The 72,089-nt window shown below is 38.5% G+C and overlaps 1 protein-coding gene across 1 annotated transcript; it reads right to left on the bottom strand.

Annotated features, from left to right (window-relative positions):
* Positions 1-34,896: 34,896 nt before the first annotated feature.
* On the bottom strand, positions 34,897-69,867 carry TBX18 (T-box transcription factor 18). The gene is made up of 8 exons (XM_075266662.1): positions 69,541-69,867; positions 68,116-68,305; positions 65,968-66,069; positions 62,591-62,762; positions 51,948-52,115; positions 49,848-49,912; positions 45,843-45,937; positions 34,897-35,762 (listed from the first exon to the last, which is right to left on the bottom strand). Exons 1-8 carry the CDS (start codon positions 69,734-69,736, stop codon positions 35,044-35,046), a joined length of 1,707 nt encoding a protein of 568 aa, XP_075122763.1. The 5' UTR covers positions 69,737-69,867; the 3' UTR covers positions 34,897-35,043.
* Positions 69,868-72,089: the final 2,222 nt, after the last annotated feature.

Raw genomic sequence — 72,089 nt, 5'->3', positions numbered from 1 at the left:
AGCATAACTACCGGTTGTAGGTAGTGTAGGAGAGGGGGGAAGGTATCCTACTTACCTTTCCCATCTTCCTAGCAGTGCTGGTGCTGCTGTTCGTCCCTGCAGTGGTGTGCGGGGCTTAGCGAGTCTTTGGGGGCGGGGCTTAGCAGAGCTTTCATTGGCGGGGCTTAGCGATCCCCACTTCACTGACACAGCCGGCTGCTGTCTGTTCTGTATGCCGGCTGCTGCCTCTGGGATGAGCTGGGAGAGCTCATCCTACAGCAGCAAGGACAGTGGACATAACAGCAGAGGCAGCAGCCGGCTTTGCTGTGCACACGATATTTGGGCATGCCTTATTTTCGGAGGTTCCTTATATTAGGCAATTCAACAGAAACCCCCGCATGCCTTACTTTCAGGGGTGTCCTACTTTCGGGGAAACACGGTGGCCCAGGCTTCAGGCCTTTATGGTAATGTCTCAGACATCACATGATCCACATCAGTCTGGGACATTACCATACAGGCCCAAAGCCTGTGTTAGGAGTGATAACGGATCCAGGAGAGGTGAGTAACGGTGTTTATTATATTTCCTCACCTCCCCTGGGGCTCTGATTATTATACTTGGGAGTATGAAAAGACCTCACAGTATAATAATAGTTGTTGGAGTTTGTGGCCTGGGCCTGCTCACAGCTGCCTCTGCTCCCCTCTTATGCGTCCTATAGTAGAAGGGGAAGTAGTGGTCAGCCATGAGCAGGCCTGGTGAGGTAGGTAAATAGGGATACTCTAGCAGGTAGCGGCCTATTTAAAAAAAAAAAAAAGTATGTTTACTTACCTACCTTGCAATCCCTTGCCGCCGCTGCCGCTTGTGCTGCTTCCTCCTAGTCACCCGGCAATAAAACGTCTATGTCTCAGACCCAACAGGGCCCCTTTCTGTTAACATTTATAGCGGCCAAGGGAAGCCTGGTTCTCTGACCGCTATCTTGGTGGTTTGGGGCCCTGGCCATTTCCAGCTGCAACCACAATTGTTACATCATTGCCCAGTACAGTACTGGCCATATAGTGATATATACCAACCCTACACAGGTCTATGAAGAGCATTTAGTTAAATACAGTACAGGAAAAATGTTGTGAATTACAGGTGACGCCTCTGACTGTAATAGATTATAATAGACTTTAATGGCAGCTGTGACATGTCACTATAAAGTTGGTAATGCTGACACCTTTGGCTCCTCACTTTTCTAAGCACCTGAACCATATTATTTTCACCTATATAAAATCTCCATCCTGCTGCTACTCCCATTATAAAATATGTGCTATAAAAAAAACACTGGAAATAACTAATACTCCTGTCTGCCTTTTTAATTTAATAATGATAATATGTGCCCCCTTTAATTAATAGTGCCCATCAATTAATAATTTCTGCTAATTAGTAATACCCTGTGTACCCCCTTAAAGCAATAATGTCTCTGAGTGTCACCTCAAATGAATATTGCCCAGCTCCACTATTATACTCTCTTATGGCTTCTTGTATAAATTATGCCTCTGAGGTCGTCGTACATAAATATTGTACTCTAAAGATCCCTTGTATTATTAATGCCTATTACTAACCTCTTTGTATTAGAGGGGTTGTCCAGGAATTGGAAAAGGAGGGTGTCAGGGTAGGTAAAACATTAAAAAAATATATATGTATACTTACTCAGTGTCTGCTTGGGCGCATGTCATGCCTTTGCCGTTGGAAGTCCTGCGCTACATGTGACCTCAGTGGTCATGTGAAGTGCAGGTCTCATGGTGAAGAATGCACAGTGCACATGGGGACATGCAAGTATTATTCTTTTATGTTTCAGCTTCCCCTTCCTGCTCTTCACTTTGAGCAATTCCTGAACACCTTGAAAGGGATTACCAGTGTTTAGCAGTGCTTCATTATTCCCTGGAAATTCCCTTTAATACTGCCCCAATGTCCCTTTATATTGTTATATTGACTATATATATATATTATATATATACAATATATATATATATATATATATATATATATATATATATATACATATTGGTATATTATATATTCATGCTGCCCCCACTGACCCCCCACATACCACCTTTTATTAAAGCACCCATGATACCTTTTACATTAGTTACATTTTAATTTCACAGAGAAGATAAGTATATACTAAAATAGTCATGCCAGGAGTCTTCACTGATCCTCTCTCAATAATTGCTCATGTAACTTTATAGTTTTCATTTCTTTCTCTTATATTGTATCATTATATTCATATTATTCAAACTTTTCTTGATCTTAGTTTACCATTCAGATCTTTAGCTTTTTGCAGTTTTGGAAATCCTCTTCAAATTGCCAACTATAAAAATTATACAATTTTGTAAATTCTAAAATCTTTTGATTCCATCCCTTGTCCCATGTATACGAATGGGATTTGTAAAAAGCCACATGCAAAAACAATGTCATTAAAATGAATAGACTTGATTTGTATTTGCAGGTACTTCAGCAACAAATCTGTCTCCAAGTTGCATATTGGAATAAATTTACTATTGTGCATCTGATACTACCTTGGCGTGGCTAAATTTGGCTATTTATTGGACTATCCAGTGTTTTATGCTGCTTGAAAACTGGTTGTGGCTCAATAAGGAAAGTAATGTACTTTGAATGTCATAAAATGGACCAGTCTGTACTGATATTTAGGCAAAAAATAAAGTATGCCAACTAATAGGTGGTATACAAAGCATAGAAAGTGCAAAGATACAACACATAAGGCATCAGCCACTGTGATAATCTGGCACAGGTTTGCACTGTAGCAAATATTTAAAGAGGATCGGCTTTCCTGTTCTGTGCCCCCGCTGAAGAGCTATCGGTGCTGTACTGTAGCTCTTCAGTGTCAGAAGGGCGTCCTCGTCTATGGACTAGTACTAGCAGGAGTAGTGGAGGGGGTGTTCCTCACCACTCAAAGTCATGGCTGGGCGGTAAGGAACACCCCCTCTCACATTACAGCGCAGTAAATGCCACTGTGAGGAAGGGCGTTCCTGACTGACTGTCAGGAACGCTCTTCTGACCCTGAAAAGCTATGGTACCGGCACCGATAGCTCTTCAGTGGGGGCACAAAACGGGAAAGCTGATAGTGTGCTGAATTCAGTGCACTGTCAGCTTTCAAGCGGTATATTACATCGCATGTGCCCCGAGGACATGAAAGGTCCTCTTTAATGTGGACATGTTTTATTTTCATGTTGTTATTACTTTGTCGTTCCTTTATATTTTCTGTGCCTTTTTGCAAATTACAATTTATTATTGGATTTCATTGCAGATTTAATCTAATGTTTCTTGGAAAACTGTATGTTGTTTTGCTTTATGATGACATCCTTTTTATATAACTTTGGCAGTCTATCACACATTAACTTGAATGATGTATAAGAACAAATAAAAAACGGCAGCGCTGAACAACTTTGACATTTTCAATTACATAAAAAAATGAATTAAGTCATTCAAGGAAATAATGCTAAGCTGCCGTTTTGTTTCAGATACAACCCATGAACAAAAGTGTAAGTGATATTGAAAGAAAGCAGACACATTTTTATGATTTTATACAACCCTTTTGACATATTAATTCAATACGAAGTACAATATATGTACATTGTTGAGGAATATATGTTGTTCCCCCAGGATGTCATATATGCAAGTCTTTGCTGTACCCATTGGATTATGAGCAGCAATGTGAATGTAATAGACAAAGTCCTGCACTAATGATAAAGAAACGGATGGCATTGCGGTAGAAAATATGCTTGCAAACATTAAAGCACAATAAAATTCATGTTAAGCAATGTATAGATATAAATATGTTAGTATCAGTACAAAGTACATCAGTGCAAAGCAAAATGATATTTTCCAATTCATTGAAAAACTGTGAAATGTGTCTGGTCATAAAGGGATAAAATGTCAATGACGAAGCAGTTAAGGAATTCATTGTCCTCAAGAAATAAGAGTCTAATCTCAAACACTTGCATCAAATAAGATTTTATGCTTAGATTCCAGAAAATGATGGTACAAGCTGAGCTGTTCTTTCTCCCATTACCTTGGAACGAATAGAGAAAATACATTCATGCTTCTAGAAAGTAAGATTTTTTTTTGTTTCCTTTAACAAGTGAAAATAAGGAACAGAAACACACATGAACATTTGATACATAACACCTTTTACACAGCTGTTTAAAGAGTTGCCAAATAAAAGTTACTTATATGTCAATTCATGCGAGTGTTACGTTAAAAAAAAAATAGGATTAGTAAAGTTTGATACTACTATAGTCACATAGAGCACTCCATAGAAAAAAAACTAGAATTTCTGGAAGAAAAAAATGCAAAGATAAAATGTATTCTATGCCCATAAAGAAAATACTATGCTTACAGTACACTAAGTGAAGATGCATTGAGTTCCAAAAAGACTGGTTTTATGTTATTCTAATAATGGAGGACTAGAGGTGATGTGAAGCAGCCCATGAGGTTATTAAAGGCATTCAATAGAGAAGCAGGCCATTCTGAGTGACCAACTTTTTCCAAATCAGGTGATAGGTGTGATCACTTGAGAGTAAGGCGGGTTGCACATGACCATGTGCTAGCCGCTGGCTTGCTTCTGTGGCCCCTCTAATTAATTAAAAAAAGGGCAGCGGAAGCACAGATGCAAAAATGGACAGGAATAGTACCTGTTCCATATTTTGCCGCCTGGACTGTCAACCCGCACAGGAGACCATGTACTTCACAGTCCTATGTGCAGGCCCACAGAAATGAATAGGTCAGTGTGCTATCAGGAGAAAACCTATAATCTGCTGGATTATAGGTACACTCTAGATAAGACTATACCTGCTGGTGCAAACAGTGAATTTTAGTTGCCTAACAAGGTTTCTAGCTTCTATCCGCAAGAGGATCATCAGATATGCCCCTAGCTGCCCTACCAGGATGACTGCCAATAGTTGTAGTACCACACTCACTGCCACTATTACCTCCATCACCACTACCAGTCAACATGTCTTCCTCTTCTGCTTGCATACAATGCTGACCGTTCTCAGACAGTTCATCAAAAAGAGGAGGAAGACTTGTCTGACTAGGAGAAATAGATTGCTCAGCAGGTGCCACATTACTACCAGGGATCTGTATCAGTGAAGACTGTAAAGAAGACATAGTTTACTGTCCAGAAGGGCCTTGCAGTAAATTACAATCTATGTGAGAAGAGGATCAATTGGAAAAACAAGAAGTGTGACTCCTGTGACTGAGATGAGCTTGTCAAATAATCAAAAACTTAATTAAAATTCTCATGGAGTACAATAATTCCTGCTGTAATGGTGGTGCTTCCAAACCAGCCGCTCACTTTCTTATTGTTAGTGGTGTTCTTGCACAAGTTTTCCACCTCCCCTCCTTTATTCTGTCTCTTGCCCTGTTTTTTTTCCACTCATTGCTTTAATGTGCACACAGTGCATACCGTCGTGGCATCCCGCCGCAGCTTTCTGCTCCGGATTAGGCCCAAATGAATGGGCCTAGCCTGGAGCGTGCTGCCGCGAGGCGGACGCCGTGGCTGAATCAGCCGCAGATTCCACCTGAAGAAAGCGTAGCTCATAGCGGGCTACATAGAACTCCATTGTGAGGGGGCAGATTATGACGTGGATTCTGTGCCAAAATCCGCCCCCTCCATTTCAGGTTGCTTTTGTAGCCATTCTTGTCTTTGGCTCAGAAAACTACAACAAAAAAGCTAAGTTTTTGCAATGTGGGGCCTTGGTCTTAAAGCTTTTTTAAGATTAGAACCGGCTAGACTGTATTGGATGAACACACCAAAAAAAAAAAATAAATAACAGAGATTTTTTTTATTTTTTTTTTTACATTAGTGAAGGATGCACTACTAGTAGTACCAAGGACACTACTACTGCTGTGTGTGACTTATAACTAGAATTACATATGCGCACGCAGTGAATTGGGGGGTACAGAGAAACACTTAAAATATTTTGTTTAGTTCATTAACAAGCTTCTAGGAAGGCCAGAATAAACATAACAGAGTAATCAGGGGAATAACTTGAAGCTCCTGTTACCCAATACAAAATCTGTAATGGAGCCCCTACCTACCTTGGGCCATTTAGAATGGTGGAATATTTTATTTACCAGTGTTTGCGCTTTGTCAGTGTTTTAGATATGTTTTAAACAGCTATAATACTAACTCATTATTTTCCCTAACAGCATACACATGTTTATTACAGGTCTGTATAGGGCGCTGTGAGTCCAGAGCAAAACTCAGGACAAATCCTATTTTTACATTTTGTGGCCTGGGCTCACTGGAAGAAAAGAATGTGTTTCTAATACATTGCAATACTTCAATGACCACTTAGATGCCAATAATTATATTGGTGGTGGCATCTAAGGAGTAAAACATACGGTCTTTTCACTGATCACTGCCGTTAGAGCAGGATATCATTTGTGTGTTATAAGGCCTGGATCACATCTATGTTCGGTATCCTGTTCAGGGAGTCCACTTGGGAACCCCCCAAATGGAATACTATGCGCATTGACAAGTGGTAAGCAATGAAAGCACACTGACCCGATAGACTATAATGGGGTCTGTGTGTCATCCGCGCAGTGTCCGCATGGAGCATGCAGAGAGAAAAGTACTTCATGAACTGCTTTCCTCTCTGCATGACTCCTGCGGACACCACGAGAAAAACACAAAGATCCCATTATGGTCCATGGGGTCCGTATGCTTTCATTGCTTACCGTTTGTCAATGAGTTCGGTATTCCATTCGGGGGGTCCCCAAACAGACTACCTGAATGGTATACCGAACACAGATGTGAACCAGGCCATAGCTAAAATCCTATCCTGATGCAGAACCATCTTTCTGACCAACTGCTGATGTAATAGTATGTCACAGGGCTGAAACCTGTTACATAAAGATTGACTGAACTCGGTGAATTTTGTGGGATGGGCCATTGATGTTATGTGTGTATGGTGCCTTTAGACGCCATTTTGTATAAAAGCAATGAAAACTAAATTTACTCAGTCTAGATATAAGAAATCCTCTCTGACACCACATCATCTTTGTCATGTCTTCATTTACAAATACTATAAAATGTTAATGCTTATGAGCATTTAAAATATGAGCACTGTTCATCCTAAAAGAAATTGTCATGGACAATGGCACCTTTATCAAGACATAAGAAAATACCATTTTACCTTAAAAAACAAATTAGCATGTTTAAATTATCCAACTATGTCTAGATACAATACCTTTTAATTAGAAATTAATGAACCGCTTAGGATCAAACTGGTTTAACCCCAAATTTTCCAAAAGTTTCAGGCCTGTATCTTAAACTTTGGGGGTTCACCACTCAAGAACCGCTGTTATATTCTAAGACACTGTGATTGGTCCTCATATCTACACTTATTATAATCTGGGGTCTGAAGAGACTCTAATTTATAATAAAAGTAATTCAGGTTCATGACAAACAAGTTTGATATGAAATGAGTCTTTGGACCAAACCACTTAAACCCAAAATGAAACGAATCTTTAGAGGTTTGCTCATCTCTACTTTTAATTAGCACCTTAACCACATGGTAAGCATAATAAGGGGCCTGAGAAAGATTTTCTCAAGAAAGGCTTTAGTTAAAATTCATTATGATTTAACCAAGTAAGTGCAGTAGTACCGGAACGCCTTGCGTACTGGGCTACATAGCTGCAAACAACGTATAGAGAAAACTGTACAGATGTGACTGTACAGCTGCAGATATCACTCCCACAAGGGCAAAAAGTGAAAATGTATAACCATATAACCAACCTCTCACTTATGCCCCCGAATCATATAATGGGGATATTTGCAGATATTTTTGAAAATTTGATCAAAAATTTTGTGGAACGTAATGTAAAAAAACCAAAACAGCTTTATTGTGTTTTGAGCCAAAGTCAGGAGTGGCTTGAAAAGGATTGGGAAATATAAAGAAAGCGCTTATACGTTATCCTTCTGTTAAAGAAGACTCCTGACTTTGGCTCAAAAAAACGCAGCAAAATCTGCTACAAAAAACTATGTGTTTCCGCAACGTGGGGCCTCAGCCTAAAGGAGGATATGAGAAATGAGTTACGTATGAGAAAGAAGATATGAATAAATGAAACCATGCATTCCCGGGTAACTTTTACAATTGATCACACCTGGATTGTATTATTTTCAACTGTAGATTTTTAGAAAGCTTTGCTTCATCTTGTTTTGCAAATCCTCAAGGATAGCTACAATATGAAAGCCTCTTTATAGATTCTTTCAATCATCTTTACTTCTTTCCTTTTCCTTATATCTTCCAGTAAAATAGAACCCTTGACCTTCTTCTTTATTTGGTGCGAATTTCCTGAGTTTGTCTGAAGATGTGTAAGAAAATTACTGCAGAGACATATGGGTTGTTATAACTTTATCTATATTAGCTTTTAATTTAAATCCCTTTTAAGCAGGGGTCCTGTGGTTTTCCTGATCTCTATCCCATAGTTTAGTGAGCGTTCTTAAAGTGAATTAGGAAGTGACTGAATAAAATTGAGAGTTCTTAAATAAAACTGTGAATCTACAAGGATTTCCATATGCACCAAAGTTGGCCTTATTCCCAGATAACTGCCTTTTTGAATGGAGATATATTGTAACACAGTTTTATTATTAAAGTGATTTCTTTCACCTGGCAGGTGTTTATATAGTGTTATTGTAAAATAAAATATACATTGAAATGTGAAAAAAACAAATAGAATAAAATAAGTCAATTACAAAAAAAAAAAAAATGACATGTACTATCCTCCTACAATACATATGAATCATTTCAGTGACATCAAATATCTTTTCTGAAAAGAGGAAACAAGCCTCATTCTTTTTAATACTTTTCATCCGATTTCATTTATTAAACCTCACATTTTGACTCAAGTACATTGAATGTTTTAGGTTAGGGGTCCTTTTCAAACAGGGGTCCAGTTTACTGTCCCTCAAACCATTGGAGGGCCGAAATATAGTTTTAAAAAAATTGAAGATTATATGCTCCACAGTACACCCCCCACACAGTATTATATGCTCCTCAGTACATCCAACCACACTGTATTATATTACAAAGTGTCATATGTTCCTCAGTACACCCGCACACTGTATTATATGCTCCTCAGTATGCCTCCCCTCCACACAATATTATCTTCTCTTCAGTACACCCCCACTGTATTATATGCTCCTCAGTACGCCCCCTTCCACATAGTATTATCTGCTTCTCAGTACACCCCCCACTGTATTATATGCTCCTTAGTGTGCCCCCAACACACACAGCATTATATTCTCATCAGCACATCCCCCACTATATTATATGCTCCTCAGTACGCCCCCTCACACATAGTATTATATGCTCCTTAGTACACCCCCACAGTATTATATGCTCCACAGAAGCCCCCCCACAGTATTATATGTTCCACAGTACACCCCCCCACTGTATTATATGCTCTTCAGTACGTCCCCTCCCACATAGTATTATCTGCTCCTCAGTACACCCCCCACTGTATTATATGCTCCTTAGTGCGCCCCCAACACACACAGTATTATATGCTCCTTAGCACATCCCCCACTATATTATATGCTCCTCAGTACGCCCACCCACACATAGTATTATATGCTCCTTAGTACACCCCCCCAGAGTATTATATGCTTTTCAGTACACCCCCCCCCCCGTATTATATGGTCCTCAGTACGCACCCCCCCACACACACACACACACACAGTATTAGGGCCCCTTCACACGGAGTAAACGCGCTGCGCATTGTGGCACGTTTACGGCGCGTGTACACCACGGTTTTTTACGGTGCGCGATTACGCCACGTTAACGCCGCTACTGCTTCAGGGCAGAGGTCACACTCTGCAGTCAGTGTAGGCTACAGTCGCACAGCCTACACTGACAGCTTTCAATTGTATGTGCATTTGTACATACAACTGAAAGCAACAAAAGCTCACTAACGGGGGAATCCTGTACCGGATGTTGGAGATGATCGCCTATATAGCAGCCACTGACTTACCTACTTCACCACTCTCCCAGTCTTGTGAGTCCATTAGCACATTACAAATGATTGTCATCTGTTGTTATTTGGCCCACCTTTACAATATATTAATATATCAATATTAAGATGACTCTTGGCATTGCAGCCATTCAGCTGAAGGAGTTTGGCCCTGAAGAGAGCTCTGCAGTCTCATTGTCTACATTAGTACACCTACATGCCTTGTTTTTACTAAATGGCCACTACTAAATTATTACGGACCTTAAATTATTACCTATGTGTTTCGTTTGCTAAAAGCAGTTGTTTAATATGTAAAGGTTTGTCTTAGGTAACAATGGAGCTGTCATCTTCTTATCTGCCAGTTATGTTACGTATACTTAATCCATATTATATTCTCACAAACCATTCTTCAAACCTGATCTTCTCCTTGTAGTAGTATTTTACACCCTTTCTCTGCTCACCATCTCAATTTACACATAGCAAACACATAACTGTTAGACACTGTATACAACAACCTATTTATAGTCATCTTCAGACCCTTTTCATGAATGCGCAAACTACATAATACACATAGCAACCTTAATGTTGTACATCCTACCATGAAGAAATTAACCAATTTGTCTCATCTGTATATGTCATATTTGTTAAACCAATGTCCAGACTGCTTATGTAATGAATGCATGCTGTTGTAATGTTACCAGTCATATTACAGTTACCAGTCTACGTAAATCCATACTATACTATGGAGTTCTATTATAAAGCTGAAGGCAGGGTTGGTGTAAAAGTGGCTATACACTTACACAAGTATTTGGTGGAATGCCTATATGACCAACAGCTATTCCTCCCAATTCTTCTATACATATTCACGTTCAGCTCATCTAAGAGATGGGAAAAATTGCCCAAGAATGCCATCCCTAAAAAACTACCCAGGGGAATTGGGGAATTTTCTGCCTTATGCCCAGTATCTCCAGGGAAGCGCCAGTTTAAACTGTATTTTTGTCTTCAGAAGCAGAAACAACTGACTCCTATGGCACAGCAGGTAGCCATATGTTTGCTAATCTGTCATTCTGAAGATCACAGCTCACTTTAGACATGTGAACCAAAGATGTCAGGACAGGGCTTAAGCATACCAGGGCACACTTACGCCAGGCCACTAATCGCTTTACTATTGTCAGAACAGAATTTAACTATAGTATAGGTTTTATTTTTTTCCCATATGTAAGAGGGGACTTAGATGATAATGATTTTGCCTAAACTCTATCTTTGCCTACAGCCATCCACAGCTATTCTATGTAACGCTCCACAGCTTTATAATATGCTTGTGCATGAGCCAAACAATAATAAGGGTAGAAAGTGTTGCAAATCTATTTGTAACGTTTGGTGTGAAAGTCCTTGAACAAAAATACAAATACAGAACATATGCTGCTAATGGTGAACACAACCTTCAGGCAAATGGTGAAAATGGTAAGTAAAGTTTAGCTGTGATTCAGGCATGGTTCAGCTGTAAAGGACTGTAACACAGCACTCTTATTTGTTAGAACAACATGCCTGAAGTGCAAGCAGTAAGCCTATCAGTCAAGCATAGGCTCCAATCCGTGGGAACTTATGTATGTCATAAACATCTACATTTTGTCAAATATGTGATACATGAAATTAGGATAAAATCCATTGATGACATGTGGTTTATATGAACTAACACGTAATGACAAAAATGTACACATACAAATATTTAGGCATTTTCATGGTGTTGCAATAAATGCTACCCAGCTGACATACAGCTACATCTAAAATTACCCATACATAGGATGAGGATCTTTAACTGTCCTGCTTTGATCCTTCTTTATGAGGAGCTATAAATGTAGCAATTAACACATTATAAACTTGTGTCAAGTTTCCTTGTGAATTCCTAATTTATCCTGCAGTGGGGTAGGAGGGATCGCAGTGAAATATGCATGACATGATACCTCGAAACTATAGATCAAAGTTCCTGACGGACAAATATAAAACTCTGAACACTTACTCTTGTGTTGTCATTAATCACGACTGCCGGGAGATTTGATGACAAAGATTAAACTATTAAAAAGGTTACTGCTGTGCATCATATTCCTGCAACTGTCATCAAATACTCTGACAACCATTAAAAGGTCAAGAGAGCTGTCTGCTACATAAATGTCTCTTAGTAGGTTTCATTTGGAAAACTTTGCTGCCGCTTAATAGCTTCAAGTGTCTGTGGACAAGAATAGCCTTAAAGGAAAACTTGGACACAATATATTCACAATAGTTCACAGCTTTAATCTACAAACACTCTTTCATTCATTTCTTTGTAAATTCTCTTTGGCGCTTATACTGATTATAATAGTTTTTGTTTTTAATTTTTTATTATATTGGGGGGGCTCAGATCACTGTTATACAAGAAGCAAGTAGAAGTTTCACTTTTAAATCGGGTGTGAAATGGAAGAGCTCAAATTTCTTTAAAGCTAAGGCTCCACGGGACGTTCCGCAGCTCTAAACCACGACAGGAACGCATCGTAGTTCTTCCCGCAGCGCTTTAAACAGAAAGTCCGCAGAGTTTTCCTCCGCAGACTTTCTGTTACCATTATATCTATGAGAAAGATATTAAGATATTTAGAGATTTCTAGACATAGGCCTGGTTCACATAAGCGCTTGATATTCCGTTTAGGGAGTCCACAAATGGACCCTCTGAACAGAATACTGAAAACATTGACAAGTGGTGAGCACTGAAAGTACACGTATCCCATAGACAATAATGTGATACGTACTATGCTATGCCGTAGGAATGAATGGACACAGCCGGCGCGCAGGGGGTTAAGCGGCCGGACACCGGTACAGGCTGTGTGCCGGCGGCATCCATTCATTCCTATACTCATCAGCTCTGCTACATCTGAGATCTACATCTCAGATGTAGCAGAGCTGAGTACACAATAAAGAGTCAATAGACAAGTCTACTTACTGCTGCCGCTCCCCGTCTGTTTTCTTCTTGCCTCTTCTCGGTCTGTGCACGCCCCTAGCTCCCAAGGTTACTGTTACTGACCTAGGAAGAAGGCGGGGCTTGTGGCTTAGGAGAGTGTGGGCGGGTACTGTATCCGCCCACACTCTTCTAAGCCACAACAAGCCCCGCCTACTCCCAGCATCAGTAACACTAGCCTGGGAGGTGGGGACACATACGGTGCTCTGAAGACATGCGCAGTAGAAAGAAGAGGAGCGAGACCAGCACGGATCGGTAGCGGCAGCTGGTAAGTAGACAACAGGGGGGACTTAGGTAGCCGGGGGATTTTTTAATCACTACACAGCATGGATTCTAACAGTTAAAGCTTTCAATTGTTAGATTCCATGCTGTGTAGTAAATAGGATCGTTTTAAAAATCCGATCTCTGATTAGTAAGAAAAAATCCCATTGACTTGCATTTGGATATCGGATTTCAAAATCAATCCTGAAAAGTGAAGATCAGCTTAACCCTATTCATGAAGTACTTTTCTCTCCACATGACTTGTGCGGAGACCACACAGAAAACACATGAACCTCATTATAGTCTATGGTATCCATGTGCTTTCATAAGCTCCCCACTTGTCAATGTGTTCAGTATTTCATTCGGGGTGTTCCCATGCAGACTCCCCGAACGGAATACTGAACGCATATGTGAACCAGGCCTATGTCTAGAAACCTCTAAATATCATAATACAAGATAAAGTCTAAAGACAAAGCTTTCCCAAAACTCTTTCTATTCAGTTTTTCAGCATAAGCAAATACATCTTTACAGCTGAGGCCCCACATTGCAGAAAAGCAGCTTTTTTTGTTGTAGATTTTTATTCAGTTTTTTCAGCCAAATCGTAGAGTGGTTACAAAAGGAATGGGAAATAAGTACTTGTACTTCTACCTTCTGCTTAACTCATTCCTGTCTTTAGCTTAAAAAACCACAGTAAAATCTGCAAACAAAAAAAGCAGCATTTCTGCACAGCCTCAGTCTCAATTGGTTTTCCAGCCTCCCTCTCACTCCAGTTTTTTTGCTGCCCTTCTTCTCACTTCCTGTATTCTTCAACAAGCTGGTGTGCAGGCTTTCATTGTTTGATTGACAGGCCATTATGAAGTACCTCAGTAGATATAGACTTTGCCTTTCATGTGAGAGATTATTTATTATGATTAGTAGATATCTAAAATAAATGCAAATCAAATAATAAGTGCAATAAAAGTATTACTTTACACAAGTTTATAGAGAAAAAACCTACATACATCCAGGACCCACGATGGAGATTTCATTAATCTCAGCACTTATTTTTGTGAAATAACAGACTTTTAGCAAGCCTACCATTGGAGCCATTATCAGCAAAATGCAATTTCCTGACCTGCAATAGCAGGAGATAAAAGCTCAAATAGCACGATCTGGAAAACTCAGCTCCCCTCCCCTTCAGAAATCAGCGAGTCATGTTACCCATTCTTAGATAACATAACAGGCCAGGAACCAAGGAAATGTATAAGGAATGGGTGGAATAATTTCACAAAGCAGTATTTATAAAGCAATGTATTTAGGAAAACTCTTGAATTTATATAAAGTAGCAATTTAGACAGGATCCTTGCAATGGAAATACCTCTTTAAGGCCATGTCTTAGATGGTCATGGCATAGATGGAATGTATTTGACTTGTGTGAATGCTGGACAACCGTATATCAATCAATGTATACAGTCCATTTGTGCAAAGCAACTTTGTTTAACAATTCCTGTTCAGATAGTAAAGTTCTTAATTTGATCTTAGTTTTCTGCAATGTAAAACATACTTGCATTCTTCGGCTTTGGGACATATATGGTTATACATATTCTTTCACTATCAATGAACAGTGATGCAAAAGAATGTGAAAGATAAAACTGCAACAAATTGAAACAATTTTCCTTATAATGTTTGTTTTTCTGTAGTCATTACAGAACACCCTTGGGACCTGAAAGCAAACAGAACTCTAGCCCTAGTACAGAGTTAAAGCCAAGATTCTCAGAGGATTAACAAACTAGAAGCGTATTATTATTTTGAAGACATTTCTCAACAGTACTGTTTTATACACATAAATAATCTGGATCATTAAAATAAATCTGAGCAACTATTACAGGCAAGGTAAAGAAGGGTGTAAAGAAATAGGGGATTCATCAAGACTGGCATATTGTACGCAAGTCTTGATGTCCCCTGTGCCAACTCAGAGAGTGCTAAACACATGATAAGGCTGGGTCACATCATGAATTAGGCATGTACTCTCGATGCCCTTGCATTGGGGCCTGCTGTAGTCATCATTTATGAAACTTTTGGGGTGTAAATGATAATGAATATGGTGTGGGTGATGGTCACTCCCTTTCCCTGCGTGCCCCCTCTCATTTTCATGTGGCAAGACATGAGTGGTATTGACTAATTGTAAATCACTCATGTGAATTTCTGAATTTTACTTCACAAAAGTGATATATATATATATATATATATATATATATATATATATATATATATATATATTATAGTAGGTTATTGACCCTCATGAATGGCAGGTAAAGACCACAACTAATTACCAGTTGCCTATTGGCAGATAAGCACAATTTCCCATTCAGAAAAGATATAAATAAAATAACTTTTATTCATACAAATCGATAACAGTGTGCTTTAAAAATAATACGCTATGTTGTCTGTCAATAGATTTTATATAGTGCTATATACAATAGCCACAAAAATAAAATTCCATGCTATAGACAAAATACGCTAAAGTATAACCCCTCAAGTCCTTTATTATGCTGGGCATATAGGTGTACTGCAGATGCCTTAAGTCTGATGGAACAATAGCTAATTCAATATGAAAAACACTTTAATATACAATCATAGGCTAGCAACAATTCTGTTCATATTGGGAAATACCATATGGCATTGGCCCTTAAAGGGTACACAGTATAGATAAATCTATTAGTACTATTATTCTAGTAGGTGCTTATACAGACATCTAATACTTATACGTTGAAATGTTGTTCCCAGATTGAATAATAAAAATGTCCAGGCATAAGTCACATGGCACAGAATATTCTCCTAGATACAATGTTGTTGTAGATGCTGACCATAGGACCATGTGCATTATGTCAGTTTGCATTAGTTTTTTTTTTCAATTTATCACCCACTGACTGACCTCAGTGATAAAAAAAATAATATTTGTCATGATGATTACATAAAAAATTACCAAGACAAATCTTTAAATTAGAGTTAATTTTCTCATAATTGTCAAATATTTAGGAATCTGTGACAGAGGCTCCAAACTCAGCTCCCAATGCAGTTATCAACATAGTCTATGATGGTATTTGTCCCTTAATTTATGTTATCAGAAGAATTCTTAAGTCGAGCACAACACAAGGCATCAGGAATCGCACTGCATACTGTACGGGCTTAAGAATAGTTTCACCTCCACTATTCCAGATGTACAGACTGTTATGACATTGCCACTATCATCAAGCTAGAACCAAAGGCGAGCTTCCCAACACCATACTACATTTTACAGGCTTGAAACACACTGATAATACATAGTTATATTCAGCAACACCTTTTACAAATAAGGGCTTTTTTTGATAAAGGAGAGTAAGACAATCCGAGTTATAGGTTCAAAATTATTCTGACCACAGATCTCTGTTTAACTTTAATTCTGTTTTGCACACATGAAAATATATCACTTATTTTATTTTAGGCACTAAAATTTTACTACTTTATTAATCCCAACATATTGGGATTACATGCAACATTACATGCAAAACATTTATTATGAAAGCCAGTGAGATATTGGACATATATATATATATATATATATATATATATATATATATATATTTGCCTTGTCCATTTCTACAGTAGCTCCCTAATGCAAACACAGTCAAGTGGAATTGGAAATATACAGCTTGTCTAACCATTCACTGCACTGTCACAATTCTAGTTTTTATAAAATGTAAAAATGCTTCAAAAATTAGCCCATTTTTAGTGCCTGCCCATGTTTTCATAAACGCAAAATGGTTGTATTGGAAGAAGTGGCTTTTCAAGTGCTCCAAAAATTATCCCACCATGGAGGATTGCAAGAGGTTTGGTGTTGTTGTGAAGAAAATGTTGTGTACCTGGAGAAGAGACTTATGCTATCAGTAGTGTCAAACTGTATAGAATAGAATATGATGAACCAGACACAACAGATTTGTGGCTGAGCAATGGTAACAGTAGTGCACTCAGTGGCACTGTCAGTGTAGTATGGGATGAAACATTATAGATCAGGATATGTCTGGCTATGTGGTGGTAGCAGTGCTAACATCGGTGTAAGTACAGTATGGAAACGAACATGACAGACCAGGTCATAGGAGATGTCTAGATATAGTGCAAGAAGTGTCAATATTAGTGCCAATAAAGTAAAAAATAGAACATGTTGGAGCAGACGACAAGAGATGACTAAGTGGTGACAATGATGGTGGCAGTGGCAACATCAGTGGCAGCACAGTGTGGAATAGAACATGATGGACCAGACCACAGAAGATATCTGACTTTATACTGGTGGTGGTTGTGGTAGTAGTGGCAACATCAGTGGCAGAACAGTATAAAATTGAACATGACATACTAGACTGCAGAGTGTCCCGCTATGTGGGGATAGCAGTACAGTAAATAGAACAGGGGTGGGCAATTAATTTTCCCATGGGGCCACATGAGAAATTTTAACGGTTCTAGAGGGCCATGTGCGCCGTGGCAAATTTAGCTCCACCCACTTCTCCGCTGACTCCGCCCATTCTCAATCATTTTTCCATGTGCCCCACAAAGTAAAATCCTCCTACAATATCACCCTAACATTATACCCCCCCCCCACACACATTATAACGTTTCCCTCCAAATGTCCCACAATATTAAGTCCCTCTCCTGGTGCCCCAGTATAAACTAGCAGAAACTAGAGGGGACATTAAACTGGGGCAGCTGGAGGGAGACATTAAACTGGTGGCAACTAGAGGCAGACATGTCTCCCTCCAGCTACCCCCCATGGTTTAATATCCTTCTTCAGCTGCCCCAGTTTAATGTCACCCTCCATCTGTCCCCTAGTTTAATGTGTCCCCCCATGTATATTCAGTGTAACTGCCCCCCTACATCTGCCCCTAGTTCCCCCCTCTTGCTCACACATGCTGTCTCTTCTCTGTACAGCAGCCTCCATTGCTGGCAGCTTACAGACAGCACATAGTCCCGTGTGGCTCCGCCCACTAACGAGTCATCATAGCCTATCCTGGTGATAGGCTGTGATGACATCATCACAGGTCCTCTCTCTATCATTCAGCAGCCCCCATTGCCAGCAGCCTGGTGACATCATCACAGGTCCTTGAAGATTCTTACAGTAGCTATGCGGGCCGGATGTGGCCCGCGGGCCGCACATTGCCCAGGTCTGAAATAGAACATGAATCAGGGAGACAAATGCAGTGGCACAATTGGATTGATCAAGAATACCCAGCCCCCCTCATGTCAGTAATAATTCATTTATTGGCATCAGTCAGAAGGGTGTGAACATCCTCATGGATACATGACTAATTCATATTCACAAATGAAATATTAGATTTTTTTTTTCATGTAGATTTTAAGCCCACAATGTACATTTTTCCCTATCAGTATGTCTTTGGAATATGGGATGGAAATCCATGCAAACATGGGGAGAACATACAAACTCCTTGCAGATGGTTTTTCGCCCTTGGTGGGATTTGAACACCAGGACTCCAGCGCTGCAAGGCTGTAGTGCTAACCACTGAGCCACCGTGTGGCCCCTAAATTCAATGTTTTCCACACTTGTGGTCAGTCTTGACTATACTATCCACAGCACTGAATGCTCTCTCTGCCATTATCCTTGTGGTTGGACAACTATGGAAAGTACATCCAGAAGTCTGTAGGTTTTGACCAAGTAACTGTGCAGGCAACGTGTACCTGCTAGAGGATGTAAGTCTATGTATCTGTATGCTGAAGTGATACATTTCTAGCTCATCATGTACCAGATACTGTAATGATGATGTTGATTTTTCTTCTGGTCCTGCCACCAACTGAGAGATTAGAAGTGGAAGCAGATAGTCTCCTGGACAGACATGTGGCTGGCACCAGCAATAAATCTCCCTAAAAGCTGCAGCAAGCTGGGTACAGAGGATAATAAACCAAAACTCACCAACTTTGGCTTTATATCAAGAGTTTAGAACAGGGGTAGGCAATCTTCAGCCCTCCAGCTGTTGTAAAACTACAACTCCCAGCATGCATACTTGCTCTGCTGTTCTTGGAACTCCCTTGGAAGTGAATGGAGCATGTTGGGAGTTGTAGTTTCACAGCAGGTGGAGTGCCGAAGGTTGCTTATCCCTGGTCTAGAAGCATGGCAGTCCAGTAGTCTTCACTTTGTTTGATGCTAACAAGACACTTGTCACTGTGTAAGCAATGAAGCGTGCAGCTTACCAGGCTCACGGCCATGTGCCTAGACACAGCCATGGTCATTGTTATCATCACCATCATCTTCACACAAATAAGGATCAGCCTTGTCCCTGGTTGTGAAATATTAACACATTTTCTACATACACAGCAAACACTCTTCCTCTGACTCCTATTGAAGTTCAAGATTACCGGACAATCTGAGAACTGGAAAGCCAAAGGTCTGCAAACCTATAACTTGAAAATGGAGGTCTTCTTTGAAAACAAACCTTGCCCTGGCTCTGGCATTTTTCTACATTTTCTGAATATTGTTAAATTATATAATACATTGATTGAATTAAAACAAAAAATCTAAGTTACATTTGGGGTGCATTCATTCTACTGTAAAATCCCTTACTTAGCTCTAGAATGTATAAGATTACCCTCTAAAAGCTGAGCACAGTGGAAGCCAAGAGCATTGAAAGGACTGGGCATTTACAAACCTGTATCAAGCAGACACTGTAATAATTTGCTAAGAGCCATCTGTTTTACAGATCACAGCTGCTGGAATATTTCATAGACACCAGCACTATAAAAGTTCTTCCCAATGTTAAATGTATTTAAGAAGCCAGCAATACTCAATGAATCTGTTATTGACTTTAACTGTGATGATGCCATTGTTATACAGTCATATAAATATGGCGGTATAGCCACAGATGCTATAAGGTGTGAAGATGAAGACATATTAGACAGAGATTACAGGACCAACTTTTTTTTAACATCCCTGACATACGTTGTTAAAGAGTAAAAGCAGTGGCTATAAAATATGCTTCAAGTCTAAATGATTCAACAATACTCAATGTAAATCTGTAAGTGTATGGCTGGGTAATAGAAGGGAGAAGCGGGGAAAGCCCAAAAGAAAATTTCTTGATACATACTGTTTCTAAACAGGCAGGGCCGCCGATAGGCCAGTATTACCGCTACTGGCGTCAGGGGCCCGGCCAAATTGAAAAATGGGGGGGTCTCGGTTTTGGCCGGCCCCCTGGCACCCGCAGCAGCAATTGTGCCCTGGGCCAGCGTCACTGTAGTATAGTCGGGCAAGTGCCAGGGCCCACAGAGCCTCTTGGGGCCCCCCGGAACTTGCCTGTCCCAATTTCAGCTCATCGGCGTCCATCGGACGCCGATGAGCTGAATACACAGGCGATTAAAGCAGGAGCTCAGCTCAGCTCCTGCTTTAATGCTGCGCCTGGCTTCGGCGTGTGTAGGCGCGATGTGATGACGTCACATCGCGCTTACACCTGTCAGTGGAGTGAGAGGAGCGTCAGAGAGAGGTGAGGGAGCGATGGAAGGAAGGGTGAGTGTAAATAAGTGTTTGTTTTGTGTTTAACATAATGAAGGGGGCCCATGAAACTGGGGGGCAAATGAAGGGGAGGGAGGAATGGCATGACACTGTGGAAGATGAAGGGGGTGGGGAGAGAATGGCATGACACTGGGGCAGATGAAGGGGGGAGAATGACATTACACTGGGGCAGATGAGGGGGGGAGAATGGCATTACACTGGGGCAGATGAAGGGGGGAGAATGGCATTACACTGGGGCAGATGAGGGGGGAGAATGGCATTACACTGGGACAGATGAAGTGGGAGAATGGCATGACACTGGGGCAGATGAAGGGGGGGGAATGGCATTACACTGGGGCAGATGAAGTGGGAGAATGACATGACACTGGGGCAGATGAAGGGGGTGGGGAGAGAATGGCATGGACACTGGGGCAGATGAAGGGGGGGATGGCATGACACTGGGGCAGATGAAGGGGGGAATGACATGACACTGGGGCAGATGAAGGGGGGAACGGCATGACACTGGGGCAGAGATGGGGGGACATGAAACTGTGGGCAGTTGAAAGGGGGAGAACAGCATGAAACTGGGGATAGAGATGGAGGGGGGACATGAAACTGGGGGCAGAGGAAGGGTGTATATGAAACTGGGGGAGAGATGGAGGGGAGGCATATAATTTACAGGTGACTGTAGGAGGATTATACTGTGTGGGAGCACATGAAAATGAATGAGAATGGTCAACAGAAAAGTGGGCGGAGCTAAATTTGTTGCGTCTCTGCGCGCTGCACATTTTCTCCCTCTTTCTACTCTTCAAAAGTTGGGAGGTAATACATAATTGGTATGTCACAAAATAAAGTAGTGTTAAAATGGCGGGGGGCAGACACTTAGGGTGTATGGGGCCCCAAAATTCCTGGTGGCGGCCCTGTAAACAGGTCTAATAAATGTGTACACTATTTCTTGTCCAAGTGAAAAACAAAACATGATAAATAGAGACCAGACATTGGCAACAAAAATACAAAACCATTCTACCCAATTGTTGGTCATTTTAAGAAAATACAATTTATAAAAATCATGTCTAACTCTACAAACTTTCCATCTCAGGAGCTCAATGATGTTGAAATCAGATGGCGCCCATTAATACATAGATAGATCTACATGGACAGAGAAGTATAAGACAAAAACACATCAGAATTATATTTACTTTTCATGTCATATCTGACATTTACACCAGGCAATAATAATGCATAGCCTTTAGGAATACTACGGCTGCACTCTGGAGCATTGAGTCCCCAAGGTGTGCCAGTTACGACCCAGCTTCATAACACCATCTTGTAGCAGCTGCATTGCCGAACCGATCATTTGATCATACTTGGCTCCTCCCAGCACCCTTGATATTGGTGAGTACCAGGGTAATAAGGGTGGGGGGTTAGAGTTGGCCTATTTAGTAACTACTACTAAGCCCCCATTGAGTAATGGGCACTTTTCAACAGAGGGCATCCATTACAAAAGCAATAGTAATAAAGTAAAAATAAATAAATACATAAACATAAAAATATATATTTTATTGAAAATTACCCTATTGCAATTCACAGAACTGAAGAAAACATCAGATAGAAAGATAATACAATAGTAAAACATAAATATACAATACAATTATCATACTTACCCATTCTGGTCCAGTGCAGCCTCCGCTCATGGACTAAACCTGTAATGCACATCCATACATGTTATGGCCATAACAAGTTTTATATTGATGCTATTTGGATGAGAGCTAAATGGGAGATTTATCATTTATCATTGATCACTAGTAACACAATGATAATTGTGAAGTATAGCCAGAACTTCATCAATGGACCTGAATAATGAAGCCTAATATCAAGGTCAGCCCAGTGATAAAGCAGTGGAGACTCATGGCTTTATCTGTTTCAGTAACAGTCAGCTATGGAGAATTACATCACATTTATTATCTTCCTATAAAACAGCAATAACTGGCCAGTTACACTCATCTCCAATCATGGCCAGGTTTACAAGACTCAGTCCCCCTAACAATGTAACCATACAGGCCATCCACCCATCATCAATGCTTGGCTCATCCATAGGATGGATTTTCTGCTATGAAAACATTCTTGAGTAAATATGTAAGAAGTTATTGTTTTCACTGTTTCTACTTCTGCTATTGATAAAACATTTAAACATTTCCATTTTTTGGGGGGGGACAAATCGTATCCTTTCTCAAAATTATTAGACTTTTTCTACGAGGAAATTATATTATTATGAAAAGTATTTTAGATATATCTCCTATTTTAGGTATATTTCTTACATCACTCCCTGTTTGCTTTACTGATTTTCAGTGCCACAAATAAACAACTTGCCACCATGCTGTCTAAGAGCAACAAACACACTACAAATGGAGAAGCCTCTAAGAGGTGTTAAACCTCCCACGTAGGCACATGTTATTCTTCCCAATGTTCAGTCCCTGCTCTGGCCTAGGCAGACATGTTCTTCATAAGATCACCTTATGAGTTTTGTTATGTGAACCGAGCAGAGTGCTGTCATTTGCAGCCCAGACTTGCAAGCTACTCATTCTTCAATGCTAAAATAAAAACCTCTTGCCTGGTATTTATATCAGAAGTTCATATACTCAACATTTGTCATGGCCTTAACCTTCAAATGACAGAACATTTTTACACTTGCTGGTTAAATATAACACGCAGCGATGTGCTCTCACTAAGCCGCAGTAAGATTTCAGCTTACTCAAACTGATGAGTTTTTAAGTGTCTCATGTGAATGTGCTACAAAGCAAATTTCCGCTCTATGAGATACAAGTACTACTTCAATTTAAAATAAGACCAAGATAATGTCTGTACCCACCTAGACCTTGAGATATCACAGATTAAAGGGATTCTATCATTAAAATAACATTTTTTGTCCCTATCATGTAGGAGTAGCCTTAAGAAAGGCTATTCTTCTCCTACCTTTAGATGTATTCCCCGTGCCACAGTTCGGTAGAAATCCGGGTTTTCTTTGGTATGTAAATGAGTTCTCTCGCAGCACTGCGGAAGGTCAAAGAGCACTGGGGGTGTCCCCAATGCCGTGAGAGAAACCTCCAGCGCCACCTCCATCTTCGTCTGGAACGGGCTCTCTCCGCGTCTTCTTCCGGCGCTGGGTTCAAACTTCTACGCATGCGCAGTCTGCTCTTCCATCAGAGCCGACTGCACATGTCCATGGCCATTTTTTGTGGCCGCTTACGCTCGCGGGCACTATTGACTAAGTGAGGGGTGTAATGGGAACTGTTACCTTGCAGGGGCACAAGTAGGGCACTATTACTTTGCTGGGCAAACTGTTACCTTGCAGGAGACTTATAAGACTTAAAAGACACCTTGCAGGAGACTTACAACACTGAAAAGACACAGAGACAGCTGAATAGCTATAGACAGGTGCGGCATCCATGTAAAAGTTATTAGGGGTCAGGATTCCAAGCTGAACTTTTCCACCAGGTCCCGTGAGCCTTTAACTATGCCTATGTATTAGTTATAGTAAATCTTAGTAATATGGTTGGTCCGTAGACACATAAACTTATTTATTGTCTATCTGGATCCCAGGCCCCATGAAACAGCAGCAGCCATTACTCTCTATTACTACTGATTCAGCTACTAATGTGTATAGTGTGTTTCAGCCCTGGTACTGCAGCATGCCGTAGAAAGTGAATACAGAAAGGCTACTTAAAGGGGCTCTAACACTGGGAAAAGTCATTTTTAGCTAAGCACATACTTGCATAGCCTTTAGAAAGGCTAATTCACACAAACCTTTTGTATGTAAATTGCTTCTGTAGTTTTTGAATTTGACCATTTTATTCATATGCTAACTAGCCTCCTGTGAGCACAGGAAGTCTCAGTGAGCACTCCTCTCTCTCTGATATGTGTGTGAGAGACCAGGGAGATGAGTCATCATCAGCATCAGCCTGTGCTGTACACACACATAGGAGAGAATTGCAGAGAGTAGTGCTCACTGAGACTTCCAAGTGTGCACTGGAGGCTAATTAGCATATTTAAAAAAAATGGTCTAATTAAAAAACTACTGAGGGGACTTACATACAAAAGGTATGTTAGGAATAGCCTTTCTAAAAGCTTTGCAAGTATATGTTTAGTTCAAAATGAGTTTTCCCAATGATAGAGCCCCTTTAAACAGCACTGAACAGCTTCTTAGCTGGACCCTCTTATGAGTTATAGTAAATCTGACGGACCACAGTGTCTCTGCCCTGACTTGTCTAGATTCCTGTTGTGCTCTGTCCAATGTCAAAAAGAGGTAAATGGAGAGCAGGAGCTAAAATGCACCATCATGTACCAAAAGTGCCCTTATAGACATCTGACTTCACAAATGTAAGTACTGGTGTAAAGATAACAAAAACTAAACTATAGAGCTTTCCATTTTCGATCAAATAATAATAAATAAGCCTTGAACTCTTTAGGTAGTTATCAATTACTTTAAAAACATTAAAATCAGACTTACATGTCCTACCTAATTATTAACCCCTTCCCGTCGGTGACATATTTCGATTTTCATTTTTGACTCCCCACCTTCCAAACCCCATAACTGTTTCATTTTTCCATTCACAGACCCATATGATTGCTTAATGGACAATGGCTTTACAGGAAAAACTTATCTTCATGATTCTACCATTTTTTATTCTGTACATTGTGCTAGGAAGCTGGAAAAAATTCAGATTCGGGTGGAATTGGAGAAAATGTGCATATGCACGACTTTCTTACAAGCTTCTTTTTTTACGGCATTCACGGTACAGCCAAAATGATATGTCACCTGTATTCTATGTTTCGGTATGATTCTGGGGATACCAAATTCATATAGTTTGTTTACATTTTAACCCCTTAGCAAAAATCCAAATCTTTCCAAAAAAATAAATTATTTTATGGTCACCACAGGCTAAGACTGTCTAGTGTAAGGGTGCATTCACACTACGTTTCCTGAAGCTTATTCTGAACGTAAAACACGTTCAGAATAAGCGGCGTATAAAGCAGCTCCATTCATTTCTATGGGAGCCGGCATACGAGCGCTCCCCATAGAAATGAATGGGCTGCTTCTTTCACTGCGAGCAGTCCCATTGAAGTGAATGGGAAGTGCCGGCGTGTACGGCTCAGCATGAGCAGAGCTTGCTGTATACGCCGGCACTTCCCATTCACTTCAAAGGGACTGCTCGCAGTGAAAGAAGCGCTCGTATGCTGGCTCCCATAGAAATGAATGGAGCTGCTTTATACGCCACTTATTCTGAACGTGTTTTACGTTCAGAATAAGCTTCAGGAAACGTAGTGTGAATGCACCCTAATTTTGCACTGTTTTACTTTTTAGCCAGTATTAGTAAATCTGCCCCAATATATAGAAATATCAGGTAAAAATCCAAGGGCATTCTGAAGTACAATTCCTGGAAAAAAGGCTATCTGGCTGATAAGTGAATGGGGATGGGTGGAAATCAGTCGTCTTAATAACATTACATGGGTAAGTACAGTTTAACATGTATTAGCATTAATAATATACTATAGCTTAGAATGCATTTGCACTTAACCCTGATATTGATATTTATTGTTTATTAAGGGGCTTTACCTTAATGCTATACAGTAACATGATTATATAGAATATATAGAATTGTAGCCCTCTGGCTGGGTCCAGTTATATTCATATACATGCAAATTTTAGCACAGTTTTAATTTTTACATTGAGATATATATATATATATATATATATATTAGAATATTTGGTAATTTGGTGTTGAGTACTTCTCGTCATTTTAGGATATTTAACGTTCCCTGTCCATAGATCAAGATTTTGCCTTTTTAACACAGATGGTGTAGATGTGGGAAATGTTGATCATCTCACAACTGGTTAACATACATTTATGTCCCACTACTTAAAACTTTCATGCTCAACTATAGCTTCTGAGATGTAAGTTTTACTGAATAATTTAGTACATTTAACCATATAGTAGTAGAAATCTGTCTAGGGTCTCTATGGGTTTTTTCAACTTGTGACTATCAATTTAATTTTTTTTTAATTAGAATACGTCACCATGTCCTTTCTAAAGCATGGAGACACCTCTGTCGCTTGTATAGCAAGCAGTTTAATGGTGTTTGGTTTCTATAGATACTCTTCTAAAAACAAGCATTTTCCATTTCCCAGGAATCCAGACAACTAATTGGAAAACACTGGTTACTTTAGAGTAATGTCCAATATCGTGTTGTTATGTCCTTAGAACCATTTATTGAGTGGAAATTACAAATCATATACTTTTTTTTAGTATTTTATTAGTATATGTAAAGACATTAATGTGTCCATAGAGAATTTTCTGACAAATTTATGGTTCAGCTTGTAGAAATTCCAACTAGAGGGGATGCTCTGCTGGATCTGATCATCTCTAATAATACAGAACTGGTTGGAAATGTCACTGTTGGTGAAAACCTTGGTAATAGTGACCATAATCTAATCAGATTCCACCTAAATTGTAAAATAACAAAGGTTAGGAGGACAAAATCCCTTAATTTTAAAAAGACCAATTTCCCAAGCTAAGGGGTGCACTTCAGGATATAGACTGGGAGAATCTATTGTCAGATAGTGATACAGAGGTTAAGTGAGAAACATTGAAATTTACATAGAGCAAGGATATAGCAAAATCTATAACCATAGGGAACAAGTATAAATGTCTTATATAAACCCCCATGGCTTACAGCTCTGGTTAAAAGGGCAATAAACAATGAGAAACGGGCATTTAAAAAATATTAATCTGAAATGTCAGCTGTAGCTTTGTGAATTATCAAACGCTTAATAAAATCTGTGAAAGGGAAATAAAATCATCCAAAATACATAACGAAAGGCATAAAACTAACTAACCGCAAAGAATTCTTTAAATATATAAATGCCAAAAAAACAAGGTCAGAAGAGATAGGTGCCCTAAATAATGATAATGGAGAGTTGGTCACCAGGGATCAAGAATAACCAGAGCCACTGAATGGATTCCCTTGTTGATGTAGGTGTCACCAATGTCAACCAATATACTAAAGTGGATAAATATAGAAAGGGTCAAGGCCAAGCTAAGCAAAATAAACATGAACAAGGGTCGGGGTCCCAATAAATTACACCCACAAGTACTCAAAGAACTCAGTCCCATCATTGCTGTACCCCTAGTCTTCATTTTTAGGGATTCTCTAGTAACAGGTGCAGTGCCATGGCACTGGCACAAGACTAATGTGGTGCCTATTTTCAAAATGGGCTTTAGGTCTTCCCCAGGGAATTACAGACCAGTGAGCTTCACATCCATAGTGCGAGAATAGGAACTCTTAAGGGACTATATACAAGAGTATATTACTGTACACAATAATATATGTGACAGACAGCAGGGTTTTACTAAAAACAGAAGTTGTCAGACTAACCTGATTTGCTTTTATGAAGAGGTGAGTAGAAGTCTGGACAGAGGGGAAGCTGTGGACATAGTGTTGCTGGACTTTGCAAAGGCGTTTGATACTTTTCCTCATATACGTTTAATGGGTAAAATCAGGTCATTGGCTTGGAAAATATAGTTTGCAATTGGATTGAGAAACTGGTTAAATGATCGTACCCAGAGAATGTGACCAATGGCTGCAGCTCAGACTGATCCTCTGTTATAAGTGGCATACTCCAGGGTCCAGTGCTGGGCCCATTTCTATTTAACTTATTTATTAATGATATAGAAGATGGAATTAATAGCACTGTCTCCATTTGTGCAGATGATCCCAAGCCATGTAGTACAGTGCAGTCTATAGAGGATGTACGTAGGTTACAAGCAGACTTGGACAGACTGAGTGTTTGAGCATGCATATGACAAATAAGATTCAATGTGGATAAAGTTATTAATCTGTGTAAAAAACAATCCACATGCAACATGTCAAAAATATAAAAAGTCCTTATATTTCTACCTTCTGCTCAATCCATTCTTGGATTTGGCTCAAAAATGCACAACAAGATCTGTAATTAAAAAAAAAAAAAGTTGTGTTTCTGCAACATGGGACTTTAGCCTTTAAGTCATTGGTGCCTCCCCATCTAGACTATGCACTTCAGGATAGAAAGGAGGTCCTAGAATTGGAAAAGGTTCAACGAGGTCCACAAAACTGATAATGGCCATGGAGGACCTCCGTTATGAGGAGAGACTAAAGGAGTTAAATGTGTTTAGTCTGGAGAAGAGGCATTTAAGGGGAGATAGGATAAACCTCTATAAACATATAAATGGCCTATACAGTACAAGAAATATGGGGAAAATCTGTAATCCCCTCAAAAGACAAGGTTTAGTCTCAAGAGCTGACAAGGCTTCTTCACTGTAAGGAGTGTGAAACTGTGGAATAGCCTACTCCAAGAGCTGGTCACAAGAAAAAAGGATTAGGAGCCTTTTTAGAGCAAAGTGCATTGATGGTTATGGAAATGTATAGAATGTCATGGCATTTCCCATCCTTTGGTTGAACTTGATAGACATATGTCTTTTTTCAACTGTACTAACTATGTGACTATGTTTGTGCGGGTGCAGCACAGTTCCTTGGCATTTGCAGAATGGGACAATTGATAAATCCCATCAGGTGTACGGCAGCTGTTCCTCTCATCCAGTCTACTAAAATCATAGTATATCAAGCAGAGATTCTCATCTGTATGACATTTTACATCAGAGGTCACAAATAGAGATGAGCGAACACTAAAATGTTCGAGGTTCGAAATTCGATTCGAACAGCCGCTCACTGTTCGAGTGTTCGAATGGGTTTCGAACCCCATTATAGTCTATGGGGAACATAAACTCGTTAAGGGGGAAACCCAAATTCGTGTCTGGAGGGTCACCAAGTCCACTATGACACCCCAGGAAATGATACCAACACCCTGGAATGACACTGGGACAGCAGGGGAAGCATGTCTGGGGGCATAAAAGTCACTTTATTTCATGGAAATCCCTGTCAGTTTGCGATTTTCGCAAGCTAACTTTTCCCCATAGAAATGCATTGGCCAGTGCTGATTGGCCAGAGTACGGAACTCGACCAATCAGCGCTGGCTCTGCTGGAGGAGGCGGAGTCTAAGATAGCTCCACACCAGTCTCCATTCAGGTCCGACCTTAGACTCCGCCTCCTCCGGCAGAGCCAGCGCTGATTGGCCGAAGGCTGGCCAATGCATTCCTATGCGAATGCAGACTTAGCAGTGCTGAGTCAGTTTTGCTCAACTACACATCTGATGCACACTCGGCACTGCTACATCAGATGTAGCAATCTGATGTAGCAGAGCCGAGGGTGCACTAGAACCCCTGTGCAAACTCAGTTCACGCTAATAGAATGCATTGGCCAGCGCTGATTGGCCAATGCATTCTATTAGCCCGATGAAGTAGAGCTGAATGTGTGTGCTAAGCACACACATTCAGCACTGCTTCATCAAGCCAATACAATGCATTAGCCAGTGCTGATTGGCCAGAGTACGGAATTCGGCCAATCAGCGCTGGCCAATGCATTCTATTAGCCCGATGAAGTAGAGCTGAATGTGTGTGCTAAGCACACACATTCAGCACTGCTTCATCAAGCCAATACAATGCATTAGCCAGTGCTGATTGGCCAGAGTACGGAATTCGGCCAATCAGCGCTGGCTCTGCTGGAGGAGGCGGAGTCTAAGGTCGGACCTGAATGGAGACTGGTGTGGAGCGATCTTAGACTCCGCCTCCTCCAGCAGAGCCAGCGCTGATTGGCCGAATTCCGTACTCTGGCCAATCAGCACTGGCTAATGCATTGTATTGGCGTGATGAAGCAGTGCTGAATGTGTGTGCTTAGCACACACATTCAGCTCTACTTCATCGGGCTAATAGAATGCATTGGCCAGCGCTGATTGGCCGAATTCCGTACTCTGGCCAATCAGTGCTGGCCAATGCATTCTATTAGCTTGATGAAGCAGAGTGTGCACAAGGGTTCAAGCGCACCCTCGGCTCTGATGTAGCAGAGCCGAGGCTGCACAAGGGTTCAAGCGCACCCTCGGCTCTGATGTAGGAGAGCCGAGGGTGCACTTGAACCCTTGTGCAGCCTCGGCTCTGCTACATCAGAGCCGAGGGTGCGCTTGAACCCTTGTGCACACTCTGCTTCATCAAGCTAATAGAATGCATTGGCCAGCGCTGATTGGCCAATGTATTCTATTAGCCTGATGAAGTAGAGCTGAATGTGTGTGCTAAGCACACACATTCAGCTCTACTTCATCGGGCTAATAGAATGCATTGGCCAGCGCTGATTGGCCAGAGTACGGAACTCGACCAATCAGCGCTGGCTCTGCTGGAGGAGGCGGAGTCTAAGATCGCTCCACACCAGTCTCCATTCAGGTCCGACCTTAGACTCCGCCTCCTCCAGCAGAGCCAGCGCTGATTGGCCGAATTCCGTACTCTGGCCAATCAGCACTGGCTAATGCATTGTATTGGCGTGATGAAGCAGTGCTGAATGTGTGTGCTTAGCACACACATTCAGCTCTACTTCATCGGGCTAATAGAATGCATTGGCCAATCAGCGCTGGCCAATGCATTCTATTAGCGTGAACTGAGTTTGCACAGGGGTTCTAGTGCACCCTCGGCTCTGCTACATCAGATTGCTACATCTGATGTAGCAGTGCCGAGTGTGCATCAGATGTGTAGTTGAGCAAAACTGACTCAGCACTGCTAAGTCTCTGCATTCGCATAGGAATGCATTGGCCAGCCTTCGGCCAATCAGCGCTGGCTCTGCCGGAGGAGGCGGAGTCTAAGGTCGGACCTGAATGGAGACTGGTGTGGAGCGATCTTAGACTCCGCCTCCTCCAGCAGAGCCAGCGCTGATTGGTCGAGTTCCGTACTCTGGCCAATCAGCGCTGGCCAATGCATTCTATTAGCCCGATGAAGTAGAGCTGAATGTGTGTGCTTAGCACACACATTCAGCTCTACTTCATCAGGCTAATAGAATACATTGGCCAATCAGCGCTGGCCAATGCATTCTATTAGCTTGATGAAGCAGAGTGTGCACAAGGGTTCAAGCGCACCCTCGGCTCTGATGTAGCAGAGCTGAGGGTGCACAAGGGTTCAAGTGCACCCTCGGCTCTCCTACATCAGAGCCGAGGGTGCGCTTGAACCCTTGTGCAGCCTCGGCTCTCCTACATCAGAGCCGAGGGTGCGCTTGAACCCTTGTGCACACTCTGCTTCATCAAGCTAATAGAATGCATTGGCCAGCACTGATTGGCCAGAGTACGGAATTCGGCCAATCAGCGCTGGCCAATGCATCCCTATGGGAAAAAGTTTATCTCACAAAAATCACAATTACACACCCGATAGAGCCCCAAAAAGTTATTTTTAATAACATTCCCCCCTAAATAAAGGTTATCCCTAGCTATCCCTGCCTGTACAGCTATCCCTGTCTCATAGTCACAAAGTTCACATTCTCATATGACCCGGATTTGAAATCCACTATTCGTCTAAAATGGAGGTCACCTGATTTCGGCAGCCAATGACTTTTTCCATTTTTTTTCAATGCCCCCAGTGTCGTAGTTCCTGTCCCACCTCCCCTGCGCTGTTATTGGTGCAAAAAAGGCGCCAGGGAAGGTGGGAGGGGAATCGAATTTTGGCGCACTTTACCACGTGGTGTTCGATTCGATTCGAACATGGCGAACACCCTGATATCCGATCGAACATGTGTTCGATAGAACACTGTTCGCTCATCTCTAGTCACAAAGAATGGTTAGGATTTTTTCATATAATAAATTAAATTGCAATAAAATGTGAGAAATTTGTGCAACAATAGTATTTACAGCCCTACATGTTATTTAACCACTGCTATTATCATTCCTATATATCAGTCAAATCGTTCACCTAAACGTGAGATTTACTAAGCAAAATGCACCAGAATTCTGGCAAAATACTCTCTAACATGCCTTGTGCCACATTTATTGACTCTTTTAGGCACATTTTACAGACTTTAGTGACTTGTACAAAAAGGGGATGTGGCTTTGTTGGAAAAGGGTATAACTTATCAGAAATTTCTAGCGGCCTAAATTGTAACACTTTGCACTGTGCATTTAGGCGCATGTTTATGGTGTGAATTAAGAGAACTAATACCATTTATAAAGTTAGACTAAACACTCTAATAATGCAAAATACATAACATCCAGCATCAGACATTATAGTAAATTTGGCTGCCTAGTCTAAGTTTGCACCGTCTAACCTTTAGACAGTGTTAGTAAATCTGCCCAATGTTTTAATTTGCTAAAGATAACGGCTGTAACACTCAGTCTCATTTTGCTGACATCGGAATGTTGTAGACAAGAGCCATCAGCAACTATCGAGAGACATCAGAATACTAAAATTTGATGTATGCAACAATCCTCAGACCTTGTTATGCCCGTCACCAGCAGATTCCTCCTGTGACATGGATAGGGGCCGCTTGTGTATTGTAACAGGTGTCAATCTAATGACAGGCAAGCCTTTGCTATGTTTAAATATGGACTGTAAACTATCCCAAGTGTTAACCACAGACTAGGTTGTAATATGTGTTTAGGAATGTGCTTTACTAAGAAGAAAAACATAATTGTACAAACAAAATGCATGTATATGTTAATGGGGTATCTATGACAATGAGGTCATTCATACATTCATAGATCGGTATGTATAGGTCATTATAAGGGACTCATTTCCTGGAGGCTACGCTCAATTTCTGGCTCATATACCCACAGAGTGATGTTTAATTTTGTAACTTGTGGTCCCACAGAGTTTACATAGAACCACATAGAACCCTGTCACTGAAGAAAGTAATGGTCAATCACAAGTGTGCACAGATATCTAATGCGATAAAATATAAAGAAGACCGGCTCACCCACTTGTCATATGAATTTCATAGTCCGGATTGCACGGACACCGATGGACTCCACTCGGCAGCTCGAATCAAATATATAAAGAAACTCCAGCAATCTCCGGATGTAGTAAAAAACTCCAACTTGAAAAAATCCTACGCGTTTCGGATATGTTCCTTCATCATGGCATCTCCGAAACGCGTAGGCTTTTTTTCATCTATGATACGCCAAGTCATCTGTTGCGGTCACTTCATGCATACAGACTGAAGATTTTAATCTGACACAATAAAGTTGGAGTTTTTTACTACATCCGGAGATTGATGGAGTTTCTTTATATAACAGATATCTAATGCCCATTTGAATGGTTATATGACCATGCCTTATGACAGAGGTCAGCATCTCAGGCCTGCTTCACATCTGAGTTCAGTTTTCCATTTGGGGAGTCTGCTTGGGGACCCCCAAATGGAATACCAAATGCATTGACAAGCGGTGAGCAATGAAAGCACATGGACCCCATAATGGGGTCCGTGTGTTTTCCGTGCAGTGTCTCCATGAGTCATGCGGAGAGGAATGTACTTCATGAACTACTTTCCTCTCCACATGACTCGTGGGGGGCGATCTTAACCCCCTAATGCAAACCTAAACTACATATAACAAAGCTTAACAATTAAAAGCAACATAATCCCCATAATGGAATCCGTTGTGTGTTTTCCGTGCAGTGTCTCCATGAGTCATGCGGAGAGGAATGTACTTCATGAACTACTTTCCTCTCCACATGACTCGTGCGGAGGCCAAACAAAAAACACACGGACCCCGTTATTGTCTTTGGGGTCCGTGTGCTTTCATAAGCTCATCGCTTGTCAATGCGTTCGGTATTCCATTCAGGGGGTCTCCAAGCAGACTTCCCGAATGGAATACCGAATGCAGATGAGAACCAGGCCTCAGGCAAATTCACCCATTCACCCACCAATTAAAGTAGCAATGTGATTGTTATACACGATAACAACAGGTTGTTGGTGGCTCAGTCACACAAGCAGTCATCCTTATGTACCTGTCTCTATATTCACATAATTCATGTACAAAATACATGAAGAGTGTTTAGGTTTAGGGCAGAGCTGTAGGTATCAATGTGCCGCTTAAATACATATATTAAGAAACTAGTTCCATTTGTTTACCAATACTTATCCATTAGCATTAGAATGAATTACAAAACATCTGGAGAAACATATTTATTTAGTGGAAGACTTTGGCTAAGTGAGTGGTTGTGATTTTTTTGGGGTATGTATTCTGTGAGCAAGCAAACTACAAGAAATACAAAATGAATTACAAAAAAAAGTCATTGCAAGTTAGTGCATTATTCTTAGTGTGATATATACATATTTACAAACAAATGAAAATTAATTTAAAGTTCATTACTGGAAAAAATATTTGTTTTAATACTTCCATCAAACCATATGTGCAGATACTTGAGAGTTTGATAGTGTAAGACTCCCTAATCCCCTGGAGTCAAAGAAATTTTGCTGCCCTGTTCCACTAAGGAGATGAACCCCATCCACAGGAGATAAAATCTGACGATCAGTCATGGTTCCACTTGGAGAAGACCCCAAAAAACTTCCTTGAGAAGACACAATTTTTTCAGGGCTAGAAGCTAATTTTGGGGAAGTTGAGAAGTTGTATCCATACAAAGCACATGGGCTATGAAGTCTGAATGCATTATAAGAACTTTGATGTGGTTGTCCACTGCCAAAAGCACTGCTTGTTGGTGAAGGCATGAGATACTGCAGCTGAGGAGACATTCCTGAAATTTGCATGGATAAACTTGTTTGGGGACATCCAAAGTTTTCATTTTCAGTTCCTGCCATGGACATATTTACTGTAGTGCCACTTCCCATCCCAACGTAGGAAGGGGTCCGTGGAGTTGCAAAGGTTTCGCTGCTTGAATTTGCAAGTCTGTTGTAAGTCTCAGCAAGAGAAGTGCTATATCTGTTAAGTGCAAGGGTAGATCTGCCACATGCTGAATAATCTGCCGGGGAAAGGCTACAGAGCTGACCTGTGTTTGCTCCAAGATGGAAAGCTGGAGAAGAGCAGGGAGAACCTGGCAATAAGTGAGGATGAGTCGCTGCTGCTCCCGAGCCAGACAATAAAGAAGATGATCCTGCATTTCCTGAAAAAAATACAAACGGCACCAATTAATTCCAAGAATTATGTCTATACATACAGTATACATGACTATACTGAACGTGGCAGTGTCCATGAGCAAATAGGTGAGTACAGCTCTTGATTCAATATAGATACAGTAATACACAATTTAACATGAAATAAAGCATAGTTCTATTTTCTTTCCATACTTTACATTCCATGTGTATGATAAAAAATTCTGAATAATATGATAGCAATCTCACAACACTGGAGATGACTAATAGAAGCCATTTCTGAAAGGGAAAAGGTTAACATAACCAAGTGATACTGCAACATTTTTCATAGATGTGTACTATTTCAATTGATATTTATAATATTTTTACAATTCCTTCATCTTTTCAACACAAAAAGAATGCAATTTTGTTCCTTGCTTTTATCTATAAAAATTTAAAAAATGGATAACCCGAGCTATTTTTTCAAGGCCTTAAGGTATCCATCATTGTAGTCACTGTAAAAATGAAACAATGTTTAAAATGTGTGAGTTGGAATTTCAGTTCATTTTTACTAAAAATCATTGGTTGTCTTATCTCTAGTGGGAGATTAAGGACAGACAATCTACAATATAGTATGTACTGGCAATTAAAGTAGTTTACTGTTGGTTACATTTACTTAAAAATGGCTTATAGTGTATAGACTTGACAGGCTGATCAGAAGGGCCAGCTCTGTCCTGGGGAGCCCCCTGGACCCAGTACAGGTGGTGGGTGACAGACGGATACTGTCCGTGGTGACCTCCATGCGGGAGAACAAATCTCACCCCATGTATGGAACCTTGATGGGACTTGGCAGCACTGTAAGTGACCGTCTGCTTCACCCCAAGTGTGAGAAGGAGCGCTATCGCAGGTCCTTCCTTCCAACCGCGACCAGGCTGTATAATCTACATCAGTCCAAGCGAAGTTCACTCCGCACAGAGAACTAATGATTACAACTATGAAGTCTTCCTTCTTTCTTCTTCTGTTCCTTAGCTGCTATGGACTCCTAGTATATCTTCTCTTCTCAGCATATGTATGTCTACTTCTGTAACATATTACTGTGTATTATCCTTTATTTGTATTACTATGCTGCTGTAACATGCTGAAATTTCCCCAATGTGGGACTATTAAAGGATTATCTTATCTTATCTTAAAAAAGGAAATGAGAAGAAACCTCTCACTGATCCTCCGTCACTCCAGTTCTAATACTGCCTGAGATTTCCAACTAACTGATATGTAACAACAATGGCGCCCTGCTTGAACAGGGATTGGCTGTGCAGAATCATTTTCTGTATGCGTCAAGACTCAAGGAAGTAAAGCCTGGACAGTAGCAGAATCTGAGTAGCAGTAAGGTGGTTAAGAGGTTACTATTAGAGATGAGCGAGTACTGTTCGGATCAGCCGATCCGAACAGCACGCTCCATAGAAATGAATGGATGCACCTGGTACTTCCGCTTTGACGGCGGCCGGCCGCTTAACCCCCCGCGTGCCGGCTACGTCCATTCATTTCTATGCGAGCGTGATGTTCGGATCGGCTGATCCGAACAGTACTCGCTCATCTCTAGTTACTATCTCTTCATGTATCTTTTTAACCAGCCATGAGCCACATTTAGGCTAAGGACCAACCATAAAAAGAAAAAAATGGTTTTTTTCCCCACAGCGTTTTTCACAGAAAGTCCACAGAGGTTTCTGCTTCTGTTACACTTTTAGGGAAACTGACAGCATTTCTGTAGGTATAGCTGACATGCTGCCATTTATAAAACCACAGTAGTTTTGGAAATTGCAGCATGTTAGCTACGCATATTTTCCCACAATGTGCAGGGAATGTAAAATACCACGATTTTTTCCACAGCGTTTAAGCCACATGAGGCCCCAGCCTTAGATAATTTCTTATTAGGGTAAGGCCACACATAGTGAAGCACTGTGGAAAATAATGCATTGCAATTTGTAATTGAGTTTTTCTGAGCATTTTTCTTTCCCGTTTTAAGTCTATAGGGAAAGTACTCGCAATTCCGCAGTTAAAATTAACATGCATGTAGTTTTTGAAAAAGTAGCTTTTTTTCCCTGCAATGTGTTAATGAGATTAACCAAAACCTCATTCACTTTGATGGTATATTAACATGCAGTATTTTTTCTGTTGTGTTTGCATGCAGTTTTTTTTGGGGGGGGGGTTTCCGCATGGGGTCTTTAGGACCTTTGCCTTATGAAGGTATGGGGTATAGATAGGGAATGATTCTCTGGATGTAGGGTGCCAGGGGGTTCTACTGTATACTCTGCCAATAGACATTCAGATACACTGTAAGGGTGCATTCACACTGAGTAAACGCTAGCTTATTTTGTAGAGTAAAATTACACTTGTAAATTTTGCTATCCCATTGACTTCAATGATATTTTTTTACAAGTGTAAAAATACGCCTGTAAAAAATACGCCTGTAAAAAATACGCCTGTAAAAATACGCCTGTAAAATGTCATTGAAGTCAATGGGATAGCAAAATTTACAAGTGTAATTTTACTCTACAAAATAAGCTAGCGTTTACTCAGTGTGAATGCACCCTAAGAGAAGCAAATTAAATCTTGGCCAAGGTAAAGGAAAGCCTAGCTGTGTACAGCGGTTTCTTCCCTAGAGCCATAGATGTGAATACCTCTTTGAATTCTGTTCTCCAAAATCATACTAAAAGCTAAAGTTTGTGGCTTTCTACTTTGTGCAGATGATTGACCTTGCAGAACCCTAATCTTTGCAGACAATACACACAGATAACTGCACCATTCACATCACAACTATAATGTAAGTACATGGACAACTAGAAAGATCATAAAGCTCCTATCATGCATCTTCCTGTGATATAATATATAAGGGTATGTCCACATGGAAAGTATGCTGTGTAATTGCAGTTGGAAATCTGCAGCATAGAAGCAGGAAAGTGGATGGGAGTTATACATATCTCAGACCACATGCGACAAAGAAATCCATAAATAAAACTGATGTACAGTGTTTTTCATAGAATCTGAAGAATGTGAATTTATGCTATGGATTGTCACAACAGGTTTCATCCTTTGCAATAAATAGGAGGGAATCTGTGGCAAATTTGTAGATATTAGGCATGAAATATTGAGCAAGAATGCTGAATTTGGTGAATTTTTACTGCTGCTTATATATATACATATTGTGCTTTTCCTGCATGAAAACTGTATAATATATAGTACATTCAAGGATTGTTTTTTAGTTTTTATAGGATTGGATTCATAATAGATTTTAGTTATGCACTACAGGAATCTTCATTAAGGCTAAGGCCCCACGTTGCAGTAACTCACCTGTTTTTTGTTGCAGATTTTTCTGTTTTTAAGCCAAAGCCAGGAGTGGATTGAGGAGAAGGTAGAAGTATAAGTATTTCCCATTCCCATTCCCATTATAGCCATTGTTGGCTTTGGCTCAAGAAAATGCAGTAAAATCTGCAACGGAAAAAGCTGCATTTCCACAACATGAGGTCTCAGCCTAAAGAGGACCTGTCACCAAGTATCAGATGCTAAATGTCATACATCATTTGATTCTCAATGTGCCTCTAAACAATTTGGTGGTTTTCTTTTCAAAATCTATCCACTCATGTAAGGCAGGGTTTCACATTACCGTTGGTGTCCGCTCAGAAGGTGTCTGTTTAAAAACACCAAAATGGACACCTATCATAATGGATACAAATGGACAGCTATCATTTACTGTCCGTTATATGTCCGTTGGCCATAGACCTCAAGGTTAAAAAAAATAACGGACATTTGCTGTCCGTTTTTTCAAACGGACAAAAAGGTCCTGCATGTAGGATTTTTTTTGTCCACTTGAAAAAATGGACATGATTTAAAACTGATGCTAAAGGACACAAAATAAAATCCCATAGAAATTAATTGAAATTGCAAATGGACACAGCTAGTTTCCATTGCTAAAATCTTGTATGGACAATAACCGAGGACACCATTGAGTGGACACCAACAGTAGATTGAATGCCCCTTAAAAGATATGGCCTCTAGTAGGTTATAAGTGAACGAACTCTGATTCTTCATGTGGGCGAGAACCTTGTTAGTTTCTCACAGGAATCCAAAAGGTTACCGCACACTTTATACCGTATATACTCGAGTATAAGCCGACTTTCTCAGCACATTTTTCATGCAGAAAAGGCTCTCCTTGGCTTATACATGAGTCAGGGTCCACGGAGCACAGAAAACTGGAAGGGGAGGACCTTTAGTGCTACTGCTGTGTGATTGGCTTGTCATGGGATCATGTGACTGTGAAGTCATCAAAGGTCCTGTAGCCACTGGTATGTAACATCTGCAGATAAGGTTGAGTCTAAATCCTAGTAGCTCCGCCCACACCAGAGCCTGATCACATGGTCATGACGTCATCAGAGGTCCTTTAGCACACTAGGATTTAGCATCTACCCTGCAGATGAGTGGCCAGGATTCATTGTGTCTTATGGAAGATGTCTGTTGTATGGAGGAGAGGAAGCTACAGTAAAGTGTCACACAGATACCTTCCTTTAGTTACTTTGCCTATTACTGTCAGGCATTTGGGGTTATTAATTTAGTTTCAGTAACTCCATGTGCCTCACATTAATAACAGTTAACCCCATCATGTTCCTCATATTAACCCCTGTGTGCCCCATATAAGGGTTACTAATATGTGAGACACATGAGGGTACTAATGAAGGACTTTAATTATGAAGATACCTAATTATTACCTTCATATGTCCCACATATTAGTAATGTGAGGCACACAGGGGGTTAATGTGAGGGACATGATGGGGTTAACTGCTATTACTATGATCCCCATGGAGTTACTAAGCTGCAATGCACGTGTCCAGACTTTTTATCTGCAATGGTGGATTTCCCCCCTAGGCTTATACTTGAGTCAATAAGTTTTCCCAGTTTTTTGTGGGGTCTTGGCTTATATTCGGGTCGGCTTATACTCGAGTATATACGGTACATAGATTTAAAAAAGAAAAGCAGTAAAGTGACCAGGAGATCGCAAGAATTAAATGAAGTATATCATTTAGGGTTTTGTCCTCAGTGACATGTCCCGTTTAAGCAGATAATTTTATTTTTACATGAAATCATCACACCACCCACTTTTATATAGGGCTGAGGACAATGGAAGGTAAAGATAACTAATTTGTGAAATGTGTGAACTGCTTTCTACATCTTACTTGCCTGATGAAATATCTACATCTTTCATATAGACAAAAAAGAGAGCACATTTGTGGGATAGTGAATAGTGGCCTTGGATTTAGAGATGAGCGAAAAGTGAAATATTCGAGATTCGATGTTCGTTTCGAATAGAGCCTCAATATTCAACTACTCGATTGAATATCGAAACCCATTATAGTCTATGGGAAAAAATGCTTGTTTCAGGGGAAACCACTATTTGACTAAAGGAGAATCACCAAGTCCACGAATAGCAGGAGGAGAGTGTTTAGGAAGAGCGCTGTGCAGTTAAAGCGCACGGACCCCATTATAGTCTATGGGGTCCATGCGCTTTAACTGCACAGCGCTTGCAGTTGCGCTGATAAAAAGTAAGCTCCCTTGTAACCGCAAGCTGCCAGCTCTCCCGACTAGCAAAGACGAGCCTGCGGCAAATCAACGCTGGTTCTGCAGCAGGCTCCTCCTTGCTAGTCAGGAGAGCTAGCAGCTTGCGGTTACGAAGCAGCTGCCTCCGGCAGAACCAGCGTTGATTGGCCGATTGCTATACACTGGCCAATCAACGCTGGTCAATTCATTCCTATGAGAAAAAGTCAGCTCCCTCGTAACAGCAAGCTGCCAGCTCTCCTGACTAGCAAGGACGAGCCTGCTGCAGAACCAGCGTTGAAAATTTACTGCGAATAGCTAGTAGTATTCCATCGAATACGAATATTTAGAATACCATAGTATTTGATCGAATACCTACTTGATTGAATACTACTTGCTCATCTCTACTTGGATTGTGAAAAATGTCTGTAATGTTAAAGCCCCACATTGTGGAAATCCAGTGTTTTTGTCTGCTATAGTGGTAAAAAATGTTGCATTTTACAGTCCCAGGAATGTTTCATCTCAATCACAACATTGTACAGAAAAAGCCTTAGGCCACATACCGAAAAGCAGCTAAAAACATTATAGAAATAATGTTTATTATGCTTACTTATATAGCACAATCATATTCCGCAGCGCTTTACAGACATTGTCAATCACTATTCCATATAGAGTTCACAATCTACATTCCCTATCCGTATGTCTTTGGAGTATGGGAGGAAATCCACGCAAACACAGGGAGAACATACAAACTCCTTGCAGACGTTGTCCTTGGCTGGATTTGGACCCAGGACTCCAGCACTGCAAGACTGCAGTGCTAACCAAGCGCTTTTTTCGGCTACTTTTTTGCAATATGGTGCCATAGCCTGAAGCCCCACATTGCTTCCATTGCAGTCCATACATGTAGGATTTTGCTGTCTGCTTGAAAAATCAGACATCTTTGTAAACGGACACTTAAGGACACACACGGACAGTAAAGGACACTACATGATGTCCCATTTAAAATAATGCAAATGGTAAACGGACACAGCTAGTTTCCGATGCTAAAATCTTGCGCGGACATTTGCATCGGACACTGCTGTCGGACACCGATGCATCAGTTAAAAAACTCATGCAAAAAATATGGTACTCAGGAAACATCAGGTACATCAGGAAAATATAATAATCCAATATCATTTGTCAGTTATTTAGTTGATTAACCAGTGGGGCAGTTACTTTTTCACTTGCATATGAAATTCTAAGTTGTGTTTCTTAGAAGGATATTCCTTTTACAACTTACCACCTATCCAAAGGTGGGAACTGGGGAACTGGGGTATTTTTGCACCCCAGTTATGACCAAGACACCTTTACCTATCTCATCATCAATTGAATGGAGTGGAACGTTCTGTACAACCAGCCTTGGTCGTAACTGGGCTGCAAAATACCCTGGCTCTCAAGACTGCGGCAAGTTAGCCCCTATGCTTTGAATAGGAGGTAACCTATTGTAACACGAATACCTCTGTAAATGCATTCAAGAATACAAAAAACTAATTTTAAAAACATACCTATTCCTATACATCTGATTAATGATTAAAAACCATAAATGAACAAATTGCAACCAGTTTATGTGACCAATGTGTAAAGTTAGGAATAATTAAAGTTTTTATCTTACTGATTTAAAAAAAACATTCTGACACATCTAAGTAATATATTATTAACTCATATTTTCAAAGCCACCAATTGAAATAGTCTACTATGAAGGGTTAAAATTTTTATGAGCAATGTGCACACTGTATATGCAAGTGTACACTGTAGAACATGGTATAATGAAAGGGGTACACAAACCACTTGGAGTTTTCATGTTCATTCTTTACTTAACTTACAAGTCAAAGATTACTCCAAGTTCATTGTAGTCTTTATATTGCAAAATATTATAATCAAATGCCTGGACCATATAAGTTTTAATATAGAACTAATAGTATACAGTCAATGCAGCAATGCTATTAATATAAAATATTACATAGGTAGGCAATATTAGTTCCACACCAGTGAACGACTATTTCCTTTTTCCATTGGCTCTTTAGCATAAAGGCTTGGATCTAGACCCTATCAATGTGTTAAATATTAAGATTATAGTATCAACGTTAAATATTTTTATACTATGTATATATAGAAGTAATTCATGACAGAACATAACGTTTCATCAGAATTAACAGCAAAATTGCACCAAATGAAGTCCATCTGTATAGAGGTTACCGCCAAGTGTTGAATATTAACTGACTATCATCACTTCATTGAATATAATGTATGGATGGGCCAGATGTGATGATTTCATCTAAGCACTAATCCTGATAGAATGACATGCTCTGCCATGAAATGGAAGACAAGAGGTGCACGATCTATGCGTGTGACAGGCCCATGTAAAGTAAAGCTAAAAAAGAGACCAAATCGAACACTGCATTTTTCTATACTTTCTATAAGGAAAATATTTCAGCAAAATATACAGATATCATTTCAAGCTCATGACTGAAAGGAGATTAATTTAAGACTTTTATAAGCTGCAATGTCTATACAGAATATATAGTATTATAAAAATTACAGCATAACGTAAAATGTTCCCCTATTTTTAGCTATTTTGGCAATTCTCCTCTCATTTGATATCATATTATACAGATAATATAGTATATAAAATCAGCTTCCCAGTTTTATATAGGGATAGATTAATGGTAATTTAAATAATTACATTCCCATATACTGTAATTGACATATTGATATTGAAATTTTGTGCTAATAAGTGGAATATCGTTTTATATATATATATATATATATATATATATATATATATATATAACAAAATGAAATTATTCTTATAACTCAAATATTATTAGTAGTAAAATAAAATTGTATTGTGAAATTCTACAGTATATAATTGTTGTTTTCTATGATTTCATAGTTAAAAGATTACTTAAATAAAAATCTATTTCTATATACAGTATATTATATATGGACCATTCTTTCTCACTTTGGGAGATCAATACGTATCAGGATTCTGTTCTTGTACAAGGTGCCATTACACTTGTCTTATCTTTAGATAATGGGGGTGTGGTGGGTGCTACCAGGAGCCCCTATCCATCAAGAAGGGTCTTCTGTAAATGTTTTCATGCCCATTATAATCAATAGGAGAGAGAGCTGCTAGTGACATAGTTTCTACCGTATCCTATACCTGCCAACATATGTAATAATTTACATTTAAAGAAGCTATCTAAGCAAGTTATCCCCTAGGCTAAGAACAGCAGTGGACATCCTGTAGTGAATCTGCCATTAACAAAAACCAGCCAAAACCATCTGGTTTCACAGTGGCATCCAGACGAGATTCCCGGTGGCTACAGCTGGATATAAAAAATCGATGACCGTGCATCTGTATTTCCTGCATCTTCAAGACCCTTCAGTTATTTTCTGCAGTGTGTGGCTGAGGTATGTTTAAATCCCATCTACTACAATGCTACTTTAGTTCACAGCAGGTTAGACACTGGCAATATTGCAGACTCTAACACTCTGAGAACTTGTTGTATGTGTCTTTGGACTTAAACAAACATTCTAAAAGTTTTGAGCAATAATTATAATATTCTGCATTTTTGACCCAGTAGCAAAGCAAATGTAGTGAATATATTTAGGATTTGTTTTTCTGTCATTTGCCACATACAATATGCATCAAATTCCTTGGTATAGGTATAGATGAAAAAGCACTCTTGTGTTAGCATACTATAGAAACATTGTTCCTTAAAACACAATGCATACAGAAACAACTGAACAATTCATTTGCTCCACATGGATTATGAACCCCATGAATAAGTAAATAATTATATTTCTCCATAAGGAACAATCTTTGCTATATCAATATTCAGACACATTTCATCCAGTAGAAAACATCATCTAATAAACAGATACACCCAGAGTGTGCTGTCTAAACTGGACCCTGTGCCAGTAGACAACAGTGCTATAAATACCATGTTATGGTTGAGGGTCCTATTTTTGCAGCGAGGCCCTCACCATCTTCTAAATGAAGTCAAACCTATTCCAAGTCTGTAGATCTGAAACTCAGGTGTTACAGCTCAGTTTGCTCAATATGAACAGTCTCTGTGCTCACCTTCTGTTTCTATCTCTCTTCCCTTATAGACTGTATGCCCTTGCGGACAAGGCCCTCTATCCCACTGTGCCAGTCGGTCATTGTTAGTATTATATTTTTTCAGTATATTTTGTGTACCGTTTGTAAACCCTCAAATGTACAGCACCATGAAATTAATATAGTAATGTAAAGCACCATGGAATTAATATAATAATGTAAAGCACCATGTAATTAATATAATAGTGTACAGCACCATGGAATTAATATAATAATGTACAGCACCATGGAATTAATGGTGCTATATAAATAAACAATAATAACAATAATAATAATTTCCTATGGTTTCTCATCTGTTGATATAGGCAAGAGAATACTGCTAAAATTGTATTGTTAGCTTTCATAAATATAATATGTCCAACTTTACCCTGTTTAGCCATTCCAGGTATGTCTTCAAATGTGAGGGTCCTTAAAGAAGGTCTCCAAAATGCGTAGGATTCCACAAGAGCTTCTAAACCCATTCTAAGAACATAAGCATATATGAATGAATGAATATACACAAAATACAGAATATAATAAAACACCATGAGTTTACAACCCACAATATGCATTTCAAGATGCTTTTAAAGTAATGACTTCTTCTAAGACTCACTTAACTTTGCACGTTTTAACAAACTGTTTAAAAAGGTGAAAAAATCTGGACATTATGGAAAGAAAAAATCATTTCTACCAACAATAAACTTCTAAAACCCTTTTATTGTAAGTGATTTGTTTTTATTTAATGCCAGTTTTAGAAGCCCATTATAAGTATCAAACAGTTTCATGCCAAGCTTTCTCTGAGATCACAGATATAGTACAGGCAAGGGCTATAAAGGATTTATTAGACGGAGCTGGGTAGAAATGCCTTCATTTTCAGCAGTAACCCAGACTTTTCACTTCTAGTTAAATAGAAGATAAAAAGGTACCTCCTGGAGAAGTATAGCCTGGGTGATAATTTATACAAGATGCCTTCCAACAATTCCCAAGTTTTATCACCAATTTAATTTATGCAATCAAATGGCCGCATTAATTTAGTGAAATACTTACAATTATTTAAAGGGAAGAAATACTTTTGCCTTCCTGATTTAACATTTTATAGGGTCAGACTCAAAGTTTAGCAAAAGAATAGAACTTTATTCTCACCACATAAATTTGCTTTCACTTTGCTAATATTCTCCAGGATATCTTTTAACGGCTTAAGCTGCTGATTCCTATTAAATAAACCCTGCAACTATATACCACTTTAGAGAGGGTGAAATCCTATATATAAAACTAAATTGCATTATACCTAAAAGAATGTCTTAGCTGTTAAAATGGTTAAGAGAGTCCTATCTAGTAAATTAACAAAACGATCTTATATGCGCTGACATTTGATCAGATTGTTTTTTCTTCTATGAAAGGGTCATGAATACTGACTTTGTAATAACCCATGTGACCTAATATGGTGACATTTAGATATAATTTAAAATTCTTTACAATGTGTCAAAATGAAATCATGTAGAAAACGACCGCAATAAAAAACATGATTTTACTTATTTATCCTTAACTATACTTTATACATCTAGTTTATTTATAATACATCAACGTATATTTCTGTATACATGTTTCCATTGTACGGTAGGGTATAAAATCTTATCCTAAATGTAGACTTTAATAGAATGAATAATAAAATCTCTTTAAAAAATACATAAACAATTTTCAGTGTTAAGTCTATTGGTATATAGATTGTTTAATGGATGGTATACCTAGACCATATATTTCCTATTTTGAACAGTATGCTGTTTTCTGCAATGTGAAATGTATTATAGCGAAATGCAAATTTGCAATATAAATGAGATCAAACAGGTTTAGCAGTTCTTAGAAATATTGTTGTCTGACGGTTAAATATTTATGAATAATATTACAATTTTCTTTTACAATATTTTCAATAAACTGAGAGTATTTCATTTAGGCCACCACCTAATATATAATTTTACATTTATTTTGACAAAGTTAACTAAATAACTATAAGGAATTATAATTAGATATTATAAAGGAAAAGAGTAAGCTAAAGCTATGACTATAAATTAAACAAAATAGAAACCTTGTTTTGAAGTAATGTTGACAGATTATATATATATATATATATATACATATATATATATATATATATATATATATATATATATATATATATATATATAATTTCTACCTTAATATAGTTACCGGGCAGAAATGTGTTAAAATGAAAACATTTTGTTTTTGTGTCTACTTCTTTGTAGTCCAGAAACAATAATATCTGTGAAGTTAGGTCCTTAGGTCCTTACACTAGGCTAATTCTAAGCCATGATTAAATCACCACTTAAACTAAACCAGATTTTAGCCTGTCACCCTTCTGCAGATCAAACAAATGCAAGAGGCTAGAGGGAGAAAGCAGCACTTTTTTTGCAAATGAATAAACACTTTTTTTTCCAGGTAGGAGCAAAAGCAATAAAGAGGCAGAGCAAGCAATTTCCTATCAGCAACACATGCATTTTAATATTTAATCCAAATTGTGTTGTTGCGACAGGTATAACCACATTTGAGATATGGTCACATATTGTAAAATATGCATCCTACTTAACAATATAAAGAATATAGTTTGGCACATATTTACGTAGATGTATTTAGCACTCAATAATTTTCTTTATATTTTTCTATCTGAAAAGAATAGCTATATGACTAGTGTAGAGAATAAGTTTTACAGTAGATCAAGGCTACACTGTGTAGAGATCATTTTAATTGTCAAACTTCAGCTGCAGTCCATAGGAATATGTTTGCTTGCATATAATTATTATCTCAGTATTACAGCTGCAGTCCAAGAGATATGTTTGCTTGCATATAAACTCATTATTACAGCTGCAGTCCATAGGAATATGTTTGCTTGCATATAATCCCATTATTACAGCTGCAGTCCATAGGAATGTTTGTTTGCATATAATCTCATTACAGCTGTAGTCCTTAGGAATATGTTTGCTTGCATATAATCCCATTATTACAGCTATAGTCCATAGGAATATGTTTGTTTGCATATAATCCCATTATTACAGCTGCAGTCTATAGGAATATGTTTGCTTAACAGGTAAAATCAATTCATAGTTCTACAAAAAGTCACAGTGTAACCCTGTCCTTAAAGACAAATTTGAAGACTACCAATATGGGCGCACTGAGTTTTTTTTGCTTTATTTATTTATTTTTTTTGCTAGATTTTAAAATCAAGAACAAGAAAATTATAAGGGAGCCACCTGCAAACATCTACTTTCTCACATTTTGTAATTTTGTATGTATCTGATTGAGATGCTGCATCGGTTTGCATGTTCCATGTAGATAAACACAAGGACCCTTGAAGTTATGATCCTCAAGATGTGCTCTTGTAGGTTGACATACTACATATATAACATTGTTATATATAATATTTTATACAGTGAGAACACTTCAATGCTTAAATAACAGGAGTGCGAAGGGAAGGGGATATGGCATGTGAACTCAATGCTAATTGCCCAAAGAGTGGAGTGGGGTGGGGGTTTTGTATCAAGCCACTGTGCTTTGGCCAAGGCATTACATATATGTCTACATCTTCTACATCTATAGTTGGGGACAATTGTATTAATAGATTTTATTTGTATATCTCTAAAAGCAGTTAGGCTAAGACCACACGTACCGAGCCACAGCCAAAAAATGCAGCAGAAAAGATGTTGGCAGAAACGCATTATGTTTTTCCCACAGGGTTTTTCACAGAAAGTATGCAGAATTTTCCTCTGTGGACTTTCTGCTTCTGTGATGCCTATACTGAAAACACCAGTATTACCGTAGGCTACAATGTGTGGATGGGATTAGCCAGTAATGTAAAATGCAGCACAAAGTGGGGCCCTGGCCTGAAAGTGTTTAACACAAGTCATAAGGACAATGACTGCACACAACACTGAATTACATGGTCTGAAAATAGGAAATATATCAAAATATGTAAATACCATATTACTAATACATGACTATTTCAATTAATTATGGCTACATTGACCATTAATGTTCATGCTTGTTACAAATGTCTAGGTAGAGAAATGACATCAATAGATTCTTATGTCTAAAGCATATGTATTAATGACCAGACATTGACAAGAGGTGCAAATACTTATCAACATGGACATTTTTATTAAATGACTTTACTTGGAACAGAACTAGAATAATACTTTATTTTGGTAGGAAGCTGTTATGTGCATCAATATAACAAGTTACATGTAGCTAAAAAAGTTCTATGTAAATATCTTTAGAAATCTACATGAATCTAGAGTTTATATTTTCATCCATGTTTCTCATCCACCGTATTAGAGATATAGACAAGTATTACTACATAGCCAAGATAAAATAAAATGCCTACCTGTTTCGCCCAGAATCTCTAAATCCTTTGGCAAATGGATTTCGGTCAATTTTCAAACGGGTTATCTAGAAGTAAAAGTAAAATAATAAACAAAATACATTGGATTCTTCTCTTTATGTGCAATAAATATGATACATGGTGGCTCAATGGTTAGAACAGTTGCCTTGTAGCGTTGGGGATCAAATGAGGTAAATTGGCTACCCATAAAATAACTGACCCTTGGGGATGTTGAGGATAAGTACCTATATGATGGCTACTAATCCTATATTCACACAAGAGTGAACCATGTAACAGCTGTTTTATAGTGGCCTTTCATTTCACTGTATGTCACACGCTATATTTGTCTGTTCTATTTTTGTCCTCGGGTGCAAAACAATCGGCCGTGAATGTATCCTAACTCCTTATTCCACAATGCTTCCTGAGCTTTGAGCCCCTCGTATGAGAAAAGCGCATTATAAATATTTGTCATACAAAGTGAATGAAACTTATTAGAAATACAAAATAAAAATATAACTTATTAGTTTCTGTTGTTGATTTTTATATGCATATTTGCATATTATACCATTCTGTGCATTCACCATTCATATAATCCTTCATATAAGTTTATCTTATCACATTTTTCTTTCTCTATGTTAGATCACCGTATCAGTAAGTCATTACACTATTAGGGATTTGTGTCTGGAGTTTACATAAATAGGGTTAAGGATTTCCATTCAGAAGACACATGATTCCAATAGAATACATGTGTGACTCCCCCCATTATGTACACATACGTCATATTCAATGTGTTAATGATTCTACTGAGTCACGCTGTTTTGCTTCTCAAAATTCCAATTTCATGGCAAGCGGCTCATACTGTAGAAACAGCATCTATATTTTTATGAATAGAAGAAATAAATGTAGTTGGCATGCCCCTATAGTTTTTAATAAACTGTTTTATTTATTGCATAGGAAACTCGGGAGGTCAAAACTGTACCCTGTTCAGCGCCTACATTATATCATATTTGTGGGACTTTTAAAGGAGCAGCAATCAAGTATGAAGACTTCAGAGCCTGACAGATGGACATAGTAAAGCCCCGCACTTGGTTATTCCTATTAGAAACATAGACTTTTAAAGAATAGTTGTAGATAAATAGTAACCAGAACCAAGGAGCATCTCTTAAGGGGAGTGCACACAGAGTTTTTTGGCGCAGATTTTGACGCTGAATCTGCCTCAAAATCAGCCTCCAACCGCGCAAAAAAAAACTGTGTCAACAGACCCTTATACTGAAGCAGGATTATTCTGCTTTATTGACTTGTTTATAAAATGTAATAAAGTTGAGAAATTGTAAAGCAAAAAAAGCATAACTCATCCCTTATGTATCACCTGTTCCAGTGCCAGCAGCCCTTTCCCCATCGTTTGTGGTCCTTGCTGACCAGAAGTGATGACATCCCGTACATGGTGACGTGACTACTTCAGACAATCACTAGCACCATCACCTACATGTACAACATAGCACTAGACTGACAGGCCTCAGAGGTGCAAAGGTCACATAATAACAAATGGGATATAATAACTTCCCATCAAGCAAGAACTGGAAATACTGCAAAGGTTGGGTAATGACAAATGGGACATCATTGCTTTCACTCTAGCAAGGACTGGATTGGAATGCTATCGGTAATGCCACTGGTGCTGGAATGGTAGACACTTAAAAAGTGAGTTACTATAGGTGTTTCTTACTTTTGTAAAGCCATTGGTTAGCTATGATTTTGAGATAGTTGTTTTGTTAGTTGTGTCCTTGCTTTACATCAACGTTCCATTGATAACAATGGAAATGGAATAATCCATAATTTCTTTTGAGGTGTAGCTACAGTTCTGAAGTTCCCATTTTAATGACTCATCTCCTGCTACTCCATTCAGTCTCTATGCAACTGATGAAGACAGGCAAACATAGTGTTTAGTTATCTCCTTCGGTCCAATAGATCTTGAATGATTGTGAGATATACCCTTTACAGATTTTACTATACATCACTAAATTATGTTTAATCTATCATTATAAATTTCCTCATTAGCTATACATATAATGTAGAACTGACAATTAAAATAATAATGCTAAGTACCTGCTGGTTCTGGTACGCTGTCACTGTAGTGAATATTGTTTCCGGGAATGTGAAAGCTTTCTCACCCTCTCCTACTGGAATCGGTTTTACCGGAGACAGTTCATCACCGCAGTCTTTCCGTATCACGTGGACACGCGGCTGATATTTGTGCATGGAATGAAGAATAATCTGGGAGAAAAGGTATGATTTTATTACATAAATTGAAGCATTTTTTTCTATTTCCTTTACATAGATTCTACCCATATGCTGATCAATGCAATGAGGTGGTTACATGGAAATCATTAGTTTTAAATGAATTTCACATTTAATAAGTTCTGATTAATTCTGAATTCCTTTCTGATCCTTATTATCCAAACTTCAATGGCCATCAAAACTGTGTATGAAACTGGTGTGGTTTCCATCCTTCAACTTCAAAAGCTAATATTAACTTATTGTAATGCTGATGGCATCAAAATCATATTGGAGGGCATGAATAATCTAGAACAAACTGTGATAGACATAGTAGTTGACCATTCCCATACCAGATTGATGTAGTGGCCATTACTTCTTAATATTTCATAGAAACATTATGAGCACTTGATTTGCTTACAAAAATAGAGAAGAGCAGTGAAGGTACAATTGATTATATTAGAAGTGATAAAATACAGAAAGTTATATTACATCATGAAAGCATGAAACTAAAATACATCATTTCACACTCCTTATACATTGTCCACAAGTATAATATTGATTTTAATGCATAAATGATTGAATAAATAAATAGGACAACCTGCTTGAACCTGGCCCTTTCCCCCCTTCCCCTTCCTTAGCCCCCATGCAGATGACTGTATAACTAGTTTTACTGGATAGCACACTGACTCATTCATTTCTATGGGCCCGTACACATGACTGTGAATCTCATAGTCACGTGTGCGGGCCGACAGTCCGGGCTGCAAAGTTTGGAACAGGTCCTATTCTTGTCCGATTTTGCAGCCCTGCTTCCGCAGCTCCTATTCATTGAATGAAAGGGGCTGCAGTGACATGGGAAGCACACAGGTGACATTTATGTGTTCACCTATGCGCCGCCTATGCCGTTCATTCACGGCAACTGCTTAGCACAAGGTCGCCTTCAACCGGCGGTAAGTAGGATATAAATGAGAGTAAAAGGAGACATGATGATAGTCCAGACAATCAAAAGAACCAGTTGACTCAAACTCTCCACTTTGTTTTTTCATTCATGTCCTTTTTGTCCCTAAACAAAAAATTGCGTTTTAAATAGTATTTTTTTTTTTTTAGGGTTATGGTAGTCATTTCATGTGTCTTTCTTTCTATGGCAGTAAGGTTAAATTGCTCACATATTGATAGTGTTTAGAATCTTAAGATTTTTTTAGCTAATCTAAACTTAGACTCTATATAAAATGGCTGCCATTGGTCATTTTACATTGGACAATATACAGATCTTTAGGGAAAAGACATTTTTTTTTACTTTTGTATCCGTAAATTGGGCTCCTATTTTTTAAGCCAGTGGATAGCTTCAAGATACAAATGATGCCAATTTTTATTAAATCACTTGTCACTTCAGGGATAATTTATTTAAATTTTTCAGAGATGATCCAACATGTCTCATAGACTGTAAGCCCTTATGGGCAAGGCCCTGTATCCCACTGTGCCAGTCAGTTACTGTTAGTATTACCGCATATATCCGAGTATAAGCTGACTTATTCAGCACAGTTTTTATGCTGAAAAATCCCACCTTGGCTTATACTCGAGTCACACAGCACAGGACTGCAAGGACCTGTATAAATTAAGTGAAGAGGGAGTGTCCTTCAGTGGTTGCTACAGTAATGATATAGGACACTCCCCCTTCACTATCAAGAGAGATGAAAGCCCAGGTGGCGGCAGGTCCCTGCTCCTGTGTCTACATCAAGGAGAGCTCATACAGTAAAGTGAAAGTGAAACTCACAGGTACATGCTGGGGTTACAATTCCTATTAATGTCAGGCATTAAGGCTATTAATTTAGTTTTAGTAACTCCATGTGCCTCACATTAATAGCAGTTAACCCCATCATGTCCCTCACATTAACCCCTGTGTGCCCCATATAAGGGTTACTAATATGTGAGACATATGGAGGTAATAATAAAGTGTCTTAATAATGTTTAATGTAATAATTATTACCTCCATAGCTCTCACATATCAGTAACCCACTCAGTTAATGTAGTTTTATTGGTATCTATTTTAATTTTTGAAATATTCCAGTAGCTGCTGCATCCCCGCTCCCCCCCCCCCACACACACACACACACCTAGGCTTATACTCAAGTCAATAAGTTTTCACAGTATTTTGTGATAATTTAGGGGCCTTGGCTTATATTTAGGTCAACTTATACTTGAGTATATGCGGCATATTTGTTTTGTATATTTTGTGTGCCGTATGAAAACCCTCAAATGTAAAGCACCATGGAATTAATGGTGCTATATAAATAAGCAATAATAATAACGTTATTACTAAATTATGGCAACTACCATTGGAAAAGCTCATATTAACTCAAATTTATGTAGCAGACGTAGCGACATAGCATTAAAGAAATAGGTGACAAAACTAGTCCTATTGGTATCTGAGACAACACAAGTTAGGTACTATAAAATCAGAAGCTAAGCTTAAATATAATGTTTGCTTAGCTTTTCACATCTCTGTCTATATACCTGGCTGAACACTAGTTTACTGACCGCTTTTCCTTCTTACCCTAACATGAACATTCATACTTGGCTCAACTTAGCATGCAGGTATCAGTGTGGAGAAGGAAATAAGCCCTATTTTGGTATTTTTTGTCTAGAAATTGGACGTACGTGATCCCTTTTTTCCCCCAATATTATCTGTCAGCAGAGCACCTCCAAACCCACAGCATAGTAGCACATCCTACCAATGTAAATCTGTAACTTTGCTTTAAAGTACATATGAGAAACCCAATAATTGTATTTTTTATTATAAGGCCTTTGCATTAATGATTATAATATTAAAGCCATATATTACTATGTACAGCCCCAAAAAATATTTTAAAAAAGAGAATCATATATGTAATATAATGGAGAGTGGCATTCAATGCTGTTTTTGGTTCTAAATAAATACGGTTATGTATACGAACCATTAGTTTCTACGTCACATGTAATTCAGAAACTAAATGAACCAAATAAGTCTACTTAATATAAATAAGTAATATATACATATATAAAAGGAATTAAATATATTTAAAAAAATGTCACATGTAACACCCTCTGATCACTGTACGCCATATCCTTTAACTGTAATCCCATTATATATTCCGTTACACTAATTTAACATGATAGCAATTTAGTTAGACATGGTGGTAACAGTTAACATCTGTTCTGCATATTTCTTCCACTCTTTAATAGAATTAATCCTGAAGCTAATAAAAGTAAATATTAGACTAACGCTACAGACACATAATATCAATAGAATTACACGTAGTCTTAATCATAATATATCTTAATATAATGTATATGATAGAGTTAATACAAATAGTTCTAGAAGAATTTAAGTAAGATAAATTATATTAGTATGGAAAAATGAATGTGACACTACATGCATATAAATAGTTCCATATATCAATAATTAAAAAAATATAACAACCAAAATGTGCTTGATTAACTTACAATTAATGTAATTTGTTTTTAATTATGACAAACATTACATTAATAAAGTATTACTGCAACAACAGTAACAAAGATATATTGTAGACAAGACTTGAGGACATAGTGTCCCATCACTATTGCCACACCATATGGTTGTCCCCTTCTATAGAATGACTATAGGCATTACTCAAAAATAACTAACAGTGATCCCAGTTGTTAGCCATAAATCCTTCTGGATCAGGATTAAGAGTGTCTGAGTTTAGTGTCACCCTTGACATGATGCTGGTAATTTCTTAACTGTAATGTGATGCCTCAAGGAAGTCTTGCAGCTTTCTCTTAGAAACAGTGAGAAAACCAAACAAGAGACTCAATTAAGTTATCCTCAACATTGTACCATGAATTGATCAATAATATTGATAGACGTTGACTGACAAAGTAAAGTAGGCTGCTGAAGTTAAAGCAGTCAGATCTATGGATATTGTGACCTGGCGTCCATAGAAAGCCAGTATGGAATACAAGCAGGTGTATTCAGATCAGTGTAATATCAATAAGCATTTCTTGCCAAGCACACCTATTGCTTTAGACCTGGTTAGAGTTAAACTACATTCACACAACAGTGATTAATGGCTGTGTGGTGTCTGTGACGCGGCAGCATTTTATTCAATGTCAGTGAATGGGGGCTATTCACTGTTATTCTGATGGTTCACTGTCACAAACCGTAAAAATATAGGTCATGTCCAATTTTTGTCCGTTTTCACAGATTCCTCCAAGTACTCAAATGTATGGGTGATCCATGAAAATGGTTGTCCATCTGGTGCAAGATGGGGCTGGAGTGGTGAGTTTTTGCCCGCCACTTTTTCTGATCTTAATGTATCCATATACTTTGTTAGGTCAAATGGACATGATAGATGGTAATCCCCGACTGAATTCCTGTTACTAGTCATTGTGGAGAGCCACTGAAAATACTAAATATGATCATATATTACATTGTTGCCCATTTATTTTAATGCAAAGCTTTACAATTAGTAAATAAGTATCATCTTTGTTATGAAGATACATTCCTAAGTTGAAATGCTTAAAGAGGACCTTTCATGGTTTGGGGCACAGGCAGTTCTATATATCGCTGAAAATCTGAATTTAGCACACTGTCAGCTTTCACGATCTGTGCCCCGGGTGAAGAGCTATCGGTGCCGGTACCGTAGCGCTTTATAGTCAGAAGGGCATTCCTGACAGTCTGTCAGGAACACCCTTCTTCACAGCAGCGCCTATAGCACTGTACTGTGTGAACGCTATAGGCGCTGCTGTGAAGAAGTACGCTCCTGACAGACTGTCAGGAATGCCCTTCTGACTGTGAAGAGCTACTGTACCGGCACCGATAGCTCTTCACCCGGGGCACAGATCGTGAAAGCTGACGGTGCGCTGAATTCAGCGCACGGTCAGCTTTCCAGCGGTGTATAAAACCACCTGTGCCCCAACTCATGAAAGGTCCGCTTTAAAGAAGATGTTAATTGTTCAAATAATCAGAGAGAATAGGTTCATTCTATCCAAATATTAAAGTAGAGATAACCAATGCTACGTGCCCAGTTAATAAACAAAAATGGGAGATAGGTAGGTAACTATCAGGGACGTATTTAAAATTTCACTTTTATTGATATGTATTAAAAGCTATACTTAGTACAAGACAACATAACAAAAATGTGGTATAAAATACCCCAAAATTAACAAAGGTAATGATAATGTGCAACCACCTAGCCTGTGGGGGAGTGGGACACACCGTCCTCCACAATCGTTTATTTACCCCACTAGTGTTACACTTCTTATCTTTGTTGTGGATAATGGGTTAAAGAGCAGGGCTGGAACAACGTGTGCTATAGCCGCCTTTGTTATCTATAGAGTACTGGCTGGCAAATAACTCCACTGCTATAGATTTTTCCTTCCCATAAGCTGGAGCTACAGTTAATAATTCATTTTGTTAAAACACTGAAGCTCAAATAGGTTCATTCTATCACTTCATTGATAACTTTGTAATGCAATCACAGTGTGCTGCAGCTGTTAAGTGTTCAATATAGGCCCCAACATCTACCATCTACATACCAATTAGGTCTTGCAATAGGCAGGACCTAGTAGGATCACTGTCAGTATTATGTGCAAAGGCATAATACACTCCAGTACATTTGTACTGTAGGAAATCATATAAGCCACCATGTGATTGCATATTCTTGTCCTCTATGGTAAATTAAAAAATGTAGAAATGGAATACTTAAAAATATTTTAAAAAGTAAATAAAACATTTTCCCATTAACAATTCTTTGTGTAGGAAAATGAAAAGCAACAAAAGTATACATAATTATCACTGGACCCATAACATAGTGTTAATGATCTCACATTGTGAGCGCTATAAAATGTAAGTGTTGCTATTTTCCAACCTCTTAAATATGAAATAAAAGGTGAACACAACGCCCAGAAAGTAACAATAAAAGCTACTGATCCAACTCTAAAATGGTGGTATTTAAAATTACAAAACAACCCACAAAAAACAAACCCACATATGGTTACAATGATAGAATAAAAAAAGGTAATTTCAAGGCAAGAATGTAAAAAAAATAGAATGAAAAATAAAAAAATATTGCTACACCTTTGAGGCCCAAAACAATAGCTTCACTAGAGGTTAAACAAAAGGAAAAGTATGATATGAATATGTTATGAACCATCTCCTGTGGGTGGCTTACAAAAACTGAGCAAAATATTATGAAAGTACCCTTAAGACGGATTCATAAATTATTAAAACAAATCTGTCACTATTTTTTTTATTAATTAAAACCAAATTGAAATAGATCACGTTTTCTAACCTGGTCTCTTTTTCTGATCGCAATTTTTTCCCATTTTGTCTATATGATTCTGGGCTGCCATCTTGCCTGAGCTTACTCTCTGCGCTGATAACAGCATTAGTGATATGCTTTACAGTAGTAGACTGGAAGTAATACACTCAGATTTGTGGGAGAGTTTTCCCACACATGCTCTCAGCAGGGAAGGAGAGTACATAAGCTGTACCATTATATATTGCCAGTAGTGGACACAATAGTGGGTCAGCCGTGTTGTCAATGGAGGTGTTATCTTCCATTGTAATTCTTTCTGTGTTGTAAATAAAGCTATTGCTACTAAGAAAATCCTTACAGACTGTGTCAGTCTATTATTAGGCTAAGTGGTCAGAGTAACAATTGCTGAATTTAGTACTTTAAAATAAAGAATATATATGCAGAACTACAACCAGAATTTAAATAAAAACATTACCAAAACATATTAAAAATATTTTAACATAAAAATTTAGTTTACAAAATAGGCCACTTTAATGTAACAAATTTCCTTTAACCCCTTCCCAACATCCGCTGTAACCTTTCCCGTTGTAGCCTGACTCCTGCGCAGCGAGATCACGGGAACCGACCTGTTCCCATGGTAGCCTGGAGCCTTCTGAAGGCTTCCAGGCCTGCAGTAGGGATACTAACATACCAAAAATGCCATACACTGCAACACAGTTGTATTGTAGTCTATGGGACTTGCAATCAAACAATTGCAGGTTCAACCCCCTATGGGAGCCAATAAAATAGTGATAAAAACGTATATAAAAAAAAGTTAAAATCACCCCCCTTTCCATAGAATACATATAAAACTAAAAAATAACTATGAAACACCTTCACATTAGGTATCCCTGTGTCTGAAAATGCCTGGTCTGCAAACTTTTAAAAATATTTTTTCCATATGGTGAACGCCGTAGAGGGGGGAAAAAAATCAAAAGTGCCGATCCGACGCTTTTCGCAGTTTCACGTCTAATAAAAATTTGAATAAAATGTGATCAAAGCAATAGATATTCCTCAAAATGGTATAACTCAAACGCACACCTGATCCTGCAAAAAAAAGACGCTCTATACGTCCCATTACATGGAAATCTTAAAAAAAAGTCATGGCTGTCAGAACGTGGCAACTTTAAGAAACTTTTTTTGCAAAGTTGTAGATTTTTGGTAATGGGTTAAAATATAAATAAAACTATATAGATTTGGTATTCCCGGAATTGTACCAAAATATAAAATACAGGTGACATGTCATTTTGGCTGCAGAGTGAACACCCTAAAAACTTAAGCCTTGCAGTTGCAGTCAGTGCTGCGTCATGTGTATTCCTTCTGTTTTCCTCAAAAGTACATTAGTGATCTCATGGAGATGGTACTGTCTATTGTACTTGCTGTGGTATAACTTAAACACAAAAAGCAAAGTAATTGCCTATAACAAGGTGAACAGGATTTCAATATGTTAGTAAGACCTATGGGAAACCCTACACAAACTTCATGATTTCACTACATGTTCAACTTGGCCCCTTCACCATTGGACTATGAGCTGCAATAGAGAGAACCCATGTACAGGAGTGCTTCTGATGAAGGAAGTAAGCAAACATGTTTTTTCTAATCCTGGAAACCCTTTAATGCGGGGGGCCACGTTGCGAAAAAGCCAAAATTTGCCCGTGGCGGAAACATTGTGGCGAATCCCCTGTGTTTTACAGTACCTGCAAAGTGAATGGGATTCTGACTAATCCCATCCACACAATATAGAAAAAAAAATCCATATTGCGATTTACTAAAATTAAAGCACTTTAGCAAATTTCAGCATGCCAATTATACCTATGGAAACGCTGGATTTTCCCATATAGGTATAGCACGACTTTATTCTATGCTGATTTCATGAGGAAACCAGGTGCAAACCCGGCAGACCCCATTATAGTCTCTGGGGTCCGATGGTTTCTGCGGGTAACAAGTGTTGGGTTTCTGCAGTTTTTAAGTGTTAGGTTTCCATCTTTCGTGTACCCAAGCGGACTCAAAGAATGGAAACCCAAACACTTGTGTGAACCTAGCGGAACTTCTTCTTTGTGTGCCCTGCTAATGACTGTGAATACAGCCAAGATAAAAAAAAAATTCATTCTAAATCAAGGTCATAAAACTTTTAAAGCAAGTAGAAGGTACTGTATAACTGTAAGAATAAATATCAGTAAATACTAGCAATGTGAAGAGTAACAACTGTGTATATATTAATTTTCATAGGACAAAATTGCAATAAAACCATAAGAAAATATGAATCAGTATTATTTTATATGCATCAATGGTATTTTCTATATTTTATCAGATGGACAGCTTTCCAAAAGGGGGCTTTGTCAAGCAGCCTGCCTATAAATATATTGCATAAAATTTTTTCATCATCATATCAGAATACATGTACAATAGGCTTTACTGCTTGTCATTCAATGACAAAATCATGATCACAATTAAATAGAAATATCGCCCCTGCTACCTCTTATGTCTCCCCCTCTACCTCATAGATTGTAAGCTCTTGCGAGCAGGGCCCTCAGTCCCATTGTGTGAAATGACTATTTCTTTGTAATGTATCTTTTTGTCTGTACTTGAACCGTACAAATAGTATAGTGCTGCGGAATATGTTGGCGCTATATAAATAAATTGTATTATTATTATCATTATTATTATATGTATTATTATTTTTATTATATGTAAACTATTTATACACAACACCATCAAAGCAGTTATCCCCCAAGTAAAAATCTCGATTAGGCCTCTCCATGTTCTGGTGTAAGGTGCCTCAATATGATACACTACTATTCTAGGTATTCCCTAGAAGCAGACTACAACTGAGAAAACCTCTATATGTTTCCTATATCTATTGATGCTGTACCGCAGCTCTGTACTACCTGTAGTCTGTATGTTCCTGCAATGTAGTTGTGTATATGAGCCGTGAATATAATTTAACATGTTATATATGGGCGAAATACTGTCCTTTAGCACAACAATAGACTAGGGCAAACAGTGGCTTAATCAGAACTGCTTAGGCCCTAGTGCCAAATATTTCACTTAGACACCATTTATAATACTGGTTTTCTCATATATAGCAAAGGCATTTCTGGCTTTATTAGACTTCATGGCCTCAGTGTCTGTACAACCCCTGCTCCCAATTACATATAAACAGGAAGGGGTGTGTGTGCTTACAATCTTTGTGTACCTATTGCATATTCACACTAGTATATTTTGTAATATGTTAGTCAAAACTGATGCACTTTAGTATTCCATAGAAATAAATGAGCTCTGTCAAATGTTCTGTCATGCCCAATTGTTTCAGCCAAGTGCACTTAAATGTAATGTGAATGTTCCCTTAATCCACTAAAATTTAACTTTATATTCCATTTGTTTTATTGGTCATTACAATCCAATTAAATTCACTGTGGGCCTCATCCACTATGATGAATTGATTCTATGAGAAACAGCTCCTAGCAACCAATGACAGTGCAGCTAATATATATATATGCACTAAAATGTCATATATTCATCTTTCTGTAGGAACAGAAAGAACATGTAGACTATTAAATAAGATATATATCAGATACCATATACTATAAATCATACAGAGATGTAACAAATTGTTCAAGTGAATTCATTATTAGTCATACATGTTGCAAACCAGTCAATATCCAGCCAATAATATATTGACCTTATACTTATTCTACATTATAGAAACAGATAATAATTTCAAGAACCAACATAAAATCCCAACGCTTTGTCTCAGATTGTAAACAGATACACATTATTTCTCTTGTTGGCAAATTTAGTAAATCCATCTTGGATTCATTTACACAGTTCTAAAAATAAGCCTAAGGAGGATTGAAATGCGTATTTATATTTTCCTAAACTTTTTATGGAATCTCGTAATTTCTTACAATGCAGAAAATAATATAATTCACGATATGGAAAATTAGCAATTTTTATCTTGAGCCCTGGATGCTTATTAAAATTTCGGAAATACATTTTCTGCTGAACAAATTGTTATCCTGCTGTGGTCAAAGGAGGTGCAACTCCCATCTAGAAGCACAGGGTGTCCTCCATTACTATAATGGGCTCCCTCTGTCTATAGATTGTCATGTAGATAACACTATAACAGAACAATACGTTTACATTACTGATACTCACATGGCCTTGGTCATCCAGTTCATTATTAGTAAGCTTTAATTTGTCAAAACTAATGACTTGTCTCATCCAGGTCTCTCCAGACGCTGGGGAATCTGGGTGGATATAAACGCGTGGGGGTACAGGGGAGTCTGCATTACCAGCAACCATCCATTTGGAACTATGGTAAACGTAGCTGAAGAAGAATAGAAGAGAAAGCATTTAGATATGATGTTAGACTTATACAGATTCATTAACTTAAGGACTGCTCCTTTACATGCTTAAGAAGTCCCTTACACATTATATTAGGAAGATCTACTCTCCAGTATGAAGAAGATCACATTGTGAAACAAGCTGAAGTATTACAATATTTACACTGTAATATGATTGTGATGTACAAGAGGCCTTGTGCTTCAATAATTTCAATATTTTTGAATATTAATTATGTAGCATAGACATTTGATTTTAATAAAATCATATATACTTATAGAGGCAGGTTTTGTCATATTGTTTTTCATATAAATGGATGGTGTACATATATAAAATAAATGAACACTTGTTTCACAATATGTTTTGAATCTGAAACTGTTCCAAATTCATTGAAAAAGTGATGACTAAGTGACATTATTTTGCATATTTCTTATTCTATTATCCATTCACACAAGTAAAAAATGGGAACAGCTATTTTTTTAAAGAGGTAAATGTAGTACACATTGCAAATCTAATAGAAACATATCTATATATCTATATCTATATATATCTATATCTATCTATCTATCTATCTATCTATCTATCTATCTATCTATATATATATATATATATATATATATATATTCTGGATCCCCAAAAAATGGGAGAAAAATATTGAGAATTGGATGAACATGGCTATAGCTTTATTTTATCCAAACACAGATATAGTTATAAAGTAGAATATTTCCTTTATATTTTTTCTTACCTTTATATCCACTCAAGGGTTTAGTTATAAAAAAAAAAATCAAAAACAGCAAATATGAATCCAGCCTAATTTTGAAATGTATATAAAGAGCTAGATGTTAATGTATACTTAATAGTATCATATCTAAGCAGTAATTTCATAAGAAAGGCTATATATAACCCCTAGTAAACATGTTGTGTTCACTTCAACGTCACAAATCATCTTAGGAAATGGAGAAAAAATATCTATTTTGTCATTTTGATATTTTGTGCACATTTGTGATCAGAAATTTACATTGAACAGACAGCAATTAAATAAAATATTATAACATTATAGGCATTCATATGTACAGACCTGAGCACTAGAGACATAAAGCCTCCATGTTATTAAATCCTTCCTAGTCACAGGAAAATAATATCTCCACTTGTCTATAGGTTATTGTTATAATTATTATGGCTTATGATAACTATTACTAGAATATATCCCTGCTGAGGACCATATCTAGCTTACATATAGATATGAGGTAGATACATAAGGAAATAAATAACTATTTGTCTCTCTATCCCTCAATATAGAAATAGGTTTAGACTTATTTTAATTGAACTATAATTTGTAGCACAAGTAAAGGTGTCTATATAAAGCTACATGGTAAATGGTTAAACTAAAGGTTAAATAATAATAATGGTTAAAATAAAGTAAAAAAAAAAGTTAAAATTCATTCAGATCATCTCCAGCAGGAAGATACAGAGAAGGAGCCCAGAATAAATAAAACTACAACTATACAATAACTAGATCACACAGCAAGAAGTAACTCCAGGTATTAAACTTAAGATAAACGGAAGGAAGACAAGTGTTCTGTGATCTGTCTCTAGCAATCCGTGTATATGAAGTAATTTCTAAAGTATAACTGTATATTCTGCCCCATACACACTGTATAACGTACAGAATGTCCTGCAATAATCGCTGAAGAAACAAAACAGCAAGCAAAAGAAACATAATTTCTTTCTAAATAAAAATAAATAAAATGAAAAATAAAAACAGCAAATAAGAATCCAGCCTAATCCTGAAAAGTCTATAAAGAGCCACATATTAATGTATGCTTAATAACAGTATAATATCTAAGCAACCATTTCAATAGAAAAGGTGTATTTAAGCCCCTAATAAACATGTTGTGTTCACTGCCAAGTTACAAATCATCTCAGGAAATGGAGAAAAAAAAATCTATTTTGTCTTTTTGATATCTTGAGCACACTTGTGACATTGAACAGACAGCAAGTAAATAAATTCTAACATTGCAGGTATTAATATGTACAGACCTGATCACTGGAGACATAAAGCCTCCATGTTATTAAATACATCCTAGTCACAGGAAAATAATAGTTCCACTTGTCTATAGGTTATTGTTATAATTATTATAGCTTATGATAACTATGACTAGGATATATCCCTGCTGGGGACCATATCTAGCTTACACATAGATAGATCATTAATCGACCTCCATATCTATTTATCTCTCTCCCTCAATAGAAATAGGTTTAGACATATTTTTAATTGAACTATAATTTTATGCACCACAAGTAAAGGTGTCTATATAAAGTGTTTGGTAAATGGTTAAAATCGAACATAAGGTCCGTCCGAATCAACTACAAATACAGAGAAGGAGCCCAGAATAAATAAAGATACAACTATATAATAACTAGATCACACAGCAAGAAATAACTCCTGGTATTAACTTAAGATAAACGAAAATAAAACAAGTGTTCTGTGATCTTTCTCTAGCAATCCGTGTATATGAAGTCATTCTAAAGTATAACTGTATATTGTGCCCCATATACACTATGTATACTGCACAGAATATCCTGCAATAATCGCTGAAGAAGCAAAACAGCAAGCAAAAGAAACAGAATTTCTTTCTAAATAAAAAATAAAAAAAATCAGTGGAAAATTGTGGGAAAAGTACAATGTAAGCTGCAAACTAGATCATCACCTATAGAATATACACTGTGCTTATAGGAAGAACGCTCACATAGAGACATAAACAGACAACCAGGAACCGCAGCGTTTTGTCAGTGTTTTGCATGTACACCGAGAACTATTCCTTGAACATCCTAATGAATATTCCTGACTCTATGCCAAGTAAAAGGAGCCATAAATAAAAATAATAGTTCACAAATGTGTAGTTAGGTCATATAAATCATGGAAACGAATAAGACCCTCTGAGAACTAAATGACAACTCTACATAACAAAATACTAGAAAACACTGATACTCAAAACAATACAATTACAAATCATATTACACACATACAAAAACTACAGAAATACTAACCATATTACAGACACATACACAAACTACACAAATATAAAACATATTACACACAGATACGCATTTCATATTCACACACGCTTCATCCGCAAATACACAGACACGCATAGATAGAAATATAAGTAATATATCTGTATAATTACCGGTATCTCTTATTATCCACAGGCACTATGTCCATGGCTATATAATATTGCTGGTGAGGGTCTAGTCCAGAAATCTTCACCCTCATTGCTGGAAACATCCGCCTGTAATATTTGCATACAATTAATAAACAACACTAATAAATAAAGGAATAAATAAATGAATTAATTAATATTAATAGAATCTGCCAGTAAAATAAACCTGAATGTGTCCGCTTGTGGTTTGTTTCTCTATATAGTGATATAAGGGCAGGGTGCTGGATATTCTAGAATATTCCTAGGGTGTGTGGATGATTTCTACTGACACAGTGTCCAGTGAATGACAGATAATACATAGCACACAGAGCCAAGTAAGTGTCCTCCTGGTATTTGCCTCCATGCACCTGTACAATATGGCGCCTTGGCTGAGACTCCCCTGGACAAGCAGAGCATTGTGCAGCATGTCGATGGCTGCTATAGAGGTAGAGAAATGTAGTCTGGAACATATGGATTTCATCAGATCTGTTTGTGCAATATTTAATAAGCTGAGTTCCTTGTATAATATCCAGGTTTTCTTGTACATCTGTCTTTGAACCGTGTCTTTTCAGGAGAAGCCCCCATTGATGGAGTTGCTGTAATGAGCAGAGCACAGGCTGCTGTACACGTCTTCAGTGCTGGAGCAGACTCCCATCTGCAGTCACTTCATCATCCTGTAAACTCCAATTTAGGTGCGGGGACCCCATCCTGCTGTCCTTCTAATATGGAAATCTAGACATGTCAGCTTTCCCTGGTGAGCTCAGGGATACAAGATGTACAGGAATCATCTTATTAAATACTAAGCAAAACTGTTTATTGCAACCATGTGTCTTATTAACATACAATATATCAGGGCTATTCAGGACTGCTATATAAAAGGCTGGGGCTTGTCTGTTCCCTAAATGTGGTCTACTTTCTGATATTATATGTTTTATTAACATAAAAAACTTCAGGACACATCAGTGTATGTGCACAAGTATCATGACATGGGATGGCATCTACTAGCCATTGGTATTTATGCAGCAGCCCTATATGATTCCTAGACAGTGGTCACAACTGGATACCTGATGTTCTATTATATATCCTGGCCCCCTATTACTTTAACAGCAAACTTACTTCCTGACCTAAGTTAACTTTTCTTGGCACATGCGGTGGTCTCACAGTCCCTCAGTGATATATATTGTAGAGCCCTGGCTGGAGGAGTCCTATAAACCCTCCCATGAACCTGTATGCTGGACTGATAGGACTATATATCACTTTAATCCTGGGCCTTGTTTACTCCTTCATTACTGGCTGGAGATCAGAACTGAGGCTTTCAAGGTGAAATCCTCTCATCAGCTCCAGGTGAATATCCCATAATGTTTGTGTGAGCAGTTATATGGCTTCAGGTTGTGGTGTAGGCTGTAGACTATGTAATGGCAGGGCTGATTTACAGTGTATGGTGTTTATCCAGCAAACACATCATGGTGGAAACATTCAGAGTGAGATGAGAGTGCCAAACTTTGTGTAGCAGGATGTCACTGGCCTTCTGGCATTAGCATCATCCAGTGGACTTGGCTCATCTCACTGCAGTTATCCACAGTAGTAAGACACTGTCTATCTATCTATCTATCTATCTATCTATCTATCTATCTATCTATCTATCCATCTATCTATCCAATCTCTACCTATCTAATATCTATCTATCTATCTATCTATCTATCATCTATCTATCTATCTATCTATCTATCTATCATCTATCTATCTATCTATCTATCTATCTATCTATCTATAATCTATCTATCTATCTATCTATAATCTATCTATCATCTATCTATCTATCTATCTATCTATCCAATCTCTACCTATCTAATATCTATCTATCTATCTATCTATCTAATCTCTATCTATATCTATCTATTTATTTAATCGCTATCTATCTAAACTCTATCTATTTATCTAATTTCTTTCTTTCTTTCTTTCTTTCTTTCTTTCTTTCTTTCTTTCTTTCTTTCTTTCTTTCTTTCTTTCTTTCTTTCCTTCTCTTTCTTCCTTTCCCTCCTCTTTTCCTATCGATCTAATCTGTCTACCTCTACCATGGGGACACGTATATGGAGCAGCAGTGATATAGGGCAGAGGGTACAACCCCATCCTCACCTCCCAGCCTTGGTGATGATCATCTCTGTCCCGATCTCATGAAAGCGTTTCCATAATTCTGCTCCCTGAAGATCCACACGAACGGCAGAGGATACGGATCCCACAGGGGCAGCCACCACAGTAGAAGACAAGGGAGGACTACAAGTGCCAGCTGCTGCCTTAACTCCACCATAACCATCTTCGCTGGGAGCTGTGGGGCCACATAGTGTAAAGGCAGGTCACCACCATACATTTATATAACACATGCTGGACATAGAAGCATCACAACAGGCTGCAAATATGGTGCCCCAAATGATAGTAAATCCTGGGGTGCAGGCTATTGTAAACAATAGTAAATCCTGGGGTTCATGCTATTCTCATAGATATAACAAGTCTACAATGACTTAAGATAATGCAGCAAATATATACAGGAAGAAAAGAATAATAAGGTGATAATACTTCCTATACAGATATTATTTTACCATATACCACATAATAAATGCGAGAATAATATTAACAATACTGCTCGTAATATTAGTGCTATGAGTCCTGAGTTTTCCTACACATATTCTGTATATTACACCCTGTTACTTCATGATTTTATAGTTTAGCTATAGCCGGAAATGATAGCGGATTTTATCTGTTTTCTCACTTTGTCTAGTTCTATTTTTAGCATCCAAAGACCGGACAGAATACAATAAAAACTCCTGAATAAACTGATATAAACTCTATTTCTGCCACTATTTTCCTTCTCTGGATAGTAATTCAGTAGCAGTCACCTTAGGATTTCCTTCCCATATTTACTTATATTTTTAGAAGGTTACCCAGAAGAATAAATCATGTTGTGACAGACATTATCATCACATAATCCTTTACATCGGATTCTTACATAATCCATAAAGCAGAATGCCAGGTCAGAATTCAGCAAACGTCTGCGTTATATATAGTTATTATATGTAGCTATCCTACCCCATCTACTAATGTCAGCTATAATCTGGAAGCCATGCAGATCCACTCCTGGTAACTATACTGGTACACACACACCGGGCACAGCTATGGGTGATCAATGTGAACAGCGCTCAACAATACGCCGACATTTACTGCAGTTATACAGAACGTTAGTATATCTATCTAGATCTATATATGGTGCCCTGGTGTGGAGGGGAATATTAGTATCATTTTCTATTATATTGCATTCCCTTGTATTCTGCTACTTTACAGTTTTAGTAACTTTTAGAACATGCAGAACAATAGAAACGGCGAATACTAAAGAGCAGAAGAATACTATGTAGCCTAGGACAGCTGTCATACAGAGATCTATCTATCTATTTATCTATCTATCTATCTATCTATCTATCTATCTATCTATCTATCTATCTATCTATCTATCTATCTATCTATCTATCCGTCCGTCCATCTATCAGTGAGGGGAGAGGTAACACTTACAGGAGGGGACCATGTTGCACCCAGGCTGCTCCAGCTCAGTGACCCCGGGCTGCTCGGAGCTCTCCCTGTCCCCAGCCCCATCCTCCAGCTTCCTCTTCTTCTTCTTCTGCTGCTTCTCAGCCCCGATGAGAGCCTCCACTGAGAAGGCGTGCGCCTTGAGGCTCATGGTGCAGGGTGACCTCCTCTTGTCTGCCATGTCTCATGTATGGAGCAGCGCTGTTACACGGCCCGTATATATATATACATATATACGTGTATATATGACATGCCCCAGTGCGGAGAGGAGACGTGTAATCCAGAGCCAGGCTGTGTGTCCGGCCACGGTAATTGATGTTCAGAGCCTTGATCTGTCAGCGCAGACTGCACAGCGGCCGGGACAACTTGCTCATTAGTGACAATAAAGCGGCGGGACGGGGAGGGGCTTCACAGCTGTCAATCACTGCCCTGCTGGCCAACCGGAGCTACGAGACTCTGTAAGGGGCGGGGCTTCTTCCTAATTAGGCTGTGAGGGAAGACAGATCTAATGTAACTGCCTAAAATTATGAGCGAGAGCCATCCACTAACAGCCAGCAATACGGCCTTCAGGAGTGATAGGAAGGGGAAAGTGGTCAGCAGGGGCTACTCATACTGCTGTCTACTCTACTACTATGCGTAATGGCACTATTAGTCACTACTACTATGTGTAATGTCACCAACTCTCACTACTACTATGTGTAATGGCACCAACTCTCACTACTACTATGTGTAATGTCACCAACTCTCACTACTACTATGTGTAATGTCACCAACTCTCACTACTACTATGTGTAATGTCACCAACTCTCACTACTACTATGTGTAATGTCACCAACTCTCACTATTCTTACCTGTACTCCTATGTGTAGTGTCATCATCAGTCACTATTCATACCTGTGCTCCTATGTGTAATATCACCATCAGTCCCCATTCATATCCATACTCATATGTGTAATGTCACCATCAGTCACTATTGATACCTGTACTCCTATGTGTAATGTCATCATCAGTCACTATTCATACCTGTAATCCTATGTGTAATGTCACCATTAGTGGCTATTCATACTGCTGGCTTCTCTACTCCTATGTATAATATCACCATCGTGTCTCCTATGTGTAGTGTCACAACGTACATTTTCCCTATCAGTATGTCTTTGGAGTGTGTGAGAAAATCCACACAATCATGAGGAGAACATACAAACTCCTTGCAGATGTTGTCCTTTGCAGGATTCGAACCCAGGGCTCCAGCATTGCAAGGTTGTAGTGCTAACTACCAAACCACCGTGTTGCCCTGTCCACTATCCATATTTATACTCCATTGTGTAATAGTTATCATCAGTCACTACTCTCACCTCAGTGTAACACATTCCTATGAGACTTGATTTATGCTGTTACGTTCTTAGCATCTATTACTAGATGTAAGGGATAGTCCTCATCAATGACCCCAGCCCTCATGTCTATGTGTATAGAAATAATTCCATGATGACCCTCAGTATACTGATACATCTCTGAACTTCTATTTTAATATGACCACAGTGACATGAAGTTATGTCTGCAATAGTTTATAGCCATACGAGAATACATACACTGTAAGAGGTGTCAGGATGACCAGTACAGAAAATGATGTATCAGATGTCTGGATAACACTGACTGTGAAGGACAAGTCTGTAGTATAGAAGCCGGGGAGGCCTCAGAGTCTGTATGGGCTCTACTGACTGTTTGGGGCCACTGTTGGACATACAGCCTGGCCCCAGTCTCCTCATCCGAGGGCTCGGCTCCTGCTCACCCTTCTGATATTCTCATCCCAATTAGTCAGGTTTTCACCTAATTACAGTATAATTTTATCACACCAGCTGAGGCTTTGCCCTTCCTGTAAGGAGAAGAAGATTGCTGTTTCCACCACACTGACTTGAATTTAGCACCTTAATAAAAAGTTAAGGCTTCCTCTTTATAGGTTGACAAGGTTTATGCTGGGAGTTGTTAAATGTGTAGAGGTGCAACGGGATGGCGGACTTCACAGCTCTCCTGACACAGCCCCCCAGTCTTCCCTCCTTCACAGCTCTTACAACCTGGGGCTTCCAGCCTGTGCACACATGTGCTACAGCTCCTTTTCTTTTTTTAACTTTCCTAACCTATTTTCTGGACATGTTTGCCTGTAATGTTATTCGAGGGTATAAATACTTCAGTTACACCTATATGTGTTCAAATTCTGGCTGTATAAAACATATATATATATATATATATATATATATATATATATATATATTTACACTTTGCGTTTAGTTTTCTAGATATTCAATTGTAATACTTAGTTTTGACCATTTATTTCTCATAAAAGTATTGTTTAACCAATAAACCTTATTATATTTGTTTGAAATTAAGTAAATCGGCACATATGGATGTATGTATAATAATATTAAGAATATAATGCAGTAATGTGTTGGCAAAATTTATGAAAGTGATGAATTCCCAGTGTTTAGTAGGCAGAGATTGCTGGAATATGCAGAAGCTGCTGCAGGGTCTCTCTGTACTGG

This window comes from Leptodactylus fuscus, chromosome 3 (assembly GCF_031893055.1).
Source record: "Leptodactylus fuscus isolate aLepFus1 chromosome 3, aLepFus1.hap2, whole genome shotgun sequence".
Taxonomy (NCBI): domain Eukaryota; kingdom Metazoa; phylum Chordata; class Amphibia; order Anura; family Leptodactylidae; genus Leptodactylus; species Leptodactylus fuscus.
The sequence above is the reverse complement of the archived record's forward strand: the minus strand, read 5'-3'. Positions and strand labels throughout refer to the sequence as shown.

Coding starts and splice junctions, on each gene's coding strand:
- TBX18 (XM_075266662.1), bottom strand. CDS start 69,736: ATGGCAGACAAGAGGAGGTCACCCTGCACCATGAGCCTCAAGGCGCAC. Junction 68,306..69,540: donor GTGCAACATGGTCCCCTCCT/GTAAGTGTTACC, acceptor GTGGCCCCACAG/CTCCCAGCGAAGATGGTTAT. Junction 35,763..45,842: donor ACCTGGAATGGCTAAACAGG/GTAAAGTTGGAC, acceptor TATTTTTTTCAG/GAAATGCAGGATCATCTTCT.